Source organism: Haemorhous mexicanus, chromosome 1, assembly GCF_027477595.1.
Source record: "Haemorhous mexicanus isolate bHaeMex1 chromosome 1, bHaeMex1.pri, whole genome shotgun sequence".
Taxonomy (NCBI): Eukaryota; Metazoa; Chordata; class Aves; order Passeriformes; family Fringillidae; genus Haemorhous; species Haemorhous mexicanus.
In genome coordinates, this window is record NC_082341.1 from 112,005,208 (window position 1) to 112,077,296 (window position 72,089).

Here is a 72,089-nt window from a genome sequence, read left to right on the forward strand (position 1 = left end):
GTTCTACTCCTAAGGACCTTCTTAGGCAAATAAGTCTTGAACTATTTACAGCTTGCTCTATAGCTACTGTAACTGCCAAGAGAAAACGTTTCCTTTGAAATGGTATTCTCTTTCCATTGAAATGGTATTCTCTTTCCAGACTTTGATAAGTGTTGCCATGCTAAGTGGGAACTGTGACCTTCATGTATAGGGCAGAGAAGTAGATAAACATGAAATACAGATGTCATGTGTGAATGCTTATTTCTGCAACATAAATTCTCTTTTTGACAAGGCAATACTTTTTAACAGATACATTCAAGTTCATTCTAGCTATAAAATTCAGATTCAGATCAGGATCTGGACTTTCTGAAGCATCTTCTTTTGGATCATACTAGGGCTTAAGACTGACATTATCTGATACAACAAGACAAGTTGCAGGGTATGTAGAAGGTATTTACCTTTACCAGGCTTTCAGAGTAATTCAATGTAGTCTGTGTTGGCTATGAGCATTTCATTTTCCTGCTTTATAACACACTAAGTACAGCAGTTTGCCTGTTCCTATTCATTTCTCTGTGCTAAACTGTCCCATTCTCTTTGGTTCCTTTCATACCAAAATGATATCAGGCTCCTATTCATCTTGTTTCCTGCCTCTGCTGTATCCTTTCCAAACCGGGTGTATAAAATGCTGTAGCTGCAGCATGAGCATTATTGATGCTTATTGTGGGACTGTGTAATCTCTACTTTCTTTTTTTCTCTTTAAAAATCAGGATAGTGCTCACCTATTTTTCATTTAATGGCAATTAAATTCTGAGCAGATCTTTACATTAAATGATCAACAGTGCTGCTTGGAGACTTCTCCTTAAACATCGGCGTGTTTGCATTCTTCCCGTACCAGTACAAAATGCCTGAGATCACACTACACAGCCCTCCTTTTTCTTGTGTCAGATATTAGCACTTAAAATTTAACAACTGATGAGCACATTTTGCAATTGGCTGCATTTCTCTATTTTATTTTCTTCTGGGATTTTGATATGTCTGGCAGGGGATGTAGGATATGAAGGAGACAGTCCTCCAGACTGTGAATTATCCAGCAAGAGCAATAAGGCCTGCATCAGAGGAGGAGAACTAGGCATCTTTTTAGTCTGTGAAGGTGAGCCACTATAATAATCCCAAATGTAGAGGTATGCAGAGGTTTTTTTGATGCGATGAAGAAATGAATGCATTTGGTTTATGCAGCAAGGTTTTGGTAGCAGGGCAGCTGCAGGATTGGTTTCTGTGAGATGAGACCAGGAGCTGCTGCCGTCAGGGGCAGATCCAGTTCCAGCCAGCTCCAACGTAGACCCAGGGCTGCCCAAAGCTGAGCCTCTCAGCGATGCTGGTGGCTCCTCTGTGATAATGGATTGAAAATAGGCTGAAAACCACCACGTGCTTCTGGTCAGCTTCCCTTCTACCTGGCCTTGACTGAATGACCAAGCACAAATTTAAGTCAGAGGAGACTTTCCTTTTAATATTTCCTCCCTTTTCCTTCAGACCACATTATATGAACTCATGGTACATGAACCAAGCAGGAAAAGTACAGTAGTAAGAACTCTGAAGGGCTTTAGTATTGCATTAGTGCTCTTCGCTCCCCTTGGTATAATACAAAAATGGCAAAGATGGTATGGAATGAGCATTTTTAATAACTCTCCTAAGTGTTCTATTAACTGCCGTGTATCATACAAATGAGATGCAGAAACTAGGGAAGCATTTTCAGTTGCTGAGTAAAAACAATTTAGGGTGTAAATGTACTTCCAGATCTGCACACAGGAATCCTGCCAACCAGGCTTGTGTTAATTTTATTATTTTTTAAAAAAGTTTTAGTAGAGAAGTTCACGACACAAAAGCACTGGAAATATCCTTGTATGGAGTCAGTGTGTTTTTGAGGCTAAGAATAGCCTGCAATCTGTGCCACACTGTAATGTCTGATGGTCACCTCCCTGTGCTGGACAGAAGTCAGGGCTCACGCTGGCTCTCTGAGATGTCTTCTGTCCCAGGTTTTCACCTGAATGCCTTCAACCTCAGTGTCTGAGTCTGTCAATTCCCTGGGTGAGTACTGATCTTCAGACACATCTGGAGTCCCTCACAGGGGCTGGTGAAACCAGCTTGGAGTGGAATTGCTGGAAATATATTTATATTTATAAGTATATATAGTATATATATGTATATATACGAGCATAAAATGCTTATGCAGCTAATTAAAGGCAACTGTGACATTTTGTGGCATGTAGATATAATGCCATTAAAGTGAAATGTCTGTCAAACACCTGCTGCTCTCTGTGCCCTCCTACCTGGCAGCGCTGCAAGGACAGAGATTAGAGGCATGCACAGCAGAAAAGCTGCTGTGTGGCATGCTTTTATTTCAACCAGTTTATGCCACACACAGCACAAACCACTGTTATTTTTGTTTTCAATTCTCCTTTAAAGTCCTCAGTGATTGTATATATCTTTGTTGGTACACAGATACCATTGTGAAGAGGGATGATACTTCTTAATAATGGATGTTTCTCCCTTTCTCTCTTTTCTTATATGTATTAGGCAAAAAATAGATCAAAGAAATGCGTTTTGCTTAGGAGGCACAAAAATTCATGATTATCCTGATCTTTTTCAGGAAGGCTCTGAGGAAGACTTATACATTGACCCAATATTGATTACCTCTTTCCAAACAGTTATGCAGAAAAACCTCTTAGACTTTCTGTACAGAATCTGACCTTTAGTAAAAGGCTAATCATGCCCTAGATAAGCCTTCTTAAGATTAAAAAACATCATAATTTTAGGTGCCAGTGTAAGCAGGAACACCATTGTTGACCAATGTGAATGTCTGCTTGGAATTTGAAATAACAGAAATAATAGTATAGAAATAATAGAAATAATAACAGTAACTGCAGATGCCAGGATCATATAGTTTTACACTGCATGGAGACTTCCTAAGAGTCACTAAAACCTGCACCAGATCTGAACTGGGACTGTGGGCAAATGCATTTCTGAGAAGGAGGAATTTGTATGAGGTGCATTTCCCTGCTCATGTGCTGCATTCCACTGGGCAAGTAACTTGAGAGCAGGAATATACACAATGAGATTTCTTGAGATGGAATGGATCATTGGTCATTGTTTAAAATGTCTTTATGGAATTGGTAAATGGCAAGGATAAGGATAGGCTACCATCTAGTGGATACACCATAAAATTATTGCATTTGTATTTAACCCTTTTTTTTTTGAATGGCTAAACTAAAGAAAATCAGTTCAACCACTACATGCTGAAGTGCCACCTGAAAGCACTCCAACCATTTGTGCATTCAGCCTGATTTTAAAAAAACCTTACTGTGCTTTTTTCTGGTACCTCAAAGCAGCTCTGCTTGCTCCAAAGCCAAAAGAGACAGTACTAAGTACCATATTTGTCAGGTATCCTTATTCCATATTGACCTCTAGGATGCAAACATACAAATGCACATTAGTATCTGTACGACGGTTTGAAGGTGTAAAACACAGAGAGAGGTCTAAAATAGACAAAATAGAAGAAAGAAGACATTTAACTCAAATATCATCTCACATGTCTAAAGGCACAACATAAAATATCTAGTGTACCTTAGCATACTGCCGAAGGAATACAAGTCTAATTTTCTTTATAGCTCTGCTTTACCCAGCTGGCTTCAGTGCAGTGATTTCTAACCTGAACTGCCATGCTTGCCTCTGGAGGAATAAGGCCTCAGAAGCACCTTGATATGCTGATGTACACTGAGCTCTTTGTGTGATGTGGGTAGGAATAACAAAAGTAAGTAATGCAAATTATGACTTCTGAGTCTGATCTAGGTTGATGGAATCATCACTGCAGCTGGACAGACAGAAAGGGTATGGAGCTGTTGGATGCATCCACTCGTCTTTGTTGCTCTGAGAGCTGCAGCTCTGTTACAAGGGATGTGGCATTAAACGCAAAACATAGATAAAGAGGTGGGTACCACGTGTCTTAGATGAACTTTCTTGTTATAGGAAGTACTTGCATCAGAGCATGAGAGATAAACACAAAAATGGAGCAGCCTCGTCTACTGGGCTTGAGGAGTACAGTGATGGTGCTCTGATCTGATCAGGAGATGTAACTCCTCACCCCATGATAGCCCCTTCAGAATAATTTATTGCTGTCTGATAACAATGAGACATGACATAGATCTGCCTTACTACCTGAACCACAGGTATGTCTACAACTCATTTTCTTAAACAGTGGGAATACGAGCTGGCCTGTGTGCCAAACGGCTTTGTGCTGCCTGCCTTCACCTTCCATATCTGCGCAGAGAATAACCGAAGAGTAACCGATGTGTGCTGCGGGATGAGCACATGTTGTGTGCCTACCTCCCTGTAGGGATGTGCCATGAGCTGAAGGGAGGGTTGGAAAGAGTGCTGTGGAAGCTGGAACCCTCCTGCTGTCAGCACTAAACTGGTACTGGAGCAGGGGGTACTGAAACTGCCATTTGTATGGACCTGTAGCACGGCATCCTCTGTGGAGCAAGGACAAGGTAGGCTGAGGACATGAAAAGACAGATCATGAGACATATTCCATTCGGCTTTAAGCTATCTGTCTCCAGTGGTGTTGGTAATGCAGCCATGGCAGTTCAGTACAGGTACGTGCCAGCTAGTATTTTACCCAGCTCTAAGGGCAAGGTATGCCACTTCTGCTCTTTCTGCACAAATGAAACTAGTCCAGGCAGCCAGTTCTGTGTTACAAATTATTTCCTAGACTTAATAACCTGAAAAATACAAAGCTCTTATCTACCTTGTTAAATGCATCAACACCTGCCTTCTTCAACTCATTAGCTGTGGACCTTTGGACCAACCTAGCTCGAGGTTTCTCACCTGCTGTAGCTGTTTTGATAGCTCAACTTCTGTGCCTAAGCAGACACACAAAGCAACAGAGAGAGGGGAGGTTAAAACAGAAGCTTGCTTACACTCAAATTCAGGTGGACAGTTGTAATTCTGCCAGACTGGGGTAGCAGTTCCTCCCTGGAGGCAGCAGTCACCCCTCTGGTCCACTGTTTTTTTGCTGGAAGCTGGAATTGGAAGGGAAGTATTCTAGTTGAATGATGTTTCCTTCTATGTCTTGGTGGCAAGAGACAGTGCAAAAAGCACCAGATAACCAAGTAAAGTCCCAATCATGAGTCTTTTAAGTTAAACAGTGAGATGTAGCAAATGCCAATGCCTGAGGTTTATTGTTAAAGCCCATGGGACTTGGTGAGGGGGCATTAAGACTACAGAAAAAGACAAACACAAAATAAGATGTGGAAACTCTTCACCTCTGCTAAGGTAGAAACTCTTCAATTTTATAGAATTTTATATTTCTGTTCCTCAGAAACTAAAGAAATTCACTTCCAGATTTTTTGAATAGTTTTTGTCCAACTGATCTTAGCCCACCATGGTCAAACCAGTGAAGTTTGGTTCCCAAAATAGTGTGCCTAACATTCTTGAAGTCTGCCCTGGTAGGATGTTTTAAGACAGGTCTGTCTAAAATGATCTTCTGTAGAGATCTCTTCTGCCTGAGTCACATGCTGCCTATTACCCATCATGGCCCCAGTCCTGCAAAATGGGCATTACTGAACCAATACTGAGAAAAACAATCCTGTTTTATAGAGGAATAGGTTATGACTACCCCTGGTGTTTTACCTACCTCATTATCCAAAGGGTAAAAATTAAGCCCAGGGCTACCAAAAAGGTACCAAATAAAAAGGCACAAATTAAGAACATAATAGCATTCGTACATACATATATTTTTTTGCAAAAAATAAAATTCTTCCCCAGAAAAAAAATGGTACCACTAACCACAAATCACTCAAATTCACTATGGCGAGGTGTAAACATGGAATAAGTTCTCAGAACCCAACCAGTCGAGGATAATATATAATCAGAGGACATAGTTTTGTGTACTGGGGTGTTTTGTGAGCAAGATGTGAATAGAAAATTTACTGGCTTGGGAGGGAATTGGCTGGAGATTCCCCGAGACATCAGATCTGAGGTACAGCAGCTCATAGGTCTCAAGGAATAAGAAAGAAAGGCCAAGGTGTTGAAGGGGTAGGAGTCCTTATGCTGACACACTGATAGTCAGCTTCCAGGATTGGGATGTTTTCTTTTGACCATTTTACTTAGTCTGGTTTCTGCCTCCACTTCTCAAGATTTACTTTTGAATGGACATTTTTATCTACTGCTGCATTTTAATTTTCGCCCCATGGTTGCACCAGCTCACAGCCACGTGTTTATGTCTGTTTTGGAGAATGGAAACATTTAAAAAGCCTTTCCCCCACCCAGTGCCCGTGACCTTGCATTGAGCAGAGCTGCACAAACATTCAGAACAAAATCCAAATGCAAACCTGAAACCTGGCTTTGGGTTTTGTTATGAACTTGAAACTGAATTTTACCCCAAGTTTTATGAGTCTTGTCTGAGTTGGAGGGGACCTGGTCTGATTTAAGGTTTTACAGGGAACCATTTGATACTCAGAGGCTTAATGTGATTTTGGCTTGAAACAAGCAATTCTTGGCTCACGTCAGGCATTTGAATCCCATATCCAAGGTGAAATCCAAGGGCTGTGTAAAGTTAGGACAAACTGAACCTGATGTGTGCACATGCTCATGCACAAGCTGGTTGTGTCTTAATGCACCTCGCCAAACTCTGCACGGGATTGTGGCTCTGTTGAGGAGCACCGGCATGTGTCTCCTCAAGTTCCCATCCAGAGCTGAGCAGGCTGGCGAAATCTGAGCTGCAGACAACTGAAGCTCAGACCCTGGTCTTCTGTAAACAAACACCTCGCTCTCCATATGTTTGTGGAGTAATAGTGACATCCTGTGGCCGGTCCCGATTAGTCCCAAGCACGGACAGCCTGTTTATTCCTACTGGCGCTAGACATGAGGACCTGCCGGGAGAAAGGATGAAGGCAAAGCTGGAGAGGGAAAAATTTCAACCTTCCTTAATCTAGATGTTAAATTTCAATGGAGAGGAAAGAGTTACAACCCACTTGCTTTTTAGTCGTAATCCAAACATTAAGGCCCTTAGCTAATTTAAATGTAAAGTGATTTTAAACATGCTTTCAGAAGCTGAGCATAGAAATGAATACCCATGGGAGGCACTGGGCACAGCAACTGAAAGGGGGAATAGGGAAACTAAGCTCTGAGCCTATAGCAAGGAGAGGACATTGGTGAGGTGGGAGTCAGGGATGTTTGAGACCATCCTCCAGAGCCTTCTGAGATGATCCAAATAAACCAAGTATAAAGGTACAAGCAGGAGGCAGCACTGAAATGGAAGAGCAGTTTCATTTCCCAAGCATGCTGTATTTTGATGTTAACAGGCACGGCTGTGGCAGGTTCAGTGAGGGACGTCTCTTTTTTCCCCTCGCAGCCGACACGCTCTCACTCAAGTACCGAGGAAATATACTGCCAGCTGAGTCAAGTATAAGGATTGCCCAGAAAAGAGAAAATTTAAGAGGAAAAAAAAAAAGCAGGTGTAGGGCAGCCAATAAATTGTCAATGAAGAGAGAAAGCAGGCAAAGAGAGCAGCTGGCTAGAGCCCAGCAGAAGAAACTCAGTGCCTGGGAGACCAGCTTTCTGTGCTACATTATTTCAAAAGCCAAGAAGCCACTGGAGTTCAAGGAGAGAAGGAGCTGGACAGCCAAGGTGACTTCTCTTACGGGTATTCTCATTTTTATTGCCTAAATTACAGTAACTCCTGTGATGTGACAGAGATGCTGTTCCCGCCCTGAGGTGTCCACCGATGTTGTTTTATGCCTTGGACAGTGTGATCCAAGGCCAGCCAGACTCAAGGAAGCAAACTAGACATGAGGAACACGGTGTGCTGTGGGATTATGGCTGAGCTGAGTGACAGAAGGGAGATATAAAAAGGCAGAGAGTGTCAGAGAGAGAAAGCGGTGTCCCCATTGTGCAGGGCAAAAAAGCAGTGGGGAAGAGGTGAAGCTGTGATGTTTTCCAGTGACCACAACTTCCTTGTAGAATTTGATTGTCCCGAGATATTTCCTGAATTGCACAGGCTTGTTCTATGGGACAGAGCTCATGTATCTGGTGTTTCAGAGGGAACATTCAAGGTAGGGGCGGATATAATGTCATCCCTTTACACTGGATGAGGTTCAACCCTCTTTTCTATAGGGTGAGGGGGTTGTTTCATTGGACAGCTGGCAAAAACAAATGATTTAGTGAACATGCAGACTTTTAGACTATTCTCACAAGATGGGCTGAATTTCAGGTGATGAGACAAGTCTTTCACCTTCTTTTCAGATGGCTGTAGAAAACCACAAATATACTTTTGTCATATCATGGATCTGATCAAAAAAGAACCATTTCCCAACCCAAAAAGTAAGTAGGATTTGCACAAACCTCACAATAGCTACAAACCAGTCTATGTCCCTGGTGGCAGGCACAGCAAACCACGGGCTGATACACTGGTCTGTAATTCAGTGTCTCCAAGAAACAGCAGAAAGACCAGAGCAACTGAGGGAAGAGTCAGTGAGGTAAAACAAGACAGATGCAAGAGTACTACTAATGTGGCCCTGAAACAAAACAGCTACCTGGAGAGAGAGTTTGGGGACTGAATGCTGACTGGAAGAAGCCAGCAGCCGTAAAAAGTGAAACAGGCTCCCGTTGTCTGGTTCTCTGCCCATGCTCTGGGAAGCAAGGCTTTATGTATTTCTGTAAAATAAGAAGAACTATATCCAAAATAGTAGATCATCATGATTTTCACACTCTACTGGGGACAACCCACCGGGCTTTGGATTTGATCTAGTTGCTTGGCCAACAGCAGCTCTGGTCTGATAGATTAGCAAAGTCTCTGTGGTGAGTTTGTCATCACTGCTGATTCAGTGCCCTCCGAATACCTGCCTCTCATCACTGTTCTGCACAATTCCCAAATTAGGCTGTGGTGCCAGGTAGTGAACTCTCCCACTTGCTATGCTCTGATTGAGTTTGTAGGTCTTACAAACACGGAGGTAATGCTATTAGTTTTCAAGAGTGGGATTCTTTGATCTGATCATTAACTTTCTCCATTGCTCCCTGCCCCCTTTGCTGTAACTCTTTCCTGCCACTTCTACAAACTGCTGTGTCTGCTGGAATGGTAAGAGACTCTTAACCACTCACTGGAGCTCCCTACACCTTCCCAAAGCCTGAGGTTTACAAAAGGATCTGTCATGTGAGGATGAAGAAATATGCTAAGGTTTAGCCCTCCTCTTGCTGAGAATTTGCTTTTGTTAAATGGGAATATAGAGTTAAAATCAAACATTTGCTTACAAGGGTCAAGTGTCTGCAGCTGGACCATGCCTGATACTAAATCTGACCTGCCATAAATATTGCTGCTAAACAGAGCCCATCACAATAAAATTGTATGGATCTCTTCAAAATATATAAGCATAGCTAGCCACTAACATAGGAAAGATGTTTCAGAGGGGGCAAGAGTTCAGGAGAAGTCCTAGAGAATCAGCTCTTCCATACCTTGAGATCCTTACACTGGTGAAATTTATTAAAGGCCCTTTTTTTTTCATATTTATTTCCCTCTGCTTTTCTTTCTCCCCCTCTCTTTCTTTGTTTTGCAGCTACTCTTCACTGTAGCTTTGAGTCCTCAGTGCACAGCTGTCTCCCTGCCAACAACCTCTACTCCTGGAGCAATTCTGGGTAAGTGTGCCTGTGACCTGGTTCATGTGCACCATGACCCAGCCTGCCTATGGTCCATGCTAGTCCTGATCCATTTACAGCCTGTCTGTGTCTCAGGCTGCAGCAGTGCACCTCTGATAGGCCACGCTGGAACCACTGCAAGTCCATTACTGAGTCCTCTGCTGTGGAAGAGCCTTTTCTCTCAAAGTGCCTCTTTCCTTTTATCCTACTCCATGCTCCCAAACTGTTCTCTGCCCCTTGTAGATTGGGGGATTATGGTACCTAGGATCCTCACTGTTTTGGAGCAATGGGCATGCCTAGGGGTGGCCTTGGGGGAAGCTGAGTATGGAAAGGCTGGAAGTGCCCTCAGGGTGCTGATTATCATCATCAAACAAACACATCAGTGCCTGGTAAATAAAATAAGCAATTAATTCAAGTAGACATAGGTTTATGCCAGTACTTTCTTGAAATAGCTAGTTACCAGCATGGCCCCAAATCAGCTTAACTAATGCAAGGTGCTGCTAACTCAACCTAGTTTTCTTTGTGTGAGAGCTGGTGGAGCTACATGAGAAGAAGCTTGTTCCCAGGCACAGTGCATGTCTGGACTTCACAGAAGGCAGAGGAAGAGCACCAAGAGCAGCCTGGCACATGTCTTCATTAGGGAGGTTTCACAGAGCACAGTCAGGGCACTAGTAACACACATCCAACATCGCTTTCTACCTCAGACAATTCATTGCTTCCCCTACCATAACAGGAGCACTGGAAAAGAACATTTTAGAGCAAGATGTGAAATCTAGCAATTCTGTTAAGGTTTGAAAAATTCTAGCTGAGCTGCAGCAAGAAAACAAGTTTTAAAATGCCAGATGAGGCAGAAGGTTTTGTCTCATTGGAACTCTACTTATTCCATGCTTGAACAGCTCTTGCAGCAGCAGGAACCTCAGTAAACCTATGTATACAAAAGACAGGCTTAGAAGATATGGAGCTGGTATTTGTTTATTGAAATGAATTTTGGCTACTTTTCCTATTTCTCTCCAGGATGCCTTATTGGTGGCAGGTGGGAATTAAGAGCTGTATTTCTGGTACCTGTATAATTTATCTATAGTCCAAGCTGAAAAATTAATAGGGACACTTATTGACTAACACTAAAAATATGGGGGGTTTTGAAGAACTTTGAGCTACTTTTTATTATTTTATTTTGATACCCTGGAATAATGCTGTGTTTGATTCCTATTTCACAGAGGAAAATGAAACCCTGGGATGAATACATTGGTCCCTGGAAGGCAATTCCTGTAAACAAATTAATACAACTCAGGCCCACCTCCCCTACATTTTGTTCCTTTTCTTGTGCAGCCTATTGATTGATTTACCTGAGGGAAGAGATTCCTCTGACTCAGACACTAAGCAAGTTTTAAGGAAAATATCAGCTTTAAAAAGGGAGCAGAAGAAAGAGCAGCAGTTGCAAAAATTGCTAATCTTTCATTTGCAGGAGCCACTGAACATCTGGATAGTATGAAGCTCCTTTAACCCCCTGAGTGCAGAAAGAATTAGCACCAAAGGGCAGCCCATGCTAATTCAGTGCTATTAAACTTGTATAAGCTGGAAGAATGTGATGTTATACTTCCATGGGGCCATATGGATACCACTTTGCACTTTGTATCCATCAGAGGGACTGGCAAAACTAGTTCGGTATTGTACAGTCTGGTTCTTAGAAAGATAAAATAGCCCCTGTGCAATATTATACAGTATTACACGTGTCTATCATATCACACCTTGGAACCAACCTACCCTTTTAACTGTAGGTGGAGAGATTGTCCACTGACAAGTTTTGAGCTTCCATATTTAGGAGAGCGAAAGACTAAATGTTGCAATAAAAACAGAGATTTAATTTTTTTTTTTTTTAATTAGCAACTCTGTCTTATTTTTTAAGGAACCTGGCATTTTATTAATACTGCTGACTAGAGACTTGGTTTTCAGACAAGTTTTTACCTTATGTCTCCAGCTTTAAATATGACTTCCTGCTAATCTTGCTGCTCCCTTCATTCCCCTTTGTCCATAACAGAGGGGAAAATGTAGCTCCCTTGGAGCCTCCTTCATAGCTTTCATGTAGCCTTCAGTTCAGCCCTATTTCAGTTCTCTCTGAATATCATTTTTCTCAACAGTGAAAAGTGAATAGGCTTTGCTTTCAAAGTCAACATTATCTGCACTCAACAGTAACAATATGCTATAGATTTTATAGTGATTTTCATATGTAGATTTGAAACTGCTGTGGCACAAAGAACAGCCAGCACAGAAGTTAATATGAGATTTTCTACTTTAACCACACCCCCAGCCCGTCAGGGCCTGACAGCCAAGATGCACAGCCCTGAGTGGCTCCTTTGTTGTGAGTCAGCATCAATGCCTTCCACTGGAGCTATTTTGCTCTGTTGCAGGTCTGACTTAGATATGGATGATTCCTAGCAAGATCAGTGACCATATACCTTACATCCTTCAATATATGCTTTCACATGTTAGGAAAATTTAAAAAAGATTATAAACCAGAATTGTATTTTACACACAATAAACAAGAAGGGGAACACAGTGGTTTACAAAAAAGCCCCTTACTTCAAACTACATAGAATTATGCAAAACCACAGTGATCCTTATTGCTATAGGAAGCCTCCTCACTGAAATGTGACTGCATGGGAACAGGTCTCTGGATAATGCTTTAGAGACTCAAGGATTGCCAAACTCCAGATCTTGGAATTCCCTGGAGCAGGGGGTTTAGGTAAGGACTCTGCACTTGGAGCGAGGCTCAGGATGTGCTTGTTTTCTCTCCTACAGTGGTGAGTCAGATCAGATCTGATTCGCAGGCTCAGCCTCCCGCTGGGCAGTAAAAACACCACTCTCCTTTTGGGTATAGTTCCCAGCTCCAAAATAAACACTGAGAACAGCCAAACTATGGTCAAAAAACATCTAGAATGAGCACACTGGGTTGCAAGGGGGATGTCAAGAGGCTGTCGCTTCAGACAGTGCACCCTGCCGAAACTTCTCACATGACCTTCAGCACACAGACAGGTCTCTGCTCCCGTCAAACCCAGGAGAAATGTTTGTACATTCCAGTTAATTGTGAAGCTAGCGGCAGAGCAGCAGAAAATGACTGCAAAGCACAAAAACATCAGGGAGCTGTAGAGTGGTCTGCGAACTGAACAAGTTTAGGGGCTCTGAATTCAACACATCCAGGCTGAATTCAGGAGAAACCCTACTAATTAAGCTAACCTAATGCCCTGAATTATAGCCCCAAAAAATCCCAAAGTTGGATGCCAATAGTTTTTTTGTTTGTTTTTTTTTTTTTTTTTAGCAAAGATAAGCCTGAAGAATACAGCCTTATTATTTCCCCTGGATTATTTGTGTGCTTTGTCAGACTTGCCATACAGTCCTCTAAAGCTCTTTAAAATAACACGCCTTATTGTGGTAACTTGAAAGGTAATTCACAAATCCCTGGGGAAACACTCCTCCTTTGGCACAGGGGCTCTCAAAATCATCTGTCACTTGGAGCTTCCAGGCTATGCCTCCCATCCTGTAAGGCCCCAAGAGCAGGCTCTGCTGTGTTAATGAGAATATCAAGGTAATTGCATTGCAAAAGCCAAATGTCTTGTTTTGAGCTGTGTTTTCTCTCAGGTGAGTATCCAGATGAGATACTGAGTCCCATGAGAGTTCATTCCCAGCACAACTCGCAGGCTTCACTGGAAGCACAGTCTTTGGTTCTGGTACACAGAGTAGGTGCCTTTTTTGTGTCCACAGACCACAGAGAACTTAGTGATTTCTTTAACAGTGAAGGAGAGTTGACATGCAAACCACAACGGGCTGCTTTTTTTTGAGTGAATGCTCCATGGACTTAATCAGACTCTGGGTTTGTCCATAACAGGTTCAATACTTGCCATTTGCTCTTAGATCCTCAGCTTCATTAAATGTAAAAGTTTCGGCTTTTGCCAGCAGTTAGTTGCATCTAGATCTATAAAGGCTGTTCTGTCTCTCTAAGATGAGACATAAAGCTGAGGCCTCGACCATCTGTGGTCATTAAGGATCCCATGGCATGCTTCAAAAGGTGAAGATGGTAGCTTTTGTCTCAGGACCAAATTCTATTCTGAGTAACTGAATTCCTTCAAAGCTAAAATTCACCTCCAGCTGTTAATATAAGGTACTGTGTTTTCTTAAGTGTTCATAATAGAGTGATGGTCTGCTAGCTGGATGGCCACATTCTATCCTAGGAATTATAGTATTGTAACTGTGGATTAAATGAAGTGTGCAGGTACACATGTTCGTCCTGTTGGTCACAACATGACACAGAGCAAGCCTGTCTCAGCACAATCACATACAGACACACATGGAAGCACATAGACCAGAATGACAAGGTTTTCATTTTTACTTACAAAATTAAAAATCTGGTATCTTACCAGATAGATCCTGAGCCCTTGCTGATCAATAGAGAAGTGAATCCCGCTGGAAATGAGATAAGGTTGGCTGCAAAGGGAGAGTCATTCCTCCCATATCTGGAAGCTAAAAACAGTGTGTAAAACCAGAATAATTTATCTACCATTACCTCAGTGAAGTGTTTGTAATTTACTGCCCTGCTGGATGCATGTGGTGGAACATATACATGAGAAAAATAAGAAGGACTCTATTTATCCTGAGTGTGCTTTTTGTCCCATAATGCAATACATTGTACATTTAACATCCTGCCATAGTGGCTGGCTGACTTTTTTCGGAATTCTGTTAGGAAGGGAATACATTTTACCCCAAGATACCTGCAATTTCAGGTGAGGGAACCCACCTGTCTGGTGCATGTGTCACTGCTGAGGTCCTGTTCTGAACAGAGCTGAAAGATTGCATTAGCTGTTTATTTCAGAACGTGTTGCAAGTACTCAGGATTTCATGCATTTTAGCTCTACAGATCCTTTATCTGTGGGTGGAACACCCCTGAAAGAGAAGGGAAGCCCATGAAAAAATGGAGAGTCCACTTGGTTAAATATGATACAATTATTTGCAGTTAAATTTCTTTTAAACTCAGAAGGGTAGAATGGAAGATGGACTAATTGCAGCAGTGCATGCTGGACATTGCTTAGAGTGCAGACCTCTCAGTAAAAAAACCCTACTGAAGCTGAGAAGTTACTGCCTGCTCTTCTGTCTGCTTTGTGGAAAATGGAACTGTAGGTCTAACCATTGGAAATAATTTTTCTATAAACTTCAGTTACTCGTAATACAATAATCCTTCGTATGGGCTATAAACTTTTGGTTCTCCTCTCTTCCAAGCTGAAGATTGAAGTGAAACTTGGCAGTGTTCTGTTTGCTGAAATGAAGGGCCCAAGGTCAGATGCTGATCTCTCATTGGCCTTACACCTGTCAACTCACTTTGATGGTGTAAATTTTTACTTACTCCAGCATAAGCAATGACAGAATCAGAGCCTGCATATGCTTTTTATCTAGAGCTGTGCTCCAGATGTGTTTATGTAGCCTGGTTTCAATAAAATGTGTGCATTTTAAGATGTAAATGGATTTTTCTTTAATTATAACCATATGGACTGTTATTAAATTTTCATTTTAAAAGTGCAGATACAGCTAGCCCAGCCATATTGAAGCGTCACAATGGATTCACTTGACCAGTGCAGCTTTCACATAGCACCCAAGCAAATGCAAGACTCTTAAAGCTGGGAAGGACAGGGAAAAACACGAGATGACATCAAAGTGTATGTGGAAAACTGTGACTTCTTGGTTTTCCCGATATTAGAGCGCCACATCCCATTGGGTTATTTGCCTCTCCTCTGTTCAAGATGAGGCAAAATTAAGTGCAAAGCTGGTTCAGCATATTCCTTCAAGCTGAGATATCACTACCACTGTGTTCAATTTTGTCTGCCTTTGCTACAAGTCAGCAGCCCTGCTCAGCACTCAGCTTCTCTAACAGGTCCAGGCTGTGACTGGATGCCTTGAATCCAATAATCCCTCAAATCCAGAGTTACATGGTTGGATTGGTGTTTTAGGAGAATCTGTGCCTATCTGGGGGGAGGGGGGGGGGGGGGCAGGGACAGTCCTGGAATGAGCATATTCCTTCCCCCCACTTCCAGCCTCTGTGCTGTGATACCACATGCTGAGGCTCCAGGAAGGAAAGGTCAGCCTGCTGCTGCCCCCAGCCCAGCTTTGTGCTCAAATCAGCAGTGGTGCCTGAGGGGACAAGACCTCCCTGATTCTCAGGCTTGATGGTGCCCATTCCTGAGGGTCCCAGCACCCCCCACAGCCTTTTGTGCATCTCCACACATAGGGGCTGCTTCCAACAACAGAAAGGCAGGGGCAAGAAAAAAAGTTTCGATTGATGGATTTTCCATTTAAAAAAGTCAACGTATTTGTTAATGAATAAATGTTTAAGAGAAAAATGTCAGTGTTGATGGAGTTTTTCATTTAATCTTCCTCAAATAAGTATTTCAGTAAGGAAATACTTGGAAAACTTCTTTTAATTACACATCCACAGCTCCATGAATTAGGTGGCTGGTATAGTCATTATGCTTATGCTTTTCCTTAGCATATTTTGATATTATTAAATGGAAGGTTTTCCACTACTTTTCCACAAGAATGTTTTTATTTATTATATTTATGTGTGGTTTGTTTGTCTTTGTGGAATAACTGTTTTCAAATGAAATTGATTTTGAAAGGGAATTTTGCCTGCCAAACCTGATAATGGTTTGAAGTTCAGTCATGTTTCTGTGCTATAAGGATACTTTCTTCCTTGGTCAACTGGAGAACACAAACTGTGCTTCTCTCCTACTGTCATTATTATTTCCACACCCTTTAATTTCCTTCTGGGTATGTTGGATACTTATGTTTGACTCATGTCTTCTTCGGAATACAGCTGCCAATTGGTGGGGAAGTTCAGTCATCTTGGACAAGTTAAGAATGTTTTTTTCTCCTGAATTCAACTGTTGAGGACTCCTGGGTCATGTTCAGCTGTGTCCCAGTAATGCATGGTAAAAAGAAGGATGCTTGCACAGAACAACCACAACAGTCAGAGTGTTCCTGTGCTCTTTTGAGGAGGGAAGAGTTTGATAAATGGAAAAAAATTCTGTTCCTGGCAGTGGAGGATGGACTCCTTCACTGCAGGGCTCAGGCTTTCCCCAGACCTTCCCAGGGCTGCAGTCATGAATGCTTGGTTTGGCTGCACTGTGGTGTGTTATGAAGATGTGAAAAGTGAGCTAGATGGCTGAGCTGCCCCATCTGCATTTTTTTTTCATTTTAAAATTTAATACAACCCCATGTGGTTACAATTGAAAAAAAAAATCCATTAATGTTCCCAAAATGCTTCATATCTAAAGCAAAATGTATATTAACTTCCCATCCCCCATCTCTAGTGAACAATAAGATATACTTTTTCATTGAATCAGTGAAAATCATTAAATAACTTATTACATCATCAACCCAAACCATGTACTTTTACTTACTTTTCTAATGACTAACAAATGATGTTAGCATATCAATGTTTTTATATGCATCAGGGAAGAAAGGGGGGGACATGTAAATGTGGAATCTAAACAGAGATTCTTTCATTTTTTTATATATTTTAAATAGGGGTAGGTGTTTCGATCTGGAGACCATATGTTTGGGTTTTTTTTTTTAAGCAATCTGTATGTGTGTAAGAAAAAAAAAAAAATTAAGTGATGTGGACAGCTACAGTGTGGGCTCTGGAGTTCTGGTGAGGTGATCTAGATATGAAGAGATGTCCAGATGAAAAATCCTTTTCCTCCAGGCACATTTTCCATTATTTGGATCTTATCTGAACAGCACCAGTTCACAAAGCCCTGGATGTGCTTTCTGTGGAACAGCAGCAGAGGGGAGTTACCATCAAGGGGCTTATCAGTGTCAGTCTGGCTGATGGTACTGGGGGAAGGCTCATGGGCAGTTTAATGGCACCAGTGAGGCTTTGCAGCAGGGCAAGGGATGAGTCCTTCAGCCCCAGAAACTGAAGGGCTGAGTGCAGGAGGGGCTCTCTGCATCCTCTGCACAATCAGGGTGTAACACATACAGAAGGGCAGTTTTAATTTCACCCAGTCTAGCCAGAGAACAGTTTGCTACAGATACAACATTCCTAGAACAAAATGGCACTCCCAGCTGCAGACAAAAACCGAGGCAGTCACCTTTGAAGTCATTCTCAAGCCTGCCCCATGAACAGGATGCCTGGATGCACAGGTTCATCTTCCAGCCTGGGGGAGCTGTGTGTCATCACCTCCGCAGTGCTCCTGAGCTTGTGTGTGCCACGGTGCAATGTGCAGTGCTGCTGCCAAAGCACAGGACCAGCTGGGTTATTCATTTTACACTGTGCAAAAATGTTATTAAACTGCACCATACAGATAAGTACTAGAAAAATTGCTAGGTTGTTTTTTTCACATAAAATTAGCCAATTTGCTAGTGTATGTAATTGTAAAGAATGCAAAGCATCCCATTCAAGTGATTAACCTCTTAGTTAATAAAAGCAACAATTGCATGTGTATAAATAATATAGTAAAAGGAACATTCATATCAAAGTAATATAGCTCATACTATCCTGTTTCTCTCCTTAATTAGTAAATAATTCATCAAATTCTGCAATGAATTGTGCTCCCACCCACATTTCTTCATCCAATTATCGTGAAATAGGAAAGCAGGAGCCTTCCTTCTTTGAAAAGGATGTGATAATGAAATTGTTCAATAGCTCTTCTCAGCTCTCTGCTAGTCTAAATTAGTACTTTCTTGGGCATACTGTTTCTTTTGTTCATTTCTTCCCTTATTCACTACTTTTTTTCTTTTTAATTGAAGATACCTTCTATGTTAAATGTCATTTTACACTGACACACTTTAAAACAAGTATATTCTCCATGCTTTGTTTTCAGCATTCACAAATGAAATTAACTCTACAGTACAGATGAATGGCAGTGTTTGCTAGCCAAAGTGATCCTTTCATACTTCAGATTGTATCACACAAACAAAATTACAAGAATGTTATAGAATACAAGATAAAAAAGAGGATGCATAAGCAAGCATGTATCTCAAACCCAGAATTCAGACTGCTCTTCAATGAGTGTTGTGTTTAAATAAGAGTCTTTGTTATCTGACTGAATTCCATTTCTTCCATTGGATCTTTGCAGGACTCAATGTTTGAAAGAGTGAACAACTCAGCTGTTCAGTGTGTGGTCATGTGTTTTATGTATTTCACAACATTCAAATACTGCTCAGAAGAAAGAGTTCCTCATCTCTTTGTGGACATGTTCATGCTACACCTCGCTGTAGAACTGGATGGCCTCAAACAGTAAGGAAGAATAATTTCACAAAACTGATATAAAATAAAGAAAGACTGTTTTCTTTATGAATGGTGGTCTAAGGCCCACAGAAAGAAAGATCCAAAGTATTCAAGAATTTCAAGTCCTGAATTTGAGGCATGAAGAATCTGAACTTTCAGAACAACCCACGTGCATCTGTGCCTATGAGTACGTATGGCTCTTTTATATAAGGTGTGTGCATAGGAGAGTAAGTATTGTGCATGTAATACACAAAGCACAGAATTTATTTAAAAAGCTGCCATTATTAGGGTCCTCAACAGCTCTGAGTGTTCTGATATTTCCAATGAGACAGCAAAACAAAGGACCCATGAGAACAGCTATCACTGAGCCAGGCTGCTGGTGCTTTGCCTGGATTCCACTGTGAGCATGAAAGAGCTCCCTGGAGCTTGCACTGAGTCTCTACCCAGCTCCAACCTATCTATGCCAGGAATTTGAAAACTTTGAGAAAATGCTGTTTGATCTTTGTCTGGACCATGCCTAATAGGAACCAGAGCTTGAGACACGAAGCTCTTAAAATCTAACACTTCAGAATCTTGATGCTTCAAGTTTTGAAGGGTTTGCATGGCAAATCACCTCCTTTTGGAAAGGTCACACTGTGCCAAATATCAGATCCCTGTTTTGAAGCATAAGGCCTTCAAAAACCTCAAAGTTAAGACTACCAGAATTTTAAATTTGGGAAGAACAATACCCTTGATGGTTTTCTAAAGTAAATTGGAAAATAGCTGAAAAAAAATTGGTGAAAAAGCTTTTTAAAACCAGTCAGCGTGGGTAGACACCTGGTATCGAGAACTTCAGCAAAAATGTCTGGGTAGGGGAAGTTAATAAGCAGGCACTTTTGTTTTAATAGAACTATATAACATGTGAGGCCACCAGCTTTGCTTATTATAAGGTCATTATGAAAAGTACATTTAGGGACCTATATTACTATTTGCTTTATTTTTCCATGTGGGAAAGTAAATTTCACTATAGAAATAAAATGATGAAAAAGTGTAAGCTAGTCTGTGTTGTTGTTGCTTTTTTACCTTTATGTATAAGCATCATAGTACTTATTGGATTTTAAGTAACACTTGAAGCATTATGAAACAGATTTTTTTCTGAAAGAAAAAACCAAAATCTGCTTCAATTTACCTAGTAAGGATACCCTTACTACTGAATATTGATTCTCAAATCTCTTCTTGAGGATTCTGAGATACCATGTTGTATGATTTAAACACGAAAGCCTCTGCAAGGGTTAGAAGTGATAGATCATCCTCTTCACTCTCTCTATGGCGTCAGCTGTATTTTTTCTTGTTTTAAAAAGAAATCTCCTAGTGTTGTGATAGGAAAAAAAATCTGAAAAATACGACCCCCAAGTGTCAGTGGTATCCACCTGAACAAATAGCCATGCACCCTGAACTTCCACACTCAGGCTGATGACTTCAAAGGCTGCTAAATCAGATGCCACTTGTGTGGTTTTTTTAAAGCAAAGTTTTTATTGCTCCTTAAAGCAAAGATCTCCTTTTACAAAGATCTGTGCTATCCACTTTGATTGACTATTCTTGTGGATAAACTTTAATTGTAGCACAGAGGCGCTGAAGTGAGGAATTAAAAAGAGTCAGATGTCCGTGCCTGATGACATGAGTCCAGAATCAGGCACTCCAAGAAGAGCACACAAGTGCACTTGGAGAAAATCAAATGTGTGGTTGATACTGAGGTGCCATTGTGAGGAAAACCAGACCTAGTTTCCTTCTAGCTATGGAGGTGTGGAGCTCTGTTTTGAAGGCATCAGCTTCTAATATATTCATTTTGTAAAGGCTGTGAGTAACTTTTCCAGTATGGAAGAGTGTGCCTCCAGTTCTTCAACAATTCTGGTGACAGAAGCTGTGGTAGATGGTAAAGGATTTTATCCTGTTCTTTTTTTTTTTTTTTTTTTTTCTTTTGGCTTCAGGCAGAAATCATTTTCATCACAAAGCAGTGCTCAGTCTCCTGGGACAAAGGCAATACCAGTTTTCACGGTGCTGTGTATTTCTTGTAAGCAGAATCAGGCTTGGAGTGAAGGTGTAGTCCTCTGAACCATCAACTCTGAAAAAATCAGTTACCCTGGCTTCCTCACATAAAGTGAAATGGCACCATTAAAATGAAAGCACACATGAAATGGAAGCTTTCACAATACCAAAGGATGTAATACCAGAAGACTTGCTGCATTGTCTTACTATGAGAAGACAGAATATTAAAGACTTTTTCAATAAGCCTATGACTTCTCCCCCCAAACAGTTGGATCTAAAGCCTGATAAATGAAATATTACTCACCAGACAACGAAAAGCTTTAGTCAAAGGAATTTAAAGATGTGTTAATTAGTCAAATGAGAGAGTCCATACAGCCTTGTAAATATTATGGGAGAAATCTATTAACTTGAGTGAGCAGATATTAATTGAAAACGTTGTATAAGAGCTGCAGAGTTCACAGAAAGTGCCTTTCACTTGCTATTAAAGCCTGTGTGTATGCAAATTCAGTAGCTAGCAGATTAGCTTGCACTCTGCCATGATGCCTGGCTGTGGATAACTGGAAAACATCCTCACAAGTTGGCTGCATATCTACCAGCAAAGCTGTTACCTGCTGCCTGGGTGTGAAGTGTTAAATAGCAGGGGAGGGGCCGCTGGGCTTCAGTGGCAGCGTAGAGAGGCTCCACTAAACACTAAGGGAAAGTCTTCTGGGACAGGTTTCCTTCCCTCTGTCTTCCTCAGGAAAGAGGCTTTGTCAAGATGCTGAGGCCTTGTGCCAGAGTTTGGCTCCTTTCTAGAGTCTGGTTCACACATGCCCAGGTTCCTTTCCTGTAGGAGCTGGAGCATCAGGGACCTCGTGGGCTCATCTGGGGCAGGCACCTGGCTATGGGAGCTCACCAGCCCTCTGGGGTGCTCCTCAGATTAGACTAAGGTGGCTACCAAGGAAAGTGGCCTCTTAACCATGCTCATTTCACCAATGGCATCTCTAAGGAGCTGAAGGTGTCCCTCAGGCATCTTCTTTTCCCCACTCACAAAGTACCTGCTGCCTTGCTTCTGTCTGTTCTGAATGACAGTCAGAACAGCCTTTGCCAGTTAGGGTGAGGAATAAACAAATAGTCAATCACAATCATTAATTCTAAACCTACCTCTGGCCCACCCTGTGGCCCTGTGCCACCCTTACCTCCCATGGCCTCTGTTTCCTTGCCCCTAAACAGCAGGTCCTAGCCTTTGCTGTCTTTCAAGGGACTCCCAGGGGCTGGCAGACAGCAGGCAGCTCCACAAGAGACAAGCCCTAGCAGTACACAGGGAGATGTCTGGATGCCTTTCTGCAGCAAAATTCATTGAGTTTATTTCCTAATAGTCCCCTGTAGCCCTGCAGTAACTTGTGAGGGTGTCTGAGCCTGAAGGGCTGGATTCACCTGAACTGCAATGATCGAGCCACCAGGGTGGTGCCTATGAGGTCTCCATGAAGCCAGGGCAGGGAGAAAAGCCTTAGGCAGCCATTCAGACCTCAGTGCACCTGAAATGGATCCTGAAGAGGCCCCTCTCTGACTCTCATTTCTTGCCTGTACAGAGCCCAAGATACCTGCGCTCCTAAATTTGTGGCCCCATGTAAACTAGGCTAAATAACAATTCCTCCTTCTCCCCATTCACCTGAGCCCTCCAGTGGCAACCATGAAGCTCAGGAGTGACCAAAAAAGTAGTTTTCCTTTCTTTTTATAGGAGCAATAGCAATCCTAATTCATAGGGCTTTTTTAAATCTCCCACTCTTCCTGCAAAGGCAGAAGTTCCTGCTCCAATTGTGCCCACCAGAATGTGCCTCAGCAGCACAGGGGCTTTGTTGGTGGCTGGGAACACACAGCTCTGGGTGCACCAGTGCCATGCTGTGATCATCACATCTGTGTGTGCACACATGCTCCTGGAAGCACTTTGGATGCTCCTTGCTTATCAGACTAAACCGAGTGGGTGAAGAGGGAGGGAAACATCACAGCTTTTCCACTCCAGTGGCTTCAGGATTAAATTGTGTTTCCTCTACATTCCCCAGCACTGAGATACGCATACAAGGTCTCCAGACAAATCAAATGGCTGAACAGGCAGTTAAAATCCTGGCTTTACTGCTGGGGCAGCGTCAAATTTCCCCATCTTTACTGGGCCAATCAGTGAGTACGAAGGCTGTGGTCCTCCCAGATCCTGACCTGGATAGGAGCCAGCGTCATCTGTGCTGTAAATTATAGCAATCCCAAACCAGACTGCAGCTGCTCCAATGCCACATTTATGTGGAGTCATTACCAGCCAAAGACCAGGTCATACACCCGTGTATGATCTTAACCCCAAAGCCTCAGGAAAGGTCTGCCTAGGTTGCTGTATAGGACTTATTCCACCCATGGGTGTAGCCAGTAAGGGGTGGTGGGAAGGTACTAATTTTTGGTGATAACATACGGCAAGTAAGATCTTCCATAAGTAAGATCTTTCCTAAGAAGAAAGCCATAGTGTTTCTAATTCAGAACCAACCTGAGATACACTCTTGAGCTTGAGGTACCTTTGGTGGTGTGCACAGCTTCCTCCTCCAAGGATTCTCTTTTGGGAGTCTGTACCTATCAGTCTCCTTCAAACATCAGCCCTTTGCTCTCCATCAGACATGCTGCAGGTATATTACCCTGTACTTGATGTATTTCTTTCAAATTTCCCAAATCTGGAACAGGGATTACTTGAGCAGATGAATCCAGGGAATGTTGAGAACACATCTTACTTATCCTGGAACTGATTCAAACTTCTGAAGAAGCACTACACTGGGTTACCTCAGATCCAGACCTGGTTTCACAATCACCAACCTCCTTACTATATTCATCCACCAGAAAACAGAGAGTGTTACAGTTCGGTACAGTCATAAACACATCATTGCCAATGGAAAATTGTGTTGGCAGATTCTTTCATACCCAGCCAAATATACAGAAATGGAAAGGTCAGCTATGCAGGCACTGGTTTTACATATGTGCATTAATTACAACACAGTTGCCTTTTGTTGTTCATTTCATCTGCTCAATATGTATCAAACTGAATGAGAAGAAAGAGGGCCAGCAGAAAGACAGAAAAGGGAGGCCAGGACAATCTATGAATGGGACTGGTCCTCCCTTTCTGGATCACACACACTGGAAAAGATTCAAAACTGGCCAATTGCAGGGAATGGGAAAAGCAAAGAGAAATGTATCCCATGTCAGCTACAGTTTTTCCTATGAGGCTTTCAGAGGTCTGCTGCAGAGACACTAGAATAGTTCAGTGGGTTTGGCTTCTTGGTGAGCCCCTACAATGGAGATTTTCCCAAGTAAGGTCTGTATGTTCAGGCACTCTGGTATGTTAGCTGCTTCTTAGGTATACAGCCATGGTCCTGACTTTAATTAGTCAAAACTTTTTCATTAAGCACCATAACACACACGCACTTTTTGGGGATACCTGCCCTCAGTCAACACTGGAAACTGTGGGAAAGAGAGTACTCAACAATGTCATCAGAAAATTCAGAACACCAATTTAGTGTCATGTGTGGATTGAACACTTTTGGTTAAGATAATGTCTGAAAAACAGACAGCATCCTGTAAAATGTGGTTAAGAGGCTGAGTAGAACTTTCATGATTCTAGCCTGTGCACCATTCGTCTCACAGATATATTGTAACTGTGTATTTACCCGAAAGTGCAGTGCCCAGATACCTTGGGCAAAAGGATTTCCACTGGCAAAGAAGCACCACACAAGTTGTCAGAACCTGATTATTCTATTTCCAGAACAGGAAAGATGAATGCTGTGAAAGAATCACAGAATAGGACACAACTTCCCCAGGGAACACACTGTAATGAGCTTGAGCTCTGCAATTAGACTCACTGAGACTGAGTTACCAAAGCCTCCCAGCCAGGCCATCCTCCTTCTGCAGCTTCACGTAATGTCTCATGGTGTTGAGCTGTGGGAGTCCCCATTGCATCCACCTAGTTAAACCCTTTTAGTCACAGGAGCTTTGTTCAAGTGAGGAGAGCTTTCTGCTGTGCTGTGGCTTCCTAAAACCCCTGAGCCAGGGGGTACCAGGATTGTCCAAAAAAAATCACAGTCCTGCAAAAGAGAAAAAAGTTGCAATCAATAATTGTAACTTAAAAACTTATATCCTCAGTTGATTATTACAAAGTGAATTCTCCATGGTTTATAAAATATATTTCATTAGATATGTATGAAATAAACTGTATAGCCAGCCCTGTACCAGGATTTCCCCTTTCTGGTCTTTTAGGATTACCCAACAAAATGGCTTTGCTGACTGCTGAGGTAGTCATTTCATAGGAAGGCTCAGTCATTTGGTATATACTGGATACTGGTATTGACTTGTAGGAACACGAAAGAAAAGCGGCAATGAGCTAGAACCTTTTTGGCAAGTAGTTCAATAGACCTTCTTCCTGAAACTGTTCCTGTCTCAACCTATCCTGCAAGAATCCCAGATATAACATCAAGTCCAGGGTGAATACAAATTGGGCTGTGCATTTGCAGCAGTCTGGTTGAGATCAAGTTAGTATGGATTTTCTTTAATCCTTTGATCTATGTTGCCATGCAGGGGGGCAGGCATTTACCATAAGAAAGGTGGACTATCATATTAAAGTTTTCCTTGTGCTTTTCATTGGTGTAGGACTTTCAATTCATTGCAGAGCCCACAAGAACTGCACTGATATCAGCCTAACAGGAGGTGCTTAGTCAGTGAGCTACATTTCAGAGTTTCCCCATGGTGGGATTCCTGCAGCCCCCAAAATAATATTAACTGTATGCACACAAGCAAACACATAATGCCACACTGTATGCACACAAACAATAACATAATGCCTCTACCCTGTTCTCTATAGGTTACAATTGTCTATATGCTCTACACTTTGCTAGCCTACTCCTAGTTAGCATACTTTGTATGCTTTTAAGGGATGGGCCAAATCCTGATTAGATACTTCCTTGTGGGTTATCACAAGTAGGTGTGGGGTAGTTAAGAGTTTCTTGGAGTAACTGATTACTAATTTGGTGCAAAATTAAGTAACCATACAAGAAACTACTGTTTAGCTGCAAAAGCACAACCAAATAGCAAGGAAGGATTGGACCTTGCATGCCTCCCTCACCTGCTGCTAACTGGGTGATGTGTCAGAAGCAGGTAGCAGCTCTGTGGTGCCAGTACATCTTTATATGCTGTTCACATTCCATTGCAACATGTCACATTTGATATGGCATAATGCAATGTGACTAATTTAATCAGATGTGAAGTGCACTACAGCAACGTATCAAGTCTGAAAATTTGGAAAAAAAAAAAATTGGAGGAAAAAAATATAGCTTTCTCTAGTCCATGGATGGATTATTTTTCTCTGCTGGAGGGCTTCATTTTCTGAGCTTGGCCTTTTCTATTCTGACCTTCCAGCCAAGGGCATGTGTCAGGAGGCTTGTATTTCCCAAAGGCAGTGACACAGTCTATTAGGTCATATGAGCTGGATCATCAAGCCTTTGTCCACCTCAACTTCTGGGCCACCATTCCTTACCCACCCCCACATCCCCCAGCACTAACTCATGATACGATGCCCTTGCCTCTGACAGGTCGGGAGGGGAAAAAGCATTTTATTGCTGAACACGTACATAGCAGAGCCCAGAAATGAAGCAAGCTTTCTGTGGTCTGGTGCTACTCACTTAGTAAGTCTGCATTTAATTAGCTACTTCTGAAATATGACAAGGAGAAAACACAGGATTTACCAGTCTAGTTGCATTTCTAACTCAGGGCTCAGCATTGTTTTGTTTGAAGGTGATGATTATAAACATAAATACCCAAACAGCCCATGTCCACAGGAAGTTCATCAAGCTTTCAGTACTTTTGGAAAGCATATCCACCCTCATCCATTCTGGACAATCTCCTAGCCTGGGGGTGCGCAGATGGACAGACTGCCATGCACAGACATTAGCAACTTTGCCCTTTCAAACACCGAGTGACAAGTGACTCGGAGATGAGTCTTTCTTGGCTTAGTCCTTCATTTTAGATCTGCCTCTTCTCTTCATACATCACCAGGTGTATGGAAGGCAGTGCAAATAATAATTTGCTTCTTCTTCACTATAGACCTGAGGGCTTTTTTGGTGAAGTGTTGTGGTCCTCAAAGAGTTGTGGAAAGGTCTCAGAGAAACACATATAGGCAAGAAGCCTAAGAAACACTTAAGCTAGTGAAAATCTATGAGCTAGTTGAACCTAAGGGCAGGGGGAACTGTATAAGGGTCACATAGTCCAGAAAGAAGACTGTATTTTCACAAGATAGGGGAAATAGTGCCACTGGAAGAGAGGAAGAAGTACCTACTCCAGTTACTGTGGCAGACACTTCCATAGAATAAAACTGAAAGAAAATATTAGAAAGCAGTATGATAAAATATGCTTATTCGTTACAAAGAAGTAAAAACTATTTATTCTACTTTTGCCCCTCTACTGAGCATACCTTAACCAAAGGAGAGGTTCACCCTTCCTTTTTGCCTCCTTGAGGACCAAGGAAACTTTGTGATTGTGGGCTCCTTTAAGACTCAAACATCATAGGCAGGTTTTGTGGTCTCTCTTCTCATTTCATCAGAACTGGAAAGGCTTTGCTGATTACAAATGAGAAGATGCTGTGTTAGCTCCTCCTCCAGTGGTTTGTTTGCTTCTTATAGCCCTAGTCCTCTCCCCCTCCCCTACCAGTGGAGTTATCACTGTGTCCCTACCAAGGAAGAAGGCAAGAGGGCCCTTTCAAAAAGAAGTAGGGCTAAATTGTAAGGTAAGGTCTGGTCATGCTAGGGAAGGTCTGTTGGTGCTGATTTAGCCCTAAGACTACTTTGTAATGTATGAGGTAAACATGAGTCTTTACAGCTCTTGGACTCTGTTTCCCATTTTCTTGTGAAACCGGTAACTTCATGATAAGTCACCTGTTCATTAACCTTTACCCTTAGCTTTAGGTGGACCCTATTGAAATGGCTCAACAGAGCAGCCTGAGAGCCCTGGGTCCCCCTGGGGAAGAGGATGTTGCAGCAGACAGCCAAACCCAGCCTGCCAGGCCACGGCCAGTTAGATCCCGGAGAAGAAGGCGTAGACAGGCAGCTCCTGCATCCCGAGGAGAAGATGAACCTAGGACCTTTCAAGGTGATCTGTGAGAAAGGGATAGTAGTATTGGCTGAGGAGGGGGATGAGTGCTGCTTCATTTCAATTGCTATTCCTCATTTGTCTTGTCTCTATTCACATAGGAAGTTCCCTCAAAATAAGGGTTCAAAAGTAAGAGTTCTAGGTGACCCCACTGTGGCTGTCTTGTTAGCATTTTCAGGGCTGCTATTTGCTGACCTGCACAAAATTTTGTTTTGTGTCCTTGCTGGCTCTCTTCTCCAAGAGCTAAAACCTCCTGTTTACTTACAAAGAAAACAGAGAAATATCATCTTAGGGGGCTTACTCTAGAATTTCTTTTTTTATGTGTCAAAAGTCTGGCTTTGAAACTTAACTCAAGGCATCTTTATACAGTGCTTGGAGTTCAGGCTGGTTCACTATGGTTTGAGTGGAGTTACTTGCCAGCCTTAGCAGTGTTACCCTCCCACTGTACAGACTGGCTCTGCAGCTCAACAACAGCAAATGTCAAGTAGGCTCTACTGGGTTTGTACCCACCCAGTGTGGCTTGGAGTTAGAGAAGGAGCAGCACAGTAATTTCCTACTGGCTCTTGTCCTTTGGAAAGACGACAAAGGCTTCTTTGCAGCAGAACTGCAAGGCGAAGGTGCTGCCAGGTGCCTTTGTTATAACAGGTAGGCAGCTAGCTTCCAGACTCTACAGCCAGCTTACATGTACAGGAAGCCTCCTTCTAAATTGCAGAGATTTTTCTATACACACAGACCTCCTCTCATGAGGAGGCAATCTTCCTGGCCAGCTCATGGAGAACTCCAAACTCCCTTCTGTGCTTGCTGTTCAGAGTAGTGGGAGTTCCTGTAGCCTGGGAGCAGGTTTGATGGTGTAACACAAACCCTTTTCAAAGGCTACAGCTGGGCTGTGATAAAGATTGTCTGGGAAGATTGTGTAGCAATATTTCAAGGTTAAATATCCCCTTTCTTAGTACTTCTGAGATGATAGAAAGACCACAAAGAAAGAGAAACCAAGAACAGGTATATTGGAGGGGTGGAGGGTGTGGGAGAGGCAGAGGTGATAAAAGGAGTCAGGAATAAGTCCAGTGAATTAAGATCTTGAATGATAGGCAAAATAAAGCATTGAAGCTCAAGAAAGGTTTGTAGCTAGGTTTTTACCTTCCTTCAAATTTGGTTTTTTTTTGCTGTAGTCTTCTGTTAAAGTTAGCATGTTAGATGGATTGCAGGACTATTGCAGTGGTTTGTATGGAGCTGGGAGAACACTGAAATCCAAGAGCATTGTGGTCATTTTTCCTGGCTTTAGTTCCAGCCCTAGTTAGCCAGAGCATGAGGTTTCTCTGCCCTTACTGGGAAGACAGGAAGGGCTGTTTTCACAACAGTAGAGGCCAGAAAAATGGAGTGCAGTTAATTCTTAATTCTGACCTTGGAAAAATGATGCTGAGTCTTGTGATAAACAATTTATTTTCTCAAAGGCTTAGGGTGAGGATGGGGGAAAGTGGTATGAGACACCTTTAAAATATTTAGTGATTAGGTAATGTAAGGCCAATCAGACACAAGCTTTTTCTTGGCTTTGGATCTTTGTTTTGCTCTGCTTGATCTAATCTTGTTACTTTCCCCCGCAGTCTACAAATTTAGCAGTCATGCCCCACCTGTGGGTGCGCACTGCGGTGGTGGCAGCTCTCGGAGTCCCTCTCTGCCTGATGATGGAGATGTTATGGGAATGATGGCTAGGGCTGCTGGATACTGGGAGAGGCGAGAAACCCCTCGATGCTGGGTCAGAGGCTGCGCTTGCGCTTGTGCTTGTTCAGAGGCTGAGCGAGAAGAAGGCCATCCTTCCAGGAGCCGTGCGCTGCCATGTGAGCTAGATGAAGAAGTCAGCTCGACCTCCATGATAGGAGAGGAATTTTTTTCAGTGGATGAAGGCAATGATGGCAGCACTGGGGCCACTGGGGCAGCCAGCTCTCGGGCTGGTGTTAGGAGTGATGATGGTCCTCCCAGGAGTTTTGCGGAGGAGTATTCCCTGGTTCCCTTAAGCAGACGAAAGCAATATTCTGCCCAGACTTTTCATGATGCAGTAGAAAGATTTTTGAGAGGGTTCTGAGCTTTGGCACATCCATTTTGAATTTGGGAGCCAAATTTGTGGAGATGCAAATGCCTGTCATCATATGCAGAGTTTATTGTAATACAGGCTGAAGCCTGCAGAGAAGCCATGAAGGTTCAAACAGAGTAAAGCTCAGTATATTTCTCTTAGATTGATAGACAGCTAGAAAGTTATTTGCATTCCAGTTTTGTCTCCTTGATATGTGTTGCTGCCTTCTTCAGGAGCTTAAAAACCTTTAGTAATAATAAGGCATTAAAAATGGAAAAATTACTTTGAGTCTAAGCTAATGTAATGACTATTTCTTTTGCAATTTTGAGAGATAGAGGCAAAATGCAGCCTTTTTTTTTATTTCTCAGCAGTAGAGTCTCTATTTAATAGCTTCTTGAAGGATATTTGAAATTCAAAGCCTTTGTTTATGCCAGTATTTCCTTTCACTAAATGCTTTAATTTACCCTATAGAGGCCTAGAGGGTTTGGGTTTTTTTTTTTGTGTGTTTTTTCTTTAACTTGATCTAAATCTAAAAATTGTATTCTGCTGCATATATTTGATTATTCATATATAAGCAGTTATGTATGATAATGTGAGATAGCTAGAGCACAACCTGCTTAAAAAGTCTCACACCCTTTAGCTGTTAAATTGTCACATGAATTAAAAATAAAAAAATTAAAAATATATTCTGAGGACCTTATTGAATTTTTCAGTTATATTTTTGAGATGGTGTGTAGCTGAAAATAATGATCTGGATTTCTCAGCTGAGAAATTTTGGCTTAGACATTTTTCCTTTATTTAGTTAAGGGCTAGATTTTTGGAGTATATACCTTAGCCTAACAGTAAAATGCTAGTGCATGGTTACTGGAAAATGGCTGCACTTCAGGAACCTGATCCATGGGGATCATTGAAGTCTAGCTCCTGGCAGGGACAGGCCCCAAAAATCATGGTAGGTGCCTGAGCATATTGTCCAAATGCTTTTTGAACTCTGTCAGGCTGCTGCTGTGACCACTTCCCTGGGGAGCTGTTCCAGTGCTCAAGCACCCTCGGGGTGGAGAACCTTTTCCTATCTATAACCTAAATGTACCCCTGTTATAACTGCAGGCTGTTCCCTCAGCTCCTGTTGCTGGTGACCAGAGAGAAGGGCTGGGGACTCCTTTGAGGTTTGCCCTCAGTCAAAGGACAAAAAACCAGTCCATCATATGGAGATTCTGCAGACATTTGTGTTCTTATGAAATGTACTGACAAATGAAACACCTAGCCTTTAAAGGCTTCTTGACTTTACTTAATATGCCTACTCTTGAGTCAGTCTCCTCCTTTCACACTGGAGGCAGTAGATATAGGAGGTAAACATCACATGTGTGTAAAGTTGTACTGAAGAGAATCAGGCAGCTTCTTTATGCAATGATTCAAACTGAGAAAGGGCTGCTGCTTTAGTCAGAGCAATTTGCAGAGTCTGCAAATTCGAGGTGTGGGGTTGTTTGTTTTGTTTTGGGGGTTTTTTTCCCTTCTCTAGCCATTGGTTAGAATACTGGAGGATGAAGGGTAATTCCACTTGTTTCTGGGAAAGGTGAATGTGACTTGCTCTTTCTTCCCTCTTCATTTGAGGCCCAAATTAAGTCTCACTCCTTTGAGTTGTAACTGAGCAACTTTGTAGAGCAAATAAAATAAAATTTAAAATTTTGTGGGTTTTTTTTTCCTGCATGTGTGGTTTGTTGGTTTGGGTTTTTATTTGTTTTTAAGACTATGCTTAACTACAGTGAGATTTTTTTTCTTTACCTGTTAGTAAGGCATTTGGCAAATCTTTGGGACCATCTGGTACAGCAGTGGTCAAGCATGTGATAAAAAAGCATTGGGGCTATGCAGCACAGTAGTAGTTCCTTATTCCTTCTTGATAGGTGTGTTTTTTTCTGCTTGGATGTTTCCAGAAATACTTGGAGCTTTTGCATTCAGGTCTTTTAAGGCCTCTAGACAAAAAAAGTGGAAATTTTTCCCCAGATGAAGCTAATAGTGTCTTTTATTTGGTCCATGTTGCACCAAAACAGTATTGGGAGTATGCATAGCTCAATTCACCTGACGAGCCTGCTCTGTGAAAGTACTGCAGGTACGATGCAGAATTGAAACTATTATCTTGTTGTTATAGCTGAAATACTGTAAGGCATCTACAGACACCTCTAAAATTATGCCCTTGATTATATAAATTTCAGAAAGTGATATACTCATGAAAGTCAGCCTGGCAATGTTTCATGTAGTCTTTCAAGAGCTTTAGTTCTCAGGCTCATGAAACGTTTTATTTTTTTTTTAATAAAACAAAACCCCCTCATAAATGTCACCAGTAGGTAGTAAGATACCAAGCATTGTAGAGGTGTCAGCTTTTTGACAGCATGATTCAGTATTGTGCATTTTCAATTTGACAACTATTTAGTTTTTCCTTGTGAATCTGAGATCCTGTAAGCATTTTTGTGCATACTTGTCTGTTTTTCACAAATGATTCTGCAACTGGGATTTTTATCACATGTTGAGTTAAACACAGGTAGAAAGGTCTGAAAGATCAAGACCTCTGAGGAAAAATCCTCTTGTGATAACTTCTGAGGAAAGAAAAGCCTGTGAGGCAATAACTTGAGATATCTTCTAAGAAAAACAAAACAAGCAAAGCTGAGGAACAGCTTAGGAAAAAAAAAAAAAATCTGTCTCTTAGAAAAAAATGGATCAGAGGGGATAATATGTTTTTTCTTTGAGAATTTGAATTCCTGTGTTCATTTTGCATTTGGATGACACTTATCTGCCTGTTTGTATATATGAGTGAAGTCAAGGAGTTCAGGACCAAAGTCCAGTGCTGAGCAGCAGCTCCCATGAGTCCCATGTTTCCCATGTTGCTGAGCTTTAAATCATAATTTTCTTCCAGCATGGTGGTTATAATGTCTCATCAGCTCATTACATGGGCACAGTAATAAAATGGCAAAATTTATTTTTCTAATTATTCATCCTAGATAGATTCATAGACAAAACAAAGTAGCACAAAGCTGGCTAGCCCTTAGAATATAAATGCATCAGGGTTCTATATATATGCTCTGTCTAGAGGTACATTTTAACTTTTACATCACTGCAGCATCACTACAGCTGGCACCATTCCTTGATCCAGCCAAGAGAACTTGAGTGTCTGGATGCCAGAGGACTGTTTGCTCTCTCCAAATATTTTCTTTTTCTCTTCTCCATTTGGCTTCCTATTCTGGGTCTGATACAGGATCTGTGGAAACATGTGTCCCAGTAGTGCTCTTTTATACCTTGCCTACATCTGTAGAGGTATCTGTATTTTCTTCAACTAAGAATTGGTAGGAATTGAAAGGTGTGACAGAGGAGAACAATCTCAGTGAACTTGGAGACCAGACTAAAATCTCTCGAGCGCAGAGGCTGTCTTTTTACTGCCTTTCCATCATAATTAATTCAGTGGGGCCCTGATCCATGACTGGGGCTCTAAAATAATATAAATTATTGTGACCTGTTGGAGTGAGTTCAGAGGAGACCACGAAGATGATCAGAGGGCTGGAGCACCTCTCCCATAAAGACAAGCAGAGAATTCGGGGTGTTCAGTCAGTAAAACAGAAGGTTCTGGAGAGACCTTAAAGCAGGTGTGCAAGAGAGCGCAGTGACTTTTAACAAGGGAAGTTGGTAGGAGAGGGTGGAATGGTTTTAAACTGAAAGAAGGCACATTTAGATTAGATATTAGGAACAAATTTTTAGCCTAGTGAGGGTGCAGAGGCACTGCAACATGTTTGCCAGAGAAGTTGTGGGTGCCCCACAACTGAAGTGTTCAAGGTCAGGTTGGATGGGGTTTTGAGCAACTTGGTCTAGTAGGAGGTGTTCCTGCCCATTGCCGTGGGAGTTGGAACTGAATGATGTCTAAGGCTGTTTCCAACCCAAACCATTTTCTGATTAATTATTTCATTACAGTAGTGTCCTTTCCCTTCCCCACATTCAGCTGACACGTAGAAAGACAGTTCACAATATTCAAAACTACTGATGTTTTTCTGAGCCTTTCTCTGCAGTCAGTAGACTTTTTATCGCTGCTCTGAGCAAAAAATCAAGACAATCTTCAGTAAAGGATCAGGAGCTATGGTGTTTAGAGGTTTTTGTCTATTGAAACCAGTCTGTCCATGCCTACTTCGAAAGATCCAAAGAGCGTGTGTCAAAGTGTTAGCTGAAGAGCTACAAATAGCATTTTATTCCTTTCTCCCTACCTCCTCCCCCCAATAACTCTATTGTTCTTATAAACCCACAGCATTCCAGCTGTGCCTTGACAAGAGCCCTGACAGTCGCAAAAGCCAAATCACAGGAGCAGTGTTCTTGTTCCCTGAATTATTTTACACAGCTAAATTTAATACTTCCCCCACTCCTCCACCTTTCACTCTGGCAGATACTTAAGCTGTAAATTAGAGATGCGCCGAATTAGCCTTCAAACCTTGCAAGCGCTGTCACAAAGCTGACTCCGTAACAACGTGCCTTTGATAGCAGGCAGATTATTGCCTGTGTACAGCGGCACTCACAAACATGTGTGTGCTTCTAACTCCTGGCCCCGGTGCCTGCCGCGGGGCAGCCGCAGGTCGATAACGCACGGCACACGCGGGACAGAGCCCCGCGCGCCCCGCCATCAGCACGCCAGAGAGGAAGAGTCAGACTTTCCAGCAACCAGTTGGCAGGGCTGTGATTGGAACCATGTGACAGATTGAGGCAACGTACCACAGGCAGCCAATTTATTACATATGGCAATATGATTAATGGTATCAAATGTTTTTATAAAAATTCAAAAAAAAAGTCCAAGAATATTGCAGATGCCAATTGCGCGGAGTCCAAGGCAGTACAAATCTGTTCCATGAATTTAAAGGCAGGCAAATGAGGTTAAATGAGAGGGAGAGAGCCAAGGTAATGATTACAAAGTAAGTTTTGAAAAGAAAACTGTGTAGAATGTGCTCATGAGCAATAGCTCCTTTTCTCTCCTCTCTTACTTCCTTAATGGATATAGGCTGGAATAGGTCTTTGAAACTAAACTGCCTCCTCCTCTAGGTTAAGAGAGCCTCCTGCTCTCTTCCTGTAATCTAAAGACTCATTAATGGTATCCAACAACACTTGCAGGGCAAACAAGAGGCAAAAAGGACTGTCATTTTGGTGAAGACTGTTTGCTTTGATAATCATTTTGTCTTTTTGTCTTTTTTTTTTTTTAATCAAATGTTCTGGTTTAACACACAGATTGTTTGTTTCTGTCAAAACAAAAAAAGTGTCAAAGGTACTACTATTGAGGGGAAAAAAAATAAGGAAATGAAAGTGTGAAGGTGATGTCTGCACATTTCAGTATCTTTCTTCCCCCATCTCCTGCTGAGTCAAGAAGTCGTGGCACAATTTTGGTCTGTGTCGAGTGTCCAGACAGGAGCTGGGCACAGTCTGGGAGTCTGCACAGCATGGAGTAGCTCCTCAGAGTCAGTCTGCAGAAGACTGTATTGCTCTGGAGGGTAGGAAGGATGCAGGTTGAGTTATGCTGAAGTGCCTCCATGCCACACAGTAACCCTAAACACCTCTCAGTTGCTAGTGGTGGCATAGCTAAAGTTGTTATGAATTATGCCCATCTGAAAGGTTTCACACATGCCACCTTTCATGTGGCTGGCTAGCCACCCCTGGCTAGCTCCTGGGGTTTCATATTTGTAGGTAGGGCTATGTCCTCTCTCAATCTCCTTGAGTGCAGCTGGACATCCTGCACATGATCAGTACCTTACCTGGGCTGTAGAGCAAGTGAGGAATGGAGGAGCTCACCTGGATGTAGAGGTGTAAGGTGGGAGCTGCTGTCCCTCAGCAACAGCTCATATGTACCAGAGCAGCACTGGAAGAGACCTACAGGGGTATCATCTTGTGTTCTTGCCTAACCAGGGATGTGCTGACCCCATTTTAATTTGATCTGTATAAAGATTGCCTGACCATTCTTGGCAGTGCTTAGGCAGTGCCCCCTTCACTTCCACACAGCTGCATGATGACAATATGTGTTAAGACTTGTGTGTTGGATGGGTGTCTGATGGGATCGCTGCTAAAAACTGCACATGCATTAGACTTGAATCTCAGTGTGCCATGGAGGAGAAACCCAATGCCCGATGCCTTTTGCCTAATAACTATAGCAGTTGCAAACTGCTGCCTTCCCCAGGGTAGCTTTGAAGGTACAGAGCTGCTAGTCCTGAGTGAGCACAGCTACAAATATTTGGCACCGAAGCATGATTTCTTTTGTCTACTCCTTTTCCTCTTTTCTCACTCTGCTGCTATTATCGATGGTAGCACAGCTCTTTTGTTAATACCCAAGACTCCTTTGCCAGAGTGCTGTAATACACTGCATGAAGAGCAAGGTATTTATACCTCTCCTGCCTCAGCACAGAGCATGCAGCAGGAGGTCTGATACTGCATTCCGTATGGCTTGTGGCCACATGGTTCCTCTTCTCTGTGTGTGTGTTTATTATTGTTGGATAATGCTAAGGCTTGTAGTCATGCGGCCTGCCAAGGGGATTTTGAAAGGCTTATTTGGTCTTCAGTCAAGGAAAAGATTTCCTATACTTTGTGCTAAAGGAATAGTATTTGATGTAGATGCTGAGACATGCCCTTCAGAGGTGCCCAGCTTTCTCTGCTGAACATGGAAGGAGCTGACTGCCCTGACCACAGGATCTGCACCCACCCTAAATTCCAAAAGCAGGTGATGCAAATTCCCCCTTCCCACAGGTGCCCCAGTGTGCACCTCACGGCCCTCTGAGCTCCTGCTTATGAAAAACAGGCTGGCTGTACGTGCCTTAGCATTTTAACAAGACATGGAAACCTTTGAACAAATTGCCAGAAAAGTTTTAGCAGGGCGAGCGTGCGTGAGCGCTGCCTGCACCAAGTGACCCTCTTAACGCCAGAGAGGGAGAGACAAAGTGTGGCACAAAGAACGAGCAAATGAAAGAGCTGGCTTGCAACTCTGATCCTTGTGGACTTTTCTTGAGCTCTAGCAACAGAAAGTGTAACTCTTGTGATGAATACAGTCCTACTGTTGTATTCCTACCTTCCAACAATAATTTCAATTGAACCCTACAGCATGTGGAGTCCCTTTGCTTTTTAGGTCATAAAAGCAGTATGTGGAGTAGAGACTTAAAAAATGGACTTTTAAAAGACTCCAATGCCTCAATCTCTCCAAGAATTCGACTGATAAATCTCCTGTGTAAAATGATCACATTTTATAGAGAAGAATCTTTGTTAGACATTCATTAGCAATAACATGTGAGCCAATTTAGGGGATGAAACCTTTCTTCTATATAAAACCCACTGTGGTCAGTAAAAGTAATGACTTTTTTCGGCCTACCACCCTTTAATTCAGTGGTGAAGCACGTGAATTTCCTGTATTGCTTAGTTCTCCAACAATTTGTTTATCTTTGAAGAGCAGGTCCCTGACTGTGTGAACTCAGGCACATCCAAAAGGTTAAGTAATAATAAAAAAAGTAGATCAGGGCCATAAATGTGGTATTTAAAATCATGACAAAGTTCTGACTGTATTGAGGAGGTCTGGAAGAAGAATGGTTAATGGGCTTACTTCTATTTCAGCTCATCTCCACATGAGAAACAGCCTGAGCAGGGGAGAATTGAAAATATGAGATGAATTTAAGTGCTCTGAGGCTGATCTGAACCCATCAAAGCTGGTGCAAAAAATTCCACTGGCTTCAGTAGCCTTTGGAATACTTGATGCTCATTACCAAAAATAAAAAGAAAGAAGAGGAAGAAGAAAAAAAAGAAAATTTATTTTTTTTTAGCCACCATGCAAGAAAGAGCACCTCAGGTTCAGATGGGGGTTTTTTTGTGTTTTTCTTTACATACTAAATTTTTGAACAATGAGATACAAAGATGGTAGAATTAACAAAAAAACCCTCAAACAGGCTGAAAAACATAGAAAGGCATTTTTAAAACAGCTGACAGTGGGAAGATTTACTCTTATGTTCAACTAAGGCAAGTTGTAAAGAGGGGAAAGAGGCAATTGGCCTAATAATTGTAAAACAAATTCTGTCCTGTTTTTGCCAAAGCTTTATCTGTGTTTCTGAGGAGATGTTAGCTGTAATGTGCCTTGCCTGAAGGGAAGACCAGAGTATTTCAGGGCTGCCTTTCAGCAGGAGTGCCAGGCTTTCCTTACTGTTTAAAGGAAGAATTGGAAACTGCCTCTGTACGTCTTGTCCAGATGTGGAGCCAAGGCATGAACTACTGCCTAGCAAGTGCTCTTGGGTCTTAGAGCTTGGGAAAAGACAATGGGTTTCTTAGAGGTCTCACAGATTTATTTTTCCTTGAGGAATGCAAAACTTGAAGCCTGTTTTGTTTTTACATAGTCTGCATAAGAATACAAGCATCTCTATAAGGCACAATTCCTTGGTGCCTAATTTGCTTCTATTATATTCTAGACAAATTAAGAACAAAACCATATGGGAATGCACGCAAAAGTGTCAGTGACTGAGAGTCGATTTCCTGGGATTTTAGCTGAAATTTCAGTTCCCAAGTTGCTTCTAAAACATGAATTAGGTTCCTGAGTCACCCAGGAACTAATGAGAATGTTCCTTTGAAATGTGACGGGGAGCTCAGACAGAGCAAGAGTGACACACAATCCTTGGGGCATGGCTGCCCAGAGGGAGTGATGGTAAAACGCCTTTCATGTCAGCTGTAAGGTTTTTAATGCAACTTATTAAAAAATAACATTAACGGCGCTGTGCAAAGAGGAGACAGACCTGGCTGGATGGAGAGGTTTTAATGGTGCTAAAGAGTGCAGGCAGTGCTTGGAGTGGTGCTGGCGTGCACTTTGGTCCCTTGAAAAGGTCTGGTCCAACTTCTCCAGAGCAGTGGCACATTGTAACAAGTGGGTGTCTGTGCTGATGCCCGCTGGATGCTGTCCAGGCTACCCTGGTATGAAGAACCCCTTTTTTTGATTTTCCCAAGCTTGGGAAGCTTGGGTAAAATTTCATGATCCCTTGATGCCAAAGTACTGTCAATGTGTAGGCTTCCAATGGAAGTCTCCTTCTTGGCTATGTGTTCCTGGGGCCTCCTTTGTGCTGACAGGAGATGGGTGATGAAATTGACCAGCTCCAAGTTAATCTAGCAAGAGGAGACCAGGGGTGAAAACTGATTTTTATCTAGAACAGTTTCCCCATCTGGCTCATGTCATGGCTGTGTGGAGCTAATGCTGGCATGAAGGAAGGAGCCAGCCTTTACAGCGGGAACTTCCACCTCCACCAGCTCAAATCTGTTGCAGAACTGCAGAGTAGCTAAGACCCAGCAGATGAATTTTGGAATATTTTTCTCTGTTACAGCAGAAAGACTTTTAATTTACCCACATATTATGACTTCTTCATTAATAAGGAGGAAAGTAAGTAATGAGACAATGTGTACAAAATGAACAGCTTCGTACCATGGCAAGCTGACTGGCGAATTCTTTCATGAATGCTCTCTGTGTGATATTTCTATAGTATAATAGATTCTGGCTGCTCACTCTAATAATTCTGAGCTTCAGGGTAAGATTTTATTTCTCTTTTGAAAGTAATATAATCAGTGGTGCTAGCACAAAATTCCCTGTGTGTTTTTGTGCATCCTTAACACTTCTTGGGATGAAAGTGAAACTTATATTATTTAGAGCAGTTCAAAGAACTAAGTTCCTTCTGTAATGGTGGTTCCTGCTAGAATTCCTTATGAAAAAACATTAACCAAGCTAACTGTACTACAAAGCATCGTAGGTATTCTATGTTTGCAGAAGGAATGGGTCCAAAAAGCTTTAAAAAATGTTAGATTCTTTGTACAAAACGCGTATTTTAAAAGTCACCTGAGGACGATGTGGGTATTTGTCTATCCAGGAATTTTATTTATACTCTATCTGTGTGAACAAAGCTCCTGGAGATGAGGGCAAAGGGTTTTTGGCAAAGCATGAGGTAGCTTAGGACAATAATGATGCAGGCACTAGCACGTGTTTTGATTGAATTTTTTCTTTGCTTGTTAGTTCAGATTCACTGCGCTGCTGAGAGGATCACAGAGCTTCCCTGCCCTCCCTTCTTTTCCTCTGCTTGCCAGGGGGAGAGGACCACTCCTGCTGCATCCATTCAACTCCCAAGCTCCAGATAATTTTCTTGGTTTCCTGTGAAGCTCCCTATTTTTTTTCAAGGAAAAGTTTATTGAATCCTCTCCCTGCAGAGCTAGGGCTGTGTCTGTGGCAAGCCAAGACTGCACAGTTGGAGAACTTGCTCAGGCAGTTCTTCCCAAGGCACAGGGAGGAATGAGTTTCTCATCTGCTGGCACAAGTGTGTAGCTACTAAGTGGTTCTCAATATTATAGGGTCTGAGTTTTCCCTTGAAATTGCACAAAGTTTCCCATGCAAGAAGAATAACTTCAAAACCAGAATGTGGTCATCTGTGCCAGACACATCCTTCCACTGTCTTCCCACAGTTGTCTCAATCTCTCTAGTGGCAACTACGCTATTTGCTTCAAGACTGAGAAGAGCTTTCCTGCTGCCCCCTGGGCAGCAAGGACCTTTCCTTATGCTTGAACAGGCAGATCTCCTTCCCTTGCTCTCCTCAGTACTGTGCTCAGCTATTCATGCACGTGTCCCCGAGGCCTTCACAGGACTTAGCTGGGGAAAACTAAGGTCAGCCTGGAGTCACTGTTGTGTTTTGGTATGTAGTTGCTGTCCTGTGAACTGGATTTGTTTGTAAGAATATTCACAAACCAGAGTAACTTCTGTGTCTATTTTTTTTTTATTCTAACCAATTTTTTCAAGGTTGGTGAGATAATATTAACTGGTGCACAGGACTGAGAGTTCATCAATATGTAGTAACTCATCACCTTATGATTTTTATCCATTACTACATACTTTATCTTGGATGGTTGCAGCAATTAAATTGGACCTTCCTATGTCTGGAAAAAGGAAAATAGGAGCATCAAGCCCTGCTATTATGAGGAATCATTACTAAACAAAACAATCTTTTTGATAAATCATGCCTGGGGTTTTAAGGAAAACATGTTTATCTGTTTCAACAGTAATAAAACTCCCGGTAGAAATTCTCCCATCACCTACACACATACATATGATCCCCTAAAACAAACATATGCAAGTACTTAACAGATGGACAAACGAACCTTGGGATGAGTGTATTACAAAAACAGAGCAATCACTGTGTTTTTCAGCAGGAATTATATTGACATCTAAGGACCGGCTTAGAAATACTTTGACTAGCTGGAAACATAGGCTCAGTTTGTAGCAAAATCAGATTAGGTCTTCATTCCTGTTATACAGATAATATGTGATTTGTGCTTTAAGATTTTTAGATGGCATGGATCTGATGTTGGATGAATTTTTCTTTGTCTTATGCCAGTAGCAGCTTTGCTATCATTTTTTTTTCACCCTCTGTGCACACTGAGGTCCTACAGTAGTTTGAGAGCTGAGGTTGCCCTGATGCCCTTGAGGAGTACTTTTTGCTACTCAGCTGTGCAAAATGCCATGTGTTGCTTCTCTTCACTGCTCTGCAGAGATGACTGCATTGCAGTGGACTCCTATCAGTTCACTGTGAAGCCTGTTCTAAGTGTCTTTTTGATGGCCTAAAAGAGTCCACAGAACATTTTTAAAAGCTGAAGAGACCTACAATGAAAGCTAAATTAATGGCCAAAACAGATCTCTAATCCAAGTATTTCAGATGAGGGGTTTTGGCTTTGGAGGCTGCCTTAGCAAATTTTGTATTGTACTGTGGGATAAATTGCATTACAGAAAAATGAGATAAGATTGATAAACATAAAATCACCTCTGCAGTTTAACTTGTCTTTGGATCTCTACCTTTGCATCCTTCTCATGTGAAGAAATGCAATGAGGTCCTGTTCATCAGTGTTTTGTGTAGCATTATAAATTATAAAAGGAACAGCAATTAAGATATTAAACCTTCACCATAGGAACAAGATGTGATACAGGTTCTTTTCACTATCCATATGTTGTTGCACATCCATCAGGAGGAAAAGTGTACTACTCATCCTGCCCCCGGTGTCTCAGCTTTCCAGTGAGATAAGCTTTCCAGTTTGGAGTTTCTACATTGCATTTCAGGGGTAGCAGCAGGCACCACGGTTTGTAAGGGGCTGTGGTGGTGATGTGTCAGCATATTTCCCCATTTTGTTTGGACTAAGAAGTTACCAAAACTGGTAACTTTTGTTTCTACTCATCAGGTGCACGAAGATATAGATTCCCAGAAGTCAGTCTTTGACTACAAGAGTTTCTGCCTAATTTCTAAACAATAAGATAGATAAGGTTAATCTTGTCCTCTACAGATCAGGATTTTCCTTCAAGTAACTAAGACAAACAAATATTTTGAGGTTTGGAAAATTTCTATGGCAAATCCACTTGTAAATTAGGAAGATATGTGGGTTTTTTGCCAGTAGGTTCTTCTAACTAATTGATAAATAACCTAAACTAGATATCAGTTACTATATCAAAATTATTCTCTTGTTTATGGCAGCCTCTTTGTTTTCCCTGACTGAAATTTTCCTTGTGAGGTGATTTTATGGCATGAAAATGCAGTTGTTATTATTAGGAATATCCTTTAGCCTAGATTGGGATGAACAAGATTTGGATAAACTCTCTCAGCCTTACATCAGTTTACATTTCTGTGACTGAAATAATAATTTTGCAACATTAATAAAGTCCTGTAAATTTGATTCAGATGCCATTAAGTTCAAGGGTGAGACCACCTGTGCCAACTTCTGAGTCCTCTGGGAAGTATCCCATGTCTTAATTGACTTCACCAATATCAGAATCACAAGGTGGGGCTATGAATGGTGCTCTACAGTGCTGGGAAGCTCTTTGCTGCTATTCCAGAGGCTCAAGTTTCCTCACACTGATGCCCTAGCATGGACCTTTGGAGGTCATCTTGCTATCATATTATGACTACATTTCCAGACCATTCCCTTTCCAAAAGAGTTTTGTTCCCTGGAACATGACACGTGAATAAAGTCATATTAAAAGACAAGTAAAGCCACCAGCAACAAAAATTATTCTCTGCAGATTTAGTAACTGCTACAGCATCTTCTTTCCTCTCTATTCTGTTTCATTGACATTGGCAATAAAAAATAATCACTTAGAGACAATGTCCTTGCAGGCTGGCAGTAAGTCTAAATGGCAACAGCTAAAAAGACCCAGAGAAGAACATTTAAGTTACATCTATTATTGCTTTGGCTTTTCAAAAAATGTCAGAAATAAAGTCTCTTTTGCTCAGCATTTGTGTGTGCTCGGTGGGATGGGAGGAGGCAGAAGATATTAGGATATTCTTTCTGCTATTATTACTAGCTGCTAGATGGGGTGATGACTATATAAAGAAGGTGGCAGACACTGAATTTGTACTTAGAACAAAAGAAAGCTCTAAAATGAGACAAAGCTTTATTTTGGCACAACCACAGCTTTTCTGGTGAAGACCTTGCTTTGCCCTTCCCAAAGTTAGTGCTCTATTCCCCGTTATGAAAGCTGAAGAGGAGTACTGAGAGGTCCCACCACATTTTCTCCCCTCTGTCCAAAAATAGGTTTCATATTTTCCTTTCCTTCATGTTCCAAGCACTTTTCTTTATGAACAGAGACATAGCACAATAAATAGTCTATCTGTTAAGACGACACATTGTGACAGATCCCTTAGGAAAGCTGCAGCTGGGTTGACATTTTTGTCTCATCACTGCTCTGAAGAATGGTTTTGTTTGTGAATTCAGAGAATGACTTACATAATGACCAAATAGAAGTGCAGTTCATAAACATCATAGGATAGCAGTAACTGCATGGTTGGCTCATGTTCCTCTGCCTGCCCATGTCTGTGTAGAGTTAATGACAGATATTGTTCTGTATGGAAGGATAAAAATCTCCAGAAAAATCTGGGCATTAGGTTGGTTCATCCAGTCAGAATGTGTGTATATATACAACAGATTCTGATTCTGGCATCTGAGTTGTGTCTGTAACACCTGGCTGGAGCATGTGAGGACCAGGTGTTTTCTAGGACAGATGAAGCTGCTGTGTGGTGGGAAGACCAAGACTGGCTGGGTCCTTCCTGGCCTCCTACTCTTAAATGGCTGATCTGTGGGCACAGGGGTTTCCCTGAGCAGCTCTGGCTGTGGCGCTGGAGCCAAGACAATCAAGAAGGGGAGTCAGCCTGCAGGATGACAGACATATTTCTATACACACGCACACACACATGCACACACATATTCTGTACAGCTCAAACTCATTTTTGATTACCTATCTGTAAATAATGAAGGAGGAACTTGTCCTGTGTCCCTCCCTCCATCTACAAAGCCCTCTTCTTCCATCTTCTGTGTTAGAAATACAGAATACTAAATTCAGTGCAGCACTCTGTGTATCTGACTTTCAACGCTGCTCAGAAAACCCTAAGGCCAGGACTGAAATAAGAGCTGAAATCCAAACAATGTGTGACTGAACACAAAACAAATCATGGCTTAGCAGGAATATGTTGTGACAGCTCTGCCTTCTCCCATAACTGCTAGTCAATTTTCCCCCTTACATTTAAATAACATAGTATACATATTGAACCAATAATAGGGTACAATGGAAAATGCATAGTGAAGCTAAAAAATGCTGAGATGTAAAATCTTCTGAAACCTTTCTTCAGGGGCTGTGTGATATTCTCTCTTTCTCTCTCCCTCTCCCTCCCCCCCCTTCTCTCTTTCTTTCTTTAAAAGCAAGGGTGGGACAGGGCTTGTTTCTATAAAGATAAGTAAGAAAGGCCAGTTCCAATCACAATAAAGAAACAAAAGGGTGGAATTTGCAGTAAACTTTGGAATGTCCATCACATCTGGGCATTGTTTGCATGTATGTCAGGTGAAACTTTGACCTGCTAAGGACCCTTGGAAATAAAGTTAAAAGCCAACCCCTCTCACACAGAGAAAATGTCTAATAAAACAGCAGGATCCCACAGCATTGTCCCCTCTCCTGGTCTGCTGCCCTCCCCCATCCCTGCCTGTGTGGACCACCCTGGGGTGGTGAAGGCCAGAGTCAAGGCAGATCCCCAAACTCTTCCTAAGGGAGATGGTGCTCAGAGAACTTCACTGTGTGAGCTACAGGTTGAGAGATACTGGCCTGAGCCTGCCTCTTTTCCCAACCTGTGGCTGCTGGGAGCAGCTACTGGTGTTGGGAGTGTGGGTTGAGCATTTGCTCTGCTCCTCCTCCATGTTCTATCAGGGAAGAGGGAGGTTTAGCTGAGGTGGCAGCACCATGAGGATGCAGCTCTCATCTTCTGGTGAAGGCAGTGCTGGTTAAGCTGTTCCCATCTTGAGCTGGATTTTGACCTGAAAGCTTCAACTGTGTCACACAATGAGAGTCAGAATAATTCCCTTTCAGTCATTTCTCCTTGCTCATAGCAACTTCCTGGAAGAGAGCCTTTCCACCTAGGGGTCACTACAGGGCTTATTTGGGGTCGGGTGTCTATGGTGGGCACCTTGAGCTGATGAACATATGCCACTCCTCCATGGAAGCACCACGTTATTAGTTTCTATAAGCAGCTACAGAGGAGGAAGATGAAGAAAGAACACGATGAAGAGGTAGTGAGCAGCTCCAATTTGCCTTGTTTTTCCCCTTTGAAAACATTCTTTCTTTTCCAATTTTGAGTGGTTTTTAGGGTACTCATTAATCTGGAAAACAAGAACAACTTCCAGATCATTAGTGCCATGGTGAATTGAAACACTAGCCAGGCTGGACTAATGGTGCCAGGGTCATACAAAATACCAGTCGGTGCAGGCTATTAAGTGCCAGGGTGATTTGAGAGAACAGCTTGTCCAAGGTATGAATGCCAAAATAATTGGAAATATCTCCTCACAAGTTGGTGTATAAATCAGCAAACTGTTTCAGTTTAACAAAGTAAAAGGCGAAGGAGCAGTGCAGGCACTGAGCAGGGAACTGCTGATAGTTTTAGTGTCTCCAAGTGCTCCATTTCCTTATTCTTATGGCATTGTGGGTAAAATTTCATTACAGGAGATCACAAATGTGAGGTTGCCAATCCCTGAAAGCTGCATACTGTGCACTCTGATATCCTTTGAGGAGTAGGGAATTCCTGCAGATTCCAGAGACCTGTCAGTATGGGAAGTGGAAACATAATTTAGTGCTTATGTCCTAGAGATGATTTTGGCTTGAAGAATATTATTCAGCACTCTCCCCTGGAGCTCTATAAAGCCTGTGCTAGCTTCCCTAAGTATCTTATTGTCCAGCCACTGTTCTGGCCTGTCACCTTGCTCTGGAGTGTCATCCTGTCTGAAAAATCAATATATGTAACTCTACATTAATGGGAGATGGGATTCAGAGAGGATGTCCGTCTCAGAAAACATGGCATCCTCTCCCCTGCCCCAACCCCCACATTCTCATAAAGTTTTTACTTTCCCAAAGGAAGCTACGGTAGCACCCATGGCTTCTGTGCTGCACAGTTGATACACCTGAGCAGGATCAATGGTGATGAGCAGCCACATTACTGTGCTTGGTAGTAAAATGGAGGAAAGATGGCTGAATATGGACAATATTGGTTACTGGGTGGGACCATGTTTCTGGGATAATGTAAGAATGGATCTGAGGCCTTCTTTGAAATGTCAGTCACACATTCCTGTAATTAGGTCTGAGAATATAGTGTGAATTTCATAGTGGTTCTAAAACTCTTGTGAGCTTTGCAGCTCTGTAACAAATAACCATGAGAGTTACAAGGCCTAAGAGGCCTTGAGAGCTAATTTTTCTATGAGGCTTGCCCAAAGAAAGCAACACAACTGCACTAAGATTTGTTCTCTCTGGATTTCAGGCTTGCTTTTTGCAGATTTTAAGAATATAGAGGAGGTTTGGTTACAAGTACTCTAAACTTCTGACATACCTTTGCAAAAGGGAGCCTGAAGTCATCCCAGAGGTTCTTGAGAGGTCTTAATGCTGTATAAAAAGTCTAGAACACTCTAAATGGGGAAAAGGGGAAGCGTAGACACATCACAAATGTGATAGAAATGGGATCAGTAATTGAGGAGGATGTGACTGGGATGAATGGATCATGAAACATGCTTTCAGCAGTGGCAAGGGGGTAACTCCTCTCTTGCACAACTGATTGGAATGTCTCAGAGGTGTTCATAACGTGGTCAGGTAACTGACTCAGGTACCCAGGCTGTATAAATCCCATCACACAGACATATCAGGCAGCTCCCTCACATCAAAGGAAGCCTCACCAATCAACAGCTGAGCAACCTGTGTGTCCTGTGCAGCAGAAACTTCCCCTCTCCTCAACTTCCATCAGTGGTATAGTGTGGGACAAAGTTGCTGAGCAGCTTTAGGTGACTACAGATTCATTGTTTGCAGAAGAGATCCCAAGGTTTTTCAGGTATATCAAACTGCTATTATCCTACTGAAGTGTGCATGCTATATATTGCCAGGCATTTTTCTTGCTAGTGTCTTGGTGCCCTAATCTACCAAGGTCATTTTGATGGTCCTTGCATTTATTACCATAAGACTCTGCTTGCTAAAACCTTCTTTCCAAGAACTTGATCTAATGACCAGAGGTTCCCTGAAATCTAAACTCCCCACTGGAAAAATAGCAGGAGAGAAGAATATCTCCAGCAGTGCCTTCCAGGAAAAAATAAACCCAGAATCCCACGTGTCTGCCCAGAGAGCACAAACTGCTCCCTACAAGAAATGACATCCCCACTCTAGCACTCTAGAGATCCCCCACACATGTGGATCCACGTATGTGTAAACCTCACATCCACTTCCTTTAAAAAACTCACTTGAAAAGTTCATAATTCTGTGGTTCTCTTTCACAGCTGCAAACCTTCCTGGCAGGCCAAAGGTGCACAGCATGTACCACACACAGCTAACACCCCATGCAAGCTGAGGTAGAGGTGAGTACTGAGAATACCAAAAGCCAGCAAATTATGGTAAAATTAGGATCCTCTTCCAGTGCCCTTTGCAGGACACAAGCCAGAGGTTTTCTAAGCATTGTCTAAGATGAAGCTCAAGGAAGCCAGTGCATTTCTTTTAGGATTCGTGGGAATTTTCTAGGACTACTGGGTCAATTACCAGCAGGTGATTGAATGAAGATGGAAGAAAGAAATAATTAAAAAACAAAACTATCAGTGTACTTGTTTTGTGTTTCATGCAGTTATTTTCCTGAGAGTTATCTGGGAAATAAAATTAGTTGCATTATTTAGGGTGAAGCAGACAGATCTTGCCCAGGTTGAAGCCTTATAGATGCTTACAAATGTTAACAAACCTGGATTGTATTTTTACATCTCCTGAGACAGTTTCTATTCTATAGTCAGATACCTACCAATTGTTGACACAAGTGAAAACAACACAAAGTATTCTGTGTGCTGTGAAAAAAAAAAAAAAAAAAATCAATTGACAGCATTTTAGTCTACAGTACTAGAAATAAAATATATATTTCAAGGAATAGATTCCACACATGTACTGAAGGGCAGAATCTGGCCCTCAGATTGAAGAGAATTTCTGACCTAACTAAGACAAATCCCTGCAGCAAAGAACAGAATAGCAAGCAGGGTCCGTTAAAAAAAAAAAAAAAAAAAAAAAAAAAGAAAAAAAAGAAAAAAAAAAAAGAGATATTTTTCCTTACCTTTCTATGTGTAGAATAGGCTTCTTACAGCTTCTTTGGAATTATAACTCCTATCCACAAAGGACCAAAATTTCTGCAGTTCTCAACTGTGTCTTTATTCAGGACTCATTACACAACACCTACCAAAGCCTCCCAAAAGTGCAGGTTAAATCACGTCTGAAGGATTTGGCTCTCTACAAGCGAGCTCATCTTGTTAAGAACATAATGGAGTCAGAGAGAACATTCATTTCAGAAGTGAATGTGTCTGACTATCTGATTTATTTTTGAGTGAGAAAAACAGATTTTGCTTTTGCAAAAACCTTTAATTTCATATGGGAAGCCACCTTTAAGACTCATCATTTGGCAACATGCTCTATCATTCCCCTGGCTCTTTTTCCACATCCATTGCTAGTGGCTTGGTGTGTTCTTTATCCCTTGGGCCAGCTCATTAGCTGGATGCATGGCTGCTCACGTCTATCATCAGAGCCTGCTAACAAATCCTGTAGGACTACTCCAGGCCCAATAAGAGATATATTTGTTTTGTGGTTTGCGTTTTGCAGAAAACACTGTGTACTTCTCAAAGCCTAAAGTATAGGAGATTAAAAAAAAAAAAAAAGAAGCAACAGTTTTCATACAGCGCTAAATAAAATAAATTACAGGCCCCAAATGATCTAATAATTCCTAAGGCAGAGTTCAGATGCAGTAATTAATTATCCCAACATGGAATTCATAATGATCAACTATTAATATGTGCATGGGGGACTGGATGTCTCAGGATTTGGTAATGGGATACAGAGACTTTCACCTCTAGGTTGCTGATTTGAATCTGACCCAGATCTCTAGTGACTTCTGAAAGCTGCAAGCATGGGCTGTTTGTTCTGTAGTGTATATAAAATGAAATTATCTGGACTGCTTCCTAGCATTCTTGTGTCCATACCAGTGGTGCCAGAGCACAAATAACCTCCCATTGGATGGCTTTAGCTGGGAGGTCAGGGGCTCTCTAGGTATCAGTAATGCCAGTTTAGCCTCAGGAGTGGCTTCCAGAAAATATTGCTCCTGGGCACCTCACAGTGGGAAGCATTACCCCCACACACCATGGAGATAATAAAACATGGAGGTCTGGGCCATTGCTCTTTTAGGCTACATGAGCCCTTTGCTATTCTGGGTGCTCCCCAGCTGCAGGGGCAGCTTTTCTCCCCATCCTCATGCCTCGGGTGGGAAAGGACCACAATCTCTGGGCCTGGTACTCCTGGGCTTATCTCAAGGCACCAAGCTAAAGAGGGAAAGAATAAACATGTCTCCGTGAAAGAGGGAAGCTGAAGAGGGGTTGTGGTTCAGGTTTGTAGACTTTGGTGGAATCACATCTTTATGCATTAAAACCTTATCAAAGTTTGGTCAAGACTGATTTGCCCAGATCTGAACATGAGCAGGTTTGCTCACCTCTCAGCAGTTGAAAATCTGAGTAGCTGAGTAGCTGCAGCATTACAGGCAGGACAATTGTCCTCAGGAACAGGTAAATACTAGGGCAGAAAACAGGAGTGTGAGTGCTTGGGAAAGAGGCTAGCACTGTCACAATGAGGTAAGGAAGGTCTTTTCCATTTCTACTTGATTTGATTTTGTGAATTCTATTCTGTGGTACCTGTTTCTGTTTTGTCGAGGAGTGGAGTCCTGGTGGCTGCCAAATAACTCAGTATTTTCTTCCATTTCCTTGAGTGCTTGTAAATAAGTTGAGATACTGTGTGACTGATAGCTGGAGCTTTGCAGGAAAACAGAGCTGCAATCTGCAGAACACGTGAAAATCCGCACCCTCCTGAAGCCGCCGTATCAAAGAACATCTGTTTTAAAAACAAACAGTGAAAAGTATTTAAAACAATTTCAGCAGAAGGTTTAATCCAAGTCCCATGCTTGGAAGAAACGACCTAATTTCTGAGAAATAGGAACTCTGGGCCAGTTGGGCAATGGATACTGGTCTTTTCCAGATTTTAGTAGAGTTTGTAACTGCCATTAATTCCATCTGTGCACTGTACTGAGAATTTAGCTCTTTGTGAATCTTGCTGAATGTTTCTGAAACAAAAATATGCACCACATCTTCTATCTATCTATCTGTGCAAGAATTTTAGCCGCAGTTTAGGGCTTTTTATACTGGTGTGTTATTCTTTTTTAAAGGCATTTCCAAGTTGGATGCAAGCATTCTTAGAGAAAAAAATAAAAATGAGTGGTAGGTGGTAGCTTAGAGGAAAAAAAAATACAGGAAATAGTAAAAATGGGCAAGACTGCAACTATTTCCAATTACTTCTCGAAACATTCTGGATCACGAAACCACTATGCTAAAGATTATACAGAAAAAATATGGTTTTTTTATGCAAGTATGTTAAGAACAGAAAATATTTTAAATTTAATTTTCTTTTAAATTGTAAATAAAATTAGCTCAGCAGTAATTACTAATAATTAGGTCTTTCTGTCCAGTCATGAGAGAATAAAACCTTTTTAGAAATCCACATGATTTCTATTTTTCTACCAATAAAAGCATCAGAGGATATGTCACTCCGTGCACTAATACAGGCTTCTGAATTCCTGCTGAAATTAATTTGGATCCATCTTCACTGTATCCAGTACAAAAATATGCTCATGTTACTTGTCAGCTTTTAGAGCTCCTTTGCCTTTTTTCAACTGTATTTTGAGTGGATGGCAGTAAAATATGTCCCTTGTGTAGTATTTTTTATTGGTAAGGACCTCACATGTGAGACACTTTTCTAAATGTAGCCATACCTTTGGTGGAACAGGACAGATTTTTAGCTCAGTGTTGCACTGTCTGGCATTATATCACTGAAAGTGAAGAGGAGGATAGGAAAGTGGAAAATTAGCTTTGGAAAGAATTAGAATAATCAGAATGCTATTTACTCAGTTGGAAGGAGAAGCAAGGCCAACAGCTTGTCCTTGGGGAAAAGATAATGGGATCCTTAACAGATACTTTGTTTCAGGAGAGTCTTGTACTCCAGTGGAAGCCTCTTTCCTTAGGACCTTTTGAAAAGCAATCATGCTGATGTAGCACATGATAGATATGTCTAAGACAACACCAGTAGTGGGGTAGAGAAGAAAACAGAGTAGGTCTTGCCCTCTTCTATTTTCTGTGACTCAGGAATCTTGGCTTTTTATTTTTCTGAAAGATCTCACCCACAATAGTGTGGTACCTCTTGTGGTTTTATATTGATCATGAAGATTTCCACTTCTGGAAGCAGCTGCTTTGCTTGGCAGGCTGCAGCAGGGATCAGACAAGACTTGGCTTACTTTTTAAGCCTTAATAAGGCCATACACCTACAGACAATAAGAATTGAGTTCGGTGCCACTATGTCAGATTACATCTCAAGATTTCTTGGGTTTTGCTTGATGCTCTCACATCTATTCCTTTTCCCTTTTGTGTAAAGAAAACACATTACTTCCTCCACATCTTTCTCTTGTGTTGCTATAATGAATTCCTTGCTATTCCCTCAGGGGGCTGACTCACACTCTTGCATTTGAAGTGAAGTAAACTGGAATTTGTATCTTTGTGAAGGTCAGTCACAGTGCATAAGAACAGGAAAGAGGGGTCAGAATGGTAATGCAGATCAGAGATATGCTGGCAGTACAAATGCAAATGCTGACCATTGGAATATTTCAAGGTTGTCAGTGTGCCACAGCATTTGTTGAGCTGGGCAATGTGGTGCTAGCTGATGCCCATTTAAAAGGTTCCAATCAGCCAGTGGGAAGCTTGCCCACATAGCAGAAAACTCCTCACATCTTTCAGAGAAGGAGGAGGATAGCTATTAAAAAAATAACCAAGCAAATCATCCAAACAAGATCAGCAATAAAAAAGCCCTAAAAAAACCCACCAACCAAACCTTCAATAACCCCACAAACTAAGCCAAACAAAAAAACAAAGCAGCTTTGCTTCCTATATCCTAGAAAATTCCTTCTTATCCCTCAGAATACATAATTCACAGCAGAAATGGCTGCTGTTTACAGTGGTCCTGGAGCTGGAGAAGTGATTAGCCTAGTTCTGCAGTAAGTTTTCATGTAACCATGGAGTGGCTTGGGTTGGAAGGGACTTTAAAGATCATCTAATTCCATCACCCTGCCATGGACAGAGAACCTTCCATGAGAGCAAAGCCCCATCTAATCTGGTCTTGAGCGCTCCCAGGGTGGGGCATCCAGAGGTTCTCTGGGGAATCTGTTCCAGTGCCTCACCACCCTCACAGTAAAGAATTTCTTCCTAATATCTAATCTAAACCTGCCCTCTTTCAGTTTAAATCTGTTGTGTCTTGCATGTGGCCACTGTAAATTCTCTGCAAATGCTTCCCCCAGTGCTTGGGTGAGTTCAGAAACATGGAAGGTTTCTGCCCCTTCTTCCTGTTTTTGGCTCATCAAGAGCAATCTGGTGACCCTGGCCCTATCATTCAGCCTTGTTCTGGGTCCTCAACAAAAGTCCAGAGAGATGAGGAGTTGGTGACAGGTTCCAGTTTCAATAATTAATTTGCAATCCATGAAAAATGGCTTAGTGCCTAATTGAATAGTCTGGCCTTGTGTTTTGAGTAACTGTGAAAGATCAAATCTTTAAAATAATCATCTAAGCACCATCTCTCTTTCCTCTCTGCTTGAGTTCTCAGTGTTGTTTAGCAAGTGGTCTTTGAAACGGGAGTTGTAGAAAACAATGCTTTTTACTCTCCAAAACAATATCCTCTGTTGTGGCATTTCAACAGCTAAAAGAAAAAAATTGGAAGGAAAAAGAGAGAGTCAGATAATGATCAAAGCGAACATGTAGCAGCTTTTCAGAATTAGTTGGCCAGAACAAACTATTTGAAGTTCAAGATAAAATAGTGAAAATAAATGAAAGGAAAACCAGCAGAACTTAGCCAACAAATAAACAAAATGAAACAAAAAGATCAGCAGCAAAAGACAGGAGAAGAAGGAAAAATCCCCAACCCTAACCTTCACTAACTTCAGGTTGACACCTGTGTGTTTTCCTTTGCTCTGGTGCACTGCATCACCTGGTAATTCCTTCCCCACTGACATTAATTTTAGGTAGGTTTGGGTGGCTGTCATTACTCTGTTTACTAATGAGCACCTCCTATGTTTCTTCAATTTTTGGTAGAGAGATGTTTTCACACACCATATACATCAACTTAAGTTGTTTTTCTTCAACCCTTCATCATTTAGATGTGGAAGAAGTGGTCATGCTGGCACTCACCCAGCAGCAAGGCCAGCTCATAGCATATGCAAAGTCCTCCTGCTTTTTCTTGGCTCACCAAGCTCACTAAAGGACATGGTATCTTTAGAACTTTCTGGCAAGCAGTCATAAAGACTGATCCTGCAGACCTATCTACTCCCATCAGCAGGGGCTACACACAGCGTGGGTGCTTGAGCCTCTGAGGAGCAGCACACAGCTTCTGCAGCCCCTGACTGGGTTTGAATTCAGTTATTGCTGCAAGATTTGATTTGATTCCCACTGTGCTGACCTGCACAGGGCCAGTGTGAGTTGGTGCAGTGAAGCAGGGAGTGTTAACTTCTGGGTTTCTTTTACACTGCCTGAATCAGGAATTTTTTTTCAAAACACTATTTAAACCAGAGAGAAAACCACAAGTTATGTGGGTCCTAACTTCTTTCAGAGCGTAACAAATTCAGTGTACCCAGAGGCTGCCCATCCTCTTCTGTCTCTTCTTGATGGCTGTGCTTCTTCACTTGCACAGGCATCTTCTGAAACTGAAGGAGAATTATTCCACTCATGTAAAAAGGAGAAGTATAAACAGACCACTGCATGTTATATAAAACTATGGGAAGAAAAGAGCATCTTAGGTAAATACCAAGCGACTTATTTTATGATTTTAAAATGTCATTCTTTTGTCCAATATTGACTTGTTTTATATGGAAGTTGAATTATAGATCTTAGAGCACAGGGGAGCCCATGGCATCCTTGCTTTGACACAGCTGGTCAAGGCAAGAATTGAAGTCCCAGTAATGAGTGTCTCTGTACCAGGAAGCCAGGCCAGGATGAGAAAACTTCAAGAGGTTTTACTCCTTCCCTGAAGTAAAGCCAAAGCCACTGGGAGAGAGTGGGGCTGTCCTCAGGAGTGCACTATGGCATCCCCATCTCATTGCTGTGCAGGTATTTCTTTGGGCAGTGAATCTGTGCACAGAAATGCTTTGTGCAGCCTTTTGCTGCTCTGACTTTCCTCTCCAAGAACATCTCTCGGAGCATCTTGTGCATAATGGAAATCACAGAGTGTTGAAAGCTAAAGGTAGAGCCTGAATCTTAACTTCAGAAATTGTTTATTGAGGCTAAACCACTGGGCTGATGCTGATGGACTATGATAGGGGAAATTAAGGGCAAACAGTGGGTGACAAGGGAGAAGTCACTGCTGAAATTTGAAAAAAGAAAAAGAAATTAAAATGAGAATGGAAGAAGGAAGGAAGGAAGGAAGGAAGGAAGGAAGGAAGGAAGGAAGGAAGGAAGGAAGGAAGGAAGGAAGGAAGGAAGGAAGGAAGGAAGGAAGGAAGGAAGGAAGGAAGGAAGGAAGGAAGGAAGACAAGAGGGAGGCAGGCAAGCAGGCAAGAAGGCTGGCTGTTTGGAAAACCAATTTCACGGTGGACATGCAGCTCTGTAACAGTGTAATGATCTGATTGCTCTGAGAATATAGAATTGCCGCCCAGCATGGCAATTCCTCGTACACACGCCTCTCTAATCTTCTTCTTTAAATGCCTTTAATTGCAGTTTTAATATTATCCTGTATGTGGAAGCAGGAAATCAACATTTCACAAATAATTAAAAGAGACAGTGTGGTCTCTCTGAGTGCTGGACAAGAACTCAGAAGATCTGGGATTTCAGAGCCGTCACTGTCTTAGAGAAATCCTTCTCTCTTTCTCTGTCACCAGGGGGTCATTAGGAGCTCTCACAACACAAATAAATCATGGAAAAACAATACATTATGCTAGTCTTGGAGAGGAAGGGTCTGGAATCCAGATCTTCTGCTTCTTGCTCTGATATGCTTAGCTCAGGACTACACAGGCTGTTTTATTTTAATTAACCTTTAACAATGAATGAAGGTTCATTTCTGACAGGTTCGAAGAGGCACCCAGACTTTAGCTTGTTTTTCAGATATAATCTGCAATATTAATATGTTGTGGGTATTCAATACCATGCAGGAATTCTTCCAATAAATTAATTGTTTCTATTGGTTTTTAATCATCAAATAATGTTTAATTAACAATGAATTTTGGTAATATTTTAAAATATTTTTAAAAATACGGGAAACAATTTATCAGTATTTATATGTCAAAAAATAGAAAAAGGCAGAAAGCATGATAATTATTTCATAAACTTCCCATTTGTTCTAACATGCAATTGCAATACTGTCTCTCTCATAATGTCCACATAAAAGCTCAGAAAGCTATCAGAAAAGATTGGTGATATTTTTAAAATACTGTTAATACTAATGATATTTTCCACAAAAATGTCAAAAACTGTAATTATTGACATCTTTTGAGAAGGTTCAGAGGACTGTTTATATGAATTTTTTTAATGAGTTTGTTCTCAAAATTAAAACATTTTTCTATTTGACTTGGGAGGGCGTCAGTATTTGTAAAAATTATTTTCAGTTTCCTATTCTTTCCATTTGTCCCCCTTTTTTTCTTTGTTTCCTGTCTTGCTATGGAGGAAAAAATAGACCAAACCAACCCAAAACTATAAAAGACTGTTTGATGGTAATTTTCTTATTTCTGAAAATAACATAATTTCATACAGTGGCAAATTTCAGAAAACTAATAAACCATTTAGAGGAAACAGACAATTTTGTGACTAGTCTCTTTTCAAAATGACTGTTTTATGAGATTCAAAAATATATAATGATGAATAAAAAATATTTTAAGTACAATTTTTTACTAGTACATTTAATTAACTATAGCTAGCATTTCCTTTAATTGGAATTTAAACATTCTTTACAGATTTAAGATTTCCAAAGGCACTGACGTAATAATTCCAACTGGTGTCAGTGAAAGACGTGCATAATCTGCAAATCTGTGTTATATGATTTTCATAAAAAAGGAATTAACCATACACTTCTTGTGAAATTTGAGTGTATTTCATTTTCATCTCCAAACTTCAATGTGGTTATCTTCAGAAATAAATTAATACTTTAGGAATGGTATTTTTTTTCCTTATTATTATTACTTTTACTATTTGAAATTCCTACCTAGCCATGCGTGCACTGCGTAAGTTCTTGTGCAGACCTTCCTGTACCTAGAATAAGACAGCTATGGCATGTAAAATGTTACCCTTGAAAACTGCTACTTCTCATTATGACAGAGGCCCAGCAGGGGACGGAAGGGAAAGCCAGTGGCCCATGAACTAGGAGCCCAGGGCATCATCAGCCTTCGCTGCTGCCCCCGAGGAAATAAAAAGGAGAGGGTGAAGAGTGAACCTGCAGGACCCAGAATGCCACTTTCCTGGAGGACAGATTTATTCTGTCCCTTCTCTCTGCTGCTTTGCCAGTTGCCTGTCGAAGGACGACTGTAAGAGGCTGGAAATGAGCACTTTTTAAGAGCATAGGGAAGGACACTTTTTGTTTCTCCACTATATATTTCTATCAGGGACTGTTATTTTGTGGAGTTTTTGTTTTGCTTTGTTTGCTGTTTTTTTTCCCCCAGCCTTCACCTTTGCTTAGGCCAGCCTTGGGAAAAGAAGGAAGGATAAAAGGAGCAAAGCCTGCAGCCACGCTGGTTTGTGTTTTCACACGTAAAGCAGAGCTCTGAGAGGTGCACCCCTCAGCTGCTCTGGCACCATTAGGGCTGGCTGGTTCCCTTGTCAGATTTGGAGGGGAGACACTAAATGCCTCTTTGCTTGAATGGAACTGTGCTTGCTCACTGTGTGAACTGTAAGGTGGTCTAGGTTACCCACTCTACTCAAATAAAGCACGACTTTTGGAAAAGTAGTAGGATATCATGACTGCACGGTGTATTTGAGACTGGGGATACCTTGTGGATTAGATTTATCTGAGAGGACTTAAGTGGGTTTTTTGTGCTCATGCCCTTAACTGGGTAACACAGAGGCATCAGCCATATCCACTGAGGCATTTCAGCATCATGCAGCACCCTTGAGATTTTATCATAACCGTGTCTTACCTTCCAGAAACCTTTTCCTGAGCAACATGACATTTTTACCTTTTCGGTGTCTGGAGAATTGTGGATTTTCTCTTTTGTATGGCTATACTACTCATGGGTCTTGTGGCAACGTGCATCATGATGTCTAAAAAGAACTGACAACACTAAAAGAAACAAAAGTAACTGATCCAGCATAACATCTGCCTGCCATATTACACTTGTGCTGCACAGTGGATCTGCATATGCACCACATGGTTGACGTGCCCCACGTGCAAAAGATTTATTCTCTGTAATAAGGTCGGCTCCCAGCATACACTGTTGTGTGTCATGGCCAATTGTCCAGGGAGTGATGAAGCCCAGCTGAAGTTGCACCAGCCTCTTGGCAAGCACTGTTTGGGTGATTTCACTGTAGTGATGTGTGCCACTGGTGTCAACACAAACCCAGCGAGGAAGCTACGCTGGAAACAGGAACACTGAAGACATAGATTCTGTTCTCTGATTGTCATGGGAGTGTGGATCTAAATAACATTGCTGTTCTTGTTTTCTTTCTGCCATTGTCCACATTGTTCTCCTGCATTTGGCATTGCATTTTGTGTTTTTTTACATTACAGACCTCGTGTCTGCCAATTGCTCTGTTTTTATAACTCTGTCTCAGGACTATAATAAAAGTCAACCTCTGCCATGTTTTTCAACTGAATGCAAAACTTTGTTACAAGCTAAAATTTTTCATTCATTCATTAATGGATTTATTCCCAGAAAATGAGGGTGTGGTGCTGCTCTGATTTGGAGACAAGTGTTTAATTGAACTAGGAAAGGTTTCGAATCATATCCCTGTTATTTCTTCATTTGTGGAGTTAACACAGGACATAAGATACTTTTTCCTTTCTATTCTTAGACATATTTGTCAAGACTGCCAATGTGAAATCTATTTTATAACATAAATCCAAAACTACATTTATCATTTAAATTTTTTACTGATTGCAAAGTAGGTACAAAATGTTCTGGGAAATCCCCTTTACTGACAATCACAATCATTGTCTTAATTGAATGGAATGAAAAAAAAAAAATCCCAGTTTTAATCCAGGGTTATTTTTGATCAAACCTGCATTTAGAAAGGAGTTTATGCAAGAGTTTATGCAATGTACCTTGAAAGTCAACACTTTTGTGCTGATAAAATGCACAAGTTCAGTTGCTGTAATACATTTTCATCAGAGTTTCAGCTTGCCTATGCTTGATCTCAATTTCTGAGATAGCACCTTCAGTATAGCCACTGCATGCAGTTGTCAAGAACATGGAGTCAGTGGTTTTCAACCCATTGTCCAAAGACACTCAAAGGCTGCATCTAACAGGTTCTTCAAATAGAAGGAAAGAAACTTCTTATCAGAAGTCCACACCTCCACCAGAACATTTTTAAGATTATTGTAGTCAAATGAGATCAGACATCAGCAGATTGAAAAAAACCACCTACTTGAAATGAACACAAAAGCATGTAGAGTGCATCTGCAACAGAGAAAAGATATATGTTTGACACAGCTACCTTTGCTAAATGAAAAAAGACCTTTATCAGCATCAGCTAAACTCTCTGGGAAACTTCCAAGGACTATGCATCACTGAGATACTCAAACCTAAAGAGACTTAAGAACTTATCTTGAGTGCCAGTAGAGACACAGTTATCTCTTTGTGGGGTACATGGCCTTGTTTTTGAAAATCTCTTTGTTATTACTTTGATGCAAGCTGTTATTTGTGTGGCTGGGCGTGGCACACCTCCAGAAACAGTCAGACATCTAAGGATTTATTTTAATTTGTGACGATTACTAAGTGACAGTCTGTACCATATTTGTCCAGGCTAGTCAGATAACATCTCCATAACTCATCAAATCTGGATGATAAACCTTGTTTGTCAAGGCAAAATAATGGACACAAGCTGCAGTATTTTAAAAGTACAGCACCCTTTTGGCTCATGCCGAATTGGCTACCCAATGATGGGTAATTTATTGTGGCTATTGAGATTCCCCACACTGGCTGTGCCCTGCCAGCTGCCTACATTAGCTACCTGCTGAAGGGAAATAATCCCTTCAGGAATAATATTGGGAATTGGAAGCGGTCTCAGGAAAATATCTTTGGAAATAGCGAGAAACACAGAATATGCTGTTTGTAGTGAAAGAGTGAAGATGTTCAAGCCTTTTGGCTTATCAGAGAAGAGTAACAAGCAGAAACTTTATCACAGACAGCTAATACTTTCTTAAGAAGCAGAAACAGAATGAGAGATGGCTCTACAGTCTGGCAGATAGAGATATAACAAGAATGTAAGTCCAGAAAATAGACAAAATCAAGTGGGAAATGAGGTGAATGTTTTGAACTGCAACAGTAATTGGTCTTTAAACCAGTGCATTGTTATTTCAGTGGAATTTCTAATGCTGATATTTTTCAAATCTAGAATGATTTTTAAAAAACCCAATATAATTCAAATCAGGAGCATCTGTAGATCTCAAAGTAGCAATTAACACTTAGGAATCTTTTGGCCAAAGCAAGGCAGAATATCAGATGAACAAAATGTTCTCTTTACAGCCTTAAAATTTGTATGAGTAGCACAATACGGAAAATATGCCCATTAAAAGAGGAAACTTAAACCAAACCCCTTCAAATCCTAACACTGTTTGAAAGCACCCTGCTTCTGATTATTTGGATCAGCATTAGCTTCTGAAACAGAAAGGTGACAATCCCATCCAGCCTTCTTTTCTTTGTTAGTGGCTCTGTTCTTACCAGGTTTAGTAATGTTTTTTTGCTCTTGTTATACCTCTGTCTACTGGACTGAAAATTTATTATCCTGTCTGTGTTTCTTCTTTAAATAAAAATAGTGTTTGATCAAGTTACCTCTTAACCTTCTTTTTGATAAGCTTAGTTGCTGAAGCCTCCTAGGTCTTCTGACTTGGAGAAATTCTGGGGGAAGCCAGTCTGGGGGTGAATTTGCTTAGGTAGTATAAGACTAAAGCTTGTTTTCCTTAGAATTGTTTTATGAAATGGACTAATTGCTGTTAACAATCATTAGAACCAGCCAGAAATGTTCTAATTGATTTTTATCCATGCTTCGGAACGTATTTTGATTGTTTCGTCCAGCTGTTTCCTTTCACTCTTTGGTAATGGTTAAGGAACAATGACTTCCAACAAATGTCTGGGTTTTCATGTATGAATGCAAGTCTGTTCTTTGCCCTACTCTTTCAACAGCAAGAACAGCGAGATCTTTTCGCCTCTGCACTTAGATGTGCAAAGAAGATGCTCTGCGTGCAGTAAAAGCAGAACAATCAAAATCCACCCAGAGAAATCCCACAGCAGTGATTTGGAAGGGGAACGGAGAGCAGAGCTCCTTTTCAGATGTCCAGCCCCACCCCCTTGTCATCCCGATTAAGGCAGTAAGGGTGTGGGTTGCATATTTGCAAGTGTATCAGCTGCTTAGCAAAAGGCTGTTATTTTTTCAGTAAAATAAATAGAATATCGTTGTTAAGTTACTAATAATGAAAATAAATGAAAATAATGTTTTGAGGAGGTGTCTTTTTGAGAGGTAACTAAATGGATTTTTTTCATGTATTAAAATACCACAATATTTGTTTTAGCTTGAGTTACAAGGACTGTGCTTTAGTTGCTTATCAATATGTACAAATTGTAGAGAAGTCACTAAATTATAGGAAAAAACTTAATTCCCCACTATCTTTAGAGTCTCCTCTTCCCACATGTAGCTCTCCCAGCATATATGAGTGTAAATGAACATGTGTTTTTGAGTGCATTCATTTTACTCTTCACAATTTAGAAAGATGAGGGTTCAATGTTTTCAAAAAAGCTCAACATCTCTCCGAAAGATTTGTATAGGTGGGTGAATATGCAATAAGGTATTCAAAATCACTTCTGCGTATATATCTTCTGATAAGTGTAACAGCTTCTTTCCTAAAGAGCCTCTTCCCCTAGATGAAAAATTATACTTAGTTAAAAATTACATATCTTCATTAAAAAATATATAAATTGCTATCTGCCAAAATTTCAAAGTCTGAAAGCAGTTGCTTCCATATCTCTCTGCAAAATTTCCTGGACAGAAACAAGTGCCTAAGGGCTACATGGTGAGTTTGTAGGACTCATCAGACCAAATGCATATGGCTGGAGAATTGATCAGTACTTACACAGCAAGTTCACTGAGTTACGGGATTTTCTGGGTGCAGGTACAGGGGTGCAGGACCACAGGCTATGTTGTTCCCACATGTGTGGGATTTGGAGTGCAAACTGTATGGAACCACATCCTGCACATGGACTGACTGTCTGTGCAGGATCTCTGCAAGCCCAGCAGTTCATGCAGAGCTCCAGCAACCTGAAACACTGTATGCTTCAAAACAAAACAAGGGGAAAAAAAAGGAAAAAAGGAAAAAGAAATACAACCTACTATTGTACAAATATAAAAACTTCTTCCCTAAGAGATCCTGCCCAGATGACCACAGAGTGCAGCAGGGCAGTAGGTGATGTATAAGTGTGGTGGAAATGGCAGGTATCTTTGAAGGATTTATTGAGTTTAATGTGTCATTTTTCCTCATCACCACGGCAATTCTTGGTGGCAGTAACAATACCAGCGCTGATGTATGGACCAGCAGATGTCAGTGTAGTTCTGTTCATTCATCTTCTCTTTTGATGGAATTCCAGTTATTTTCCTTTATCCCTGCCGTTCAGCTTTTCTATTTAACCATTGCCTGTTAGCTTAATGCATCATAATATTTGTAATTCATGTCTTCTCTCAGTGTGTTTGGAAATGGAAATATGTCTTCACATACATCTTAACAAACACAGTCCAACACAAGGACTAATGCCAAAACACTGACACTGCCAGGTGGACCACAAGACAGCAGGAGAGAGGGCAGGAAGACAAAGCACGGGGGTGACGAGTGAGACGTTGCTGTGAGAGACACCAGAATCCTTCTCGAGGCTCAGACTTCCCCAGAGGTCAGGTGTGTTGCAATGCAGCGCCACCCATAGCTCTTATGATCCTTTCCCCTGGATCTTTAAGCAGAGGAAAATACGACATGGACAAGAAAAGAATGTGCTCCCATGTCCCACTCTTGGAAATAGTTTCTTCCTCTCTTGATAGTTCCATCCAGGGTGCTCTTCTCAGTCTGACTGAATCTCAGGGAAAGCTTGATGATTTACAGCATGGTAACAAAACTACATGCTTTCTAAAACAAGTAATAGCCTCTTGAGACCTCAGCAGAAGAAGAGAGAATTGGTTTAACCACCTGATTCCAAGGCCTTCTTTAGGAGCTGAAGCTTAAGATAGAGAGAAGAAATTCCTGAAATATTGATTTAGAATAGCTTTCTATTGTAGTTGTAAGGGTGAAGGGACAAAACTCTTCGAATGCCAGAGATGATAGTACAAAAAAATTTAAAAAAAAGGGCTGTACTTTCATGTGTGGTGATATTTTATTTTTTGGATGACCTAAAACTTGACTACATGAGAAGTCTATCCTTCTTTGTGTTGGACACACAGATTCTGGATGCACAAGCAGCTGCTCTGATAGTAAAGGTAAATAAGATTCATTGGAAGAAGAGCAGTGGTACGTACTTGTTGTATGAGACAGCCTATTCAGGCCTCCAACCATGAGCAGTCCAGACCCTGAGCCTGAAATCTTTCCCAGTCCTTCTAAGGAGGAATGCAACCAGGAGCATGCAAATGTACAGAAATAGCATTATTACTCATCTTTTGCAACCCCTCACCACGAGGGCTGAGACTGTTTCCACACCCTAACAACAGGAGGCAGAGACCCAACATAAGAGACCCAATGCCAGCCTTCCCTTCCCTTCCCTTCCCTTCCCTTCCCTTCCCTTCCTTCCTTCCCTTCCCTTCCTTCCCTTCCCTTCCCTTCCCCCTTCCCTTCCCTTCCTTCCTTCCCTTCCCTTCCCTTCCCTTCCTTCCCTTCCCTTCCCTTCCCTTCCCTTCCCTTCCCTTCCCTTCCCTTCCCTTCCCTTCCCTTCCCTTCCTTCCCTTCTCCTCCCGTTCCCTTCCCTTCCTCCTTCCCTTCCCTTCCCTTCCTTCCCTTCCCTTCCTTCCCTTCCCTTCCCTTCCCTCCCCCTTCCCTTCCCCTTCCCTTCCCTTCCTTCCCTTCCCTTCCCTTCCCTTCCTTCCCTTCTCCCTTCCCCTTCCCTTCCCTTCCTTCCCTTCCCTTCCCTTCTTCCTTCCCGAAACCTTCCCGAAACCTTCCCGAAACCTTCCCGAAACCTTCCCGAAACCTTCCCGAAACCTTCCCTTCCTTCCCGAAACCTTCCCTTCCCGCAAACCTTCCCTTCCCGAAACCTTCCCTTCCCGAAACCTTCCTTCCCCGAACCTTCCCTTCCCTTCCCTTCCCGAAACCTTCCCTTCCCTTCCCTTCCGAAACCTTCCCTTCCCGAAACCTTCCCTTCCCTTCCCTTCCCGAAACCTTCCCTTCCCTTCCCGAAACCTTCCCTTCCCGAAACCTTCCCTTCCCGAAACCTTCCCGAAACCTTCCCTTCCCTTCCCGAAACCTTCCCGAAACCTTCCCGAAACCTTCCCGAAACCTTCCCGAAACCTTCCCTTCCCGAAACCTTCCCGAAACCTTCCCTTCCCTTCCCTTCCCTTCCCTTCCCTTCCCTTCCCTTCCCTTCCCTTCCCGAAACCTTCCCTTCCCTTCCCTTCCCTTCCCTTCCCTTCCCTTCCCGAAACCTTCCCTTCCCTTCCCTTCCCTTCTCTTCCCTTCCCTTCCCTTCCCTTCCCTTCCCTTCCCTTCCCTTCCCTTCCCTTCCCTTCCCTTCCCTTCCCTTCCCTTCCCTTCCCTTCCCTTCCCTTCCCTTCCCTTCCCTTCCCTTCCCTTCCCTTCCCTTCCCTTCCCTTCCCTTCCCTTCCCTTCCCTTCCCTTCCCTTCCCTTCCCTTCCCTTCCCTTCCCTTCCCTTCCCTTCCCTTCCCTTCCCTTCCCTTCCCTTCCCTTCCCTTCCCTTCCCTTCCCTTCCCTTCCCTTCCCTTCCCTTCCCTTCCCTTCCCTTCCCTTCCCTTCCCTTCCCTTCCCTTCCCTTCCCTTCCCTTCCCTTCCCTTCCCTTCCCTTCCCTTCCCTTCCCTTCCCTTCCCTTCCCTTCCCTTCCCTTCCCTTCCCTTCCCTTCCCTTCCCTTCCCTTCCCTTCCCTTCCCTTCCCGAAACCTTCCCTTCCCGAAACCTTCCCTTCCCTTCCCTAAACCTTCCCGAAACCTTCCCGAAACCTTCCCGAAACCTTCCCGAAACCTTCCCGAAACCTTCCCGAAACCTTCCCTTCCCGAAACCTTCCCTTCCCGAAACTTTCCCTTCCCTTCCCTTCCCTTCCCTTCCCTTCCCTTCCCTTCCCTTCCCTTCCCTTCCCTTCCCTTCCCTTCCCTTCCCTTCCCTTCCCTTCCCTTCCCTTCCCTTCCCTTCCCTTCCCTTCCCTTCCCTTCCCTTCCCTTCCCTTCCCTTCCCTTCCCTTCCCTTCCCTTCCCTTCCCTTCCCTTCCCTTCCCTTCCCTTCCCTTCCCTTCCCTTCCCTTCCCTTCCCTTCCCTTCCCTTCCCTTCCCTTCCCTTCCCTTCCCTTCCCTTCCCTTCCCTTCCCTTCCCTTCCCTTCCTTCCCTTCCCTTCCCTTCCCTTCCCTTCCCTTCCCTTCCCTTCCCTTCCCTTCCCTTCCCTTCCCTTCCCTTCCCTTCCCTTCCCTTCCCTTCCCTTCCCTTCCCTTCCCTTCCCGAAACCTTCCCGAAACCTTCCCGAAACCTTCCCGAAACCTTCCCGAAACCTTCCCGAAACCTTCCCTTCCCTTCCCGAAACCTTCCCTTCCCTTCCCGAAACCTTCCCTTCCCGAAACCTTCCCTTCCCGAAACCTTCCCGAAACCTTCCCGAAACCTTCCCTTCCCTTCCCGAAACCTTCCCGAAACCTTCCCGAAACCTTCCCGAAACCTTCCCTTCCTGAAACCTTCCCGAAACCTTCCCGAAACCTTCCCTTCCCTTCCCTTCCCGAAACCTTCCCTTCCCTTCCCTTCCCTTCCCTTCCCTTCCCTTCCCTTCCCTTCCCTTCCCTTCCCTTCCCTTCCCTTCCCTTCCCTTCCCGAAACCTTCCCGAAACCTTCCCGAAACCTTCCCGAAACCTTCCCGAAACCTTCCCTTCCCTTCCCTTCCCTTCCCGAAACCTTCCCTTCCCGAAACCTTCCCTTCCCGAAACTTTCCCTTCCCGAAACCTTCCCTTCCCTTCCCTTCCCTTCCCGAAACCTTCCCTTCCCGAAACATTCCCTTCCCGAAACCTTCCCTTCCCGAAACCTTCCCTTCCCGAAACCTTCCCTTCCACCTTCCCTTCCCGAAACCTTCCCTTCCCTTCCCGAAACCTTCCCTTCCCGAAACCTTCCCTTCCCGAAACCTTCCCGAAACCTTCCCTTCCCTTCCCGAAATCTTCCCTTCCCTTCCCGAAACCTTCCCTTCCCTTCCCTTCCCGAAACCTTCCCTTCCCTTCCCTTCCCTTCCCTTCCCGAAACCTTCCCAAAACCTTCCCGAAACCTTCCCGAAACCTCTCCGAAACCTTCCCGAAACCTTCCCTTCCCGAAACCTTCCCGAAACCTTCCCGAAACCTTCCCGAAACCTTCCCTTCCCGAAACCTTCCCGAAACCTTCCCGAAACCTTCCCTTCCCTTCCCGAAACCTTTCCCTTCCCGAAACCTTCCTGAAACCTTCCCGAAACCTTCCCGAAACCTTCCCGAAACCTTCCCGAAACCTTCCCTTCCCTTCCCGAAACCTTCCCTTCCCTTCCTGAAACCTTCCCTTCCCTTCCCGAAACCTTCCCTTCCCTTCCCGAAACCTTCCCTTCCCGAAACCTTCCCGAAACCTTCCCGAAACCTTCCCTTCCCTTCCTTTAGTGATAGCAGCTTCACACCACTGAGCTCTCTACCAAAAAAAGACAGGGCCACATTTAGAGGAGGTTTGGATCTGCATGGATATGATCCCAAAATAGATTGGCTTCTGGTCCCAAATTTTGCCTGTTACAGGCTTTGCAAAGAGGTGGACTAGGAGCCAAATCTCAGAGGTTGGGATTATCTTGTTGGTTTTTTTTTAATTTCAGGTCTATTTTTAGTGTAAAAAAATTATAGTATATGCTAAGACAAAATTGTGACATGGTGTCATATGCCACCATGTCATGAAGTTATAACATGATGCTATTAATTCCTCACACCCTCTGCCAGTTCCTGTGGCCACAACCCTCACTGTTTTTTCAAGCTCACAGTATTGTGGCCTCTGGATCATTATAAAATTACATGTAAAATCTCACGAGATGCAAAAGGAAAAGAACAAGAAATTAAAATCTCTCTGTGGACCCTTTTGAGTTGTACGAGTCGTGGCTTTAGACAGGGAGAAACATTCCAACAACAGAGATTGGCAAATATTAGAAAATTTGGCTATAGATTCTTGGAAGTTTCTCAGAAGCTTTTCCAAACCTCATCTTTAGATTATCCAAGACACTACACAGATCTCTTGGGTTACAATTTCTGTTCTTTGCTGACTCCAGCAAGCACAGACTTATGTGAAAATTTAAATATAAAATAAACAACTACCTACCCCAGGAATGCAAATCTCTTCCCTTTCTTAAATTCTGACTGACTAAATCTTTTGAGCTTCAGAAAAGAGTATGCATATGTTCACTTGGATAGAAGATTTGGGTCATATCCTAATATTTAGTTGAACCAATTTGAACAGCCATTCTGATCCAATAATTTGCTTTTAATGAATATGACAGGAAGAGCCAGGCTCCTTATTCCATTTAGCCTTCTCTGAGTAGCCTAGTCTTTGCTCTTCCTCCTGTATATCCCTCCAGCTGATCTCACAATGCCAAAGCACCACTTTGATCCATGCCAGGCGACAATGACTCTTGGGCTGGCAGTGCAGGACCGTGTTGCACCCTGGTTCCATAGGTTTCCACATCACTGCCCTGGTAGCAGATTTACCCACCACGGGAACCTGCCAGAATGGGTCTCCATGCAGTCACTGCTCCCTTCCCATGTCTGTCCTGGTGTTTCCACCATCATGTTATCCAGTAAAAGCAGAAGTCATCAGGGTGCCCTTGGGGTGCAATGTCCCCTTAAGCACATTTCCCTCGGCTGGAGCAGAAGTGTCCCCCATACCCTGTGCTGAACACCCTTGCACAAAATGGTGCTCACTTCTGGGGAAGAGTTTGGCAGCTAATGGATTCAGTGTGTGGATTAGAGGCACTAAAAATGGTTTGGAAATTCTCCTAAGCATCTCCAGGTGTTCAATACATTAAAATAGCTGTAAAATAATAAAATGGAGGGAGAGGCTGTCAGTCATCTTGAACAACATTGTGGGCACTTCTGACAGTCAGTGCTATCTCATTCAGAGAGAGCTCATTTTATTTTGTATTCCCAAGAAAGGTTTTGTTGGGTCTATTAGTCTTTGGGCAACCCAGAGAAGGGACGTGACATGAATTTAATGTGCCCCTTCTTAAATCCTCACTGTTCTGATAATCACAAAGAGTTAAAGTAACACAGCAGAAGGTTTCTCTGGGCCTCTAGGAGGTTCAGCAGATTACTAATACACTACAGGCAGTTTTAATGACAGAGCTTCCAGCTCAAATCTGGCCTTTTTATTATGATGAAGGGCCTGGCCCCAAGTGGTACAGAACACCTGCAGCTCTCATTGAATACAATGGGATCTGATGCTGATGAAAGGGACCATTTTCAAACTTCCTTAGAAGTAGGCGCTCCCCAGATGTTATGCAAAAAGCCCTGCAGAACAGGCATCAAGTGCTGTGATACTAGGCAGGCCAGCCACTCTTTTCCTCAGCTGGATAAACCCAGGAGTTTGTGCGAGTGGTTTATGTGATCAGATCTCCTATCCAGGAGCAAGCAAATTAAGGTCAGTGCTGACTGAATTAATGGAAGTATTAGACATTCCTTGAGAAGAGCTGGACATTCGAACAAAGAGGATTTTCTCTCAGTGGGAAGGTGCCTGATGGCATCTGAGTTTTGTCACTGACAATAGTCATAGCAGGACTTTGAATATAATCCAGAAGAAAACTTGTGAGGAACTGGAAAGCATGTGTATGAGGAAAGACAAAGGGACGTGCACAACTTCTTACGTGTAATTTCAAAGCAGAGCTTCAACAGAGACTTATTTTATCTGAACTAGTTGGTATCTCTAAATTTCACTGTTCACCCACAGTCAAGAGGAAACAATGCTTTCCACACTGTGCTATAACACTTCTGAAATTCCCCTTTGCGATTCTCCATGAACCCTCTTGGTTAATGCAGATGGAGATCCTGAGCCCTGTGCGGTACTGGTGCCTCTGGGACAGACCACTGCTGTAGGCATGGGTGGGATTGGTGCTGGCAGTTATGGGTGAAATACTGTAAAACTGTTGATGAAGTGCAAGGCTGCACATTCATTTGAGTTCTTTATTGAATTTTATTTAGTCACATTCTCTATGCCTTTTAGCCATTTCTGCCTCCCTTCCTCATTTAATATACCTACTTATTATATAGAGAGCTGGTTCTAATTAAAGTCAATCAAAAATAAAACAATACACAAAAATTCGAATATATTGTATACTTGATTAGGCATGGCTGGGCAATAATATACAGGGGAAAATCTACATTCCTACTCCTCTCAGCTGGGGATAATATCCAGAATCATATTACCAATATAAACAGCATAAAGCAGCCTGCTTTATTAATACCTAATATATCAGATATCACACATTCATTGCAAAAGGCAGAAGAATAAAAGCATGCCTGCATTCTGACATTGACACAGATATTAAATAACACGTGTCCTGTTCTGGATTTTCCTTTCTTTGTTACAGGGCTGCAGGAGAAGAAAGGCATAAATACAATAATAGTAAAAAAAAAAAAAAGTTCTGTGACAGTTATGTGGTGGTGGCAACATTGGCCCATTGTATGCAGTAAGTAAACATAAAAATGCAACAAACCTCTCAAATAATATCCATGTATCGGGCCAATTCCCAGCCCCCACCAGCTGTCCAAGCACTGTGGATTTGCTGTGGCAGTGCAGCATAACTGGAGGAGCGAGGCAGTATATGAGGACTTGGGCAAATGATTTGTACAGCTCAGGAATGTCACAGAAGTGCTGGGTGTTGTTGGTTTATTTTTCTGCTTTTGGGCCCTCATAGGACTAGTTTATTCTTTTCACAGGGCTGTTGTAGCTCACATCCCTAGTGCTGAGGGACTACTGTCAGGAAGAGAAAAGCTGAAGACTTAGTATTCCCTAGTGATCTTTCCTTTCTGGTATTCTCCCTCTATTCCTTAATCCCTTCCTCCACCATCATCCTGAGGGCGGAGGAGGAGGCGAGGTCCTGAAAAGGGAATGTCTAGGCAGTGCTAGATAAATGCTGCCAGATAAACCCCTCTCTGTCAAAGTTATTTCCCTGGACAGTTTCTTTGTGTCTGTGTAGCTGGCATAAAGTGGCCAAAGCATACAACTGTCTCTCATCAGAGTGATTTTGTGTACAGTGTGAGTATGTGAGTATAGAAATTAGTAAGGTTGGACTCTCCCTTTCTTACTGCCATATAGGTTTTCTCCAAACATGAAAACAAGTAGCTGGTTTCACTGTATGGAAATAAAACTGTGCATTTTAAAAAACAGTGAAGTAAAACTTCCACAGTAGCTTTGATATGGCTGGTTCTTTTTTAAGCCACTTGGACTTGGCATTGCTTCCTGACAGTCTGCCAGCCTTGGATGCTGTTGTTTTTATCCATGCTGGAGAACAAGACAGCTTGCTGATGGCTTTCTGAGTATGGTGTTTGTATGGGTTACCTGGCATCATCCTGAACTCAAGGAAATTGCAGCTCTCAACCTCTCACATGTGTGTGGGTAGCAGCAGTGCAAGGCTGAGCCATGCACAAGCATGTGAAAGCCTCTATTTCCTTTCTGCTGAATGTCACAGTCCCTCAGAAGGGGTTTATGATATTACTGCCTTCATTCCCTTCCCACCACCACTCTCTGAAGCTGGTGACCTAGGGCAATATTTTACCCATATCTCTCTCTTCACAGCCAATCCAACCCTGTACCTCAGCCATCTACCCCTGCCCCACATCCACCTGCCTTGACACTTCAGCCATCCGCCCCGACACACAGCAAGACTCTAGGAGCTGACAAACTTACCACCAGACAACTGATTACCTGCTAATCTGCTGCTTGGCAGCAGCTGGTTGTGTGAAAGCTCTTATCCTGCAGCTCAACTTTCTCACAGAGGGAGGTACGGCTGAACACGAACTCCTGTACAGAGGCAATTACACAAGCTACGGGGTTACTGCCTTGATATAGGCAGTTGAAGACTGCTGCCTCCAAGTATCATTTGAAGTATTTCACACACCAGCAGTGGTGCACATATCTCAGCCTGGTTTGGTGGACTGGGCATTCATGAACCTGTCAGGTTCACTGAGGTCTGCTCTGCACTGATGTGTGTGTGTGTATGTGTGTGTGTGTGCAGTCAGATTGTTTTGCTTCCCATTTGTAAGCTTGTTGAGGAAGATTCGCTTTCTGCAGCATTTACTGGGGTCTTGCATCATGGGCTGCTTGCCTTGGTGGAGCTGTGAGGTACTACCAATACTGGCAGTCCATTGCATGCATCCAAAGAAAATCAAGACATTTTCTTGATTGCATTTGCTTGACTGATGCTTTGGAGTGTGGCACATGGCATTGGGTTTGTTGATTAGGTATTATGGTAAGCCAGAAAGTGATTTGCTGTGATGTAATAAGATGTGACTGATGTGTCCTGATGTGATACAAACTGAGTTGTTGCAGAAAGATTCACAATCAGACCCACATGAAGGTAAAACCTAAAGCACTTTTTCTAACACCCCGTTCTCAGGTATTTGACTTGGACAATTACAGATTTGCCACCAACGCTCTGCTGTCCTCAGTCACCACACTAAATCTTCCTAATTGGCAAATACATTAGTGAGAGCTGACATCACCATGTTAGTCACTGCGCAAACATGGAGGTTGGCGGAGAGGTACAATCGTTCAGAGTTGTCCATAATTAATCACAGGCAGGTAGTTCAGAAAGGCTGTGGGAACAGTCTCCACATTCACTTACTAACACTTTATGATCCAAAACAGAATCCAGAAGTTATTCCGAGACAGGTGGTCATAAAATCTTGAAAA